General features: G+C 38.6%; 1 protein-coding gene across 1 annotated transcript; it reads right to left on the minus strand.

Annotated features, from left to right (window-relative positions):
- Positions 1-7,193: 7,193 nt before the first annotated feature.
- cntnap5l (contactin associated protein family member 5 like) lies at positions 7,194-53,365 on the minus strand. Its single transcript, XM_030770644.1, has 24 exons — positions 53,299-53,365; positions 43,773-43,883; positions 40,868-41,061; positions 27,051-27,198; positions 26,350-26,553; positions 25,487-25,671; positions 24,425-24,568; positions 22,520-22,784; positions 21,876-22,022; positions 20,617-20,785; positions 19,647-19,753; positions 18,405-18,524; positions 16,771-16,971; positions 15,492-15,648; positions 14,850-14,977; positions 14,500-14,670; positions 13,822-14,040; positions 11,119-11,355; positions 10,414-10,644; positions 9,623-9,756; positions 9,267-9,354; positions 8,158-8,370; positions 7,595-7,669; positions 7,194-7,387 (listed from the first exon to the last, which is right to left on the minus strand). Exons 2-24 carry the CDS (start codon positions 43,846-43,848, stop codon positions 7,194-7,196), a joined length of 3,807 nt encoding a protein of 1,268 aa, XP_030626504.1. The 5' UTR covers positions 43,849-43,883; positions 53,299-53,365.
- Positions 53,366-72,089: the final 18,724 nt, after the last annotated feature.

Here is a 72,089-nt window from a genome sequence, read left to right on the forward strand (position 1 = left end):
ACTTCTCTCACATTTCGATCCAAGCCTCTGAAATTGCAGCTGCTCCATTTGAAATCCTGTCGTCTGCGCTCTTTCTTGGCCTGTCTTCTACCTGTCTCCTCCCAGCTCCAACACAAAAACTTCAATCTTTTCAGCCGTGTGTCTTAGCTTTAATTTCACTTCCATTCTTATCCCTCCCCCTTTTTCTCTCAGATTTTTTTCCTATATGCATGTATCTCATCAAATGTACTTTCATCACAGGTACTAGCATAACACACATGGTATGGAACATCCGTCTGGCAACTGATTTATGCAGAAAGAATTCGTTTGATTCATTTAGTCCTGTCAGACAGTGTTTTCAAACAGCTCTCAGAGGTAAACTGAAATAAATCATGTTTTAAGTTCATTGTACCGTTTCCCTCACCAGAAAGAACATGAAGATCTCACAGTGATTATCAAGGCAGACAAGAAGGCACATTAGCAGAATTGGTTTTCTTTCAGGCCACTAGAATGAAAGACTGCTGAGCTGACTTCCTACTGAGGAACTCCTGAAACTGTCTCTACTGAAAGAAACTGTGGTGAGCTTTCACTGTTTTGCTCAACGGATCTTGAAGTACAGTCTATTTTTTATCCCCCCCCCCCTTTTTTTTCCCTTTTCTCCAGTTCAGTGTAATGAGATCTGTCCTGTTTTTCCCCTTTATTCACAGCCAAGGCAAAGATACAAGCAAATTGGGGGAGGGGGGGCAACCACCACCACCACCACCACAAGAGATGAAAAGAGAAAGAAGCAACCAGGGGCACAGAACTGGAGAAAAGCAAACAAAACAACAAACCAACAAACAAACAAACAAACAAAACCCAGAGTAATCTGACTAACAAACAAGGCTATCTTACTTACGCAACCAAAGAAATAAGACACATACAACATTAAGAGGCCATCTCCTTGTACACATTCCACAATTTAAGTTCAAACTTATGCACAGAATGAACTAAGACTAGCAGATAATGCTGAAATTTCTGTGAAAAACAATAAAGGTAGGAATTTTATCACTCCACTTAAATTTGCAGATAAAACAAATTCAGTCCTAAGAGTAAGTCTTAATGAAGAAGTTTATGTTAAGGTCTTTCTGACATTCATAATACCATGTGAGCATATGTACATTCAAAAACACAAGTGCTCTTTTCAAATGGAAGTACATATGCGCATATGTTTTTCATGATATGTGCCACCATTAAAAAGTGGTGTCATGTATTGGATTTAATACCATTTCATGTATATATCATGTACTACTGATAAAAATCTTTTACATCTGATGCTGGAGTTCAGCTGGGGACTGGGCTGAAATAATCCTCCATCTGAATGGAACTGAATTTTACAGAATTGAATTAAACTGAATTGAAATCTTAAATTTTTGTTCAAGAAAGCAGCATTCATTGTACACTGTGGTGAGTCATGGGTCATGTAGAACACAAAGTAAACAAAACAAACACCCCCCCCCAAAAAAACCCCCCCACAAAAATAAAAAAGGAACTTTGTGTGTGTCCGCATTAGTGTTTATGTGCATGAGAGTGTGTGGAGAATTTGTTATTTTCACCATACTGAAAAGCTAACTGGCAAAATGAACAGTGGATGCTTCTGTGCAGCTCAGTGGCAGAGATCAGTTTGAACAGAAAATGTTCTCTCACAATGAGCTCACACCAAGGAATATCAAAGGCATGCCAAAAACAAAGTAGTAGAAACATCAGTCAACCTTCTTGTAGTGCAACCATGAGCCAATTTGGCACTTAATACTAAAATGATCCCACTTTGCTAATCACTGATTCTGTTGCTTCAGAAAAAAAAAGCTTGTGCTCAGAAAGTGTCTGAATGCATGAAGCTATTGCAATGTCTAGTGTGTCTTTGCCCACTCATATCCCATCACATTCATAAACTGATGAGTATGTTGGCCATGATAACATAATGGTGGTTTTCAATGTAAGTTTTGTCTTAGGAATACCAAGCAGTCAATTTTCCCCTGCTCAGATGCACCGTGCATAAAAATTATATTTCTCTAATGTAGGCATATATGCAGCACAGGTGCAACATGCAATACAAAGTAGGACATACATTATGAAAATGCTGCTGCATTTCTAATGCAGGCATCAAACAGGCTCATTCTCATTTTTACCTACATCATACAGGTGCATTGATTTCTATGATAGGGTCTGACAAACATCAGTATCTCTGTCGTGGAGCCTTGTCAAATGACACATTTGGATATGACACACACATCCGCTCTATCCACTCACCTAATCATCAAGCTCTTGTTGAATAAAATGTGTCAGCGATGGGCTTAAACAAAAAGAAGTGTCATCCTTGGATTGGAGTTGAGCAACAGTAATGTACAAAATGAGTAACAGAGCCGGAAAGTGAGCAAGTAAGCCAGATGGCTATACGGCCCTAAGCAAACTATTATCAACATACGCATCAATACGGGTGCAATCCAGATGGACTGTAGGTTGACATATGGCGGTACATTAGTGTGATATGGCCTTTTGTCAAACACATGTAATGTAATTACATGTGTAATTGCTTCTGAGGGTGTTTTGGAAGGAGTTTTGTGCGGAACAATAAGGACAGCTTTCAGTTTAGTTTCATTTCTTTTCTTTTCTTTTCTTTTCTTTTCTTTTCTTTTCTTTTCTTTTCTTTTCTCCCCCCCCTCCATACCAATTATAGTGATTCCTGTAGTGGGCTCCTGGCAATTAATGTCCAGAATATGCAAAGGGGCATTTTTTGTGGTTGAGTTCCCAAACGCCACAGGTGACAGAGACATAATTAATCACTGAGCAATATGTGCTTTTTACAGTGACATCACACAGAGGAAGAGGTCTGAGGCGTGCCGGTAGGGTTCATTCCATTTTTATCCCAAAGTAAATGCCATCTGAGGTTAATTGGCTTGTTCAGCTCCCACCCCCCCAGCAGCTGAAAGATGTCTGTGTAATTGTTTTTTTCTTTTTTTTCTTTTTCTTTTTTTAGCAAAAGTGTGATGAATTTTAATCAAGGCACTAAGACAAGCAGAAGTGGAGAGGTTGCCATAAAGTTGATTTATTTACATCCCGGGGAGTAAATTGCACATTGTTCGTTTATTCATGGATAACATAATTTTTTTTTGTGATAAGCTGGCACATGACTAGTTATTGAAGAGACCATGCCTTGGCTGGGAGTGTTTTTACACTTCTTAGAAGTAATGAGGAACTTTAATAGTTGCCATTAGTATGACGAATATACATAACAACTGCATAGAGTATCTGTCTTCTCATGATTTACAAAATGTCAGTGCCCTGTCTGAATGTACAACTTTTAATAAGGATTTTGACATAATTTATTGACAAATTGGATCCTCCTATTAAATGTGCTTCTCAATTTTAGCCATAAAAAAGGTTTGCTTTCCTGTCTGGGCTCAGACCCACTCAAGTTTTCTTTGTTTCAGTGTGAATCTCAGTTCAGAGCTACTCCATAAAAGATATCTGCCCATTGACTTTTTTAATTCTAAAACACAAATTCAGAACATGAATTGAACAAGTATTCTTTAAATGTCAGTTGTCAAAATACTGTACAAATAGAACTGAATGTTGATTTTAACAATTTCCTGTGTGATGGTCCATGTAAGGTGAGGGGACATCTCGTTAAAGGAGCTTTGGGAAATAAGAATTTCTCTCGTGCTCAGTACAAAGAATATATTTTCCTTCGATCTGTTTATTTTTTTCATTTGACCAACACGTGCTTTACACATTCAGACTTGGTTTGATCAAAATAAAGATTGGTTCAATGACTTCATTAAAACAAGTCAGTAGTATTCTAGCTGTTTGTTTCATAGCCACATATCTCAAGGCCACCCAGTTCAATGGCAAGAGGGTACAATAAATAACTTTTCTCCTCTTTTATTTTACCATCTCTGCTTAAAATCTGCGATCAAATAAGCAAATACCTCTTCCTTCCACCCACTTCCAAGTATTTGGCCATATACTTCAGTAGGGCTGAGGGTAGTGAACTGAAATTTTCAGATTTCAGACGGATATGCTTTCTGGACTTAAACGTTCACGTCACTGATCTTTTTGCAGTTTGTGAAAGTGTACAATAATGTGTTTTTCACATGAAGCAGTGAGGAGGCATTTGGAGCCTGCCATAAGTTTTAACTTCCTGCTAATTCGGCATGATCATTAGCATGTCTGTCACAGCATATGGCTCAAGAGAAACTGTTTCATTACCTCCTTTACCTAAGGGTATTCAATCAACTCTTTTTCAGTCTCTCGCTGTCATTCTTTCTCTCTTTCATCACCAGAAGAGAATAAGTGTTGCTGGCACATTTAGTGATGTTGCTCTGTTTGTGTCCATAGGGCTACACATGATTATATCGTGGAACATGCACTCACCTAATAAGTTACAGGATATTAACGTTTTTATTTATTACTTAAGGCATGTTGTGGTTTTTTTATACGTAGAGAAGGAAAGAGAACTTGGAAAATACCACTGTGAAAGTCAGTGTTTCCTGCACACACATACACATACACATACACACACACACACACACACACACACACACACACACATATATATACATATATGTATATATGTAATCTAATCATGTAATAATAATAATAATAATAATACACACACACACACACACACACACACATACTATAGTATATATATATATATAGAGAGAGAGCAAGACAGACACGTTTCAAACGACTTGAATATACACACACACACACACACACACACACACACGCACACACTACCACATTGCCTGGCTAAAAAAAAGTCACCATTTGGATTTGGAGACTCTGGAGGCAGTGTTATGATCTGGGGTTGCTTCAATTGGCTCAGCCACATTATGTGGCAATAAAATGAAGTCAGCTGAGTACCTGAATGTACTGAATGACCAGGTTATTCCATCAGTGGGTTTTTTCTTCCCTGATGACATGGGCATATACCAGGAAGACAATGCTAAGATTCATTGGGCTCAAATTATGAAAGAGTGGTTCAGGGAGCATGAGGAATCACTTTCACACATACTTGGCTGAGATGGCTTGCCCCCCCCCCCCCAATATACATCTCCCATGTTGCCCATGTGAATGTATATATCTATATACACACACACACACACACATATACATTATGAGGGGCCAAACAGGAAATATATAAATATAAGGCTGAATATATAAACATAATTCTGAATATATAAATGTAATTCCTGAACATATATATCTAGCTCTGAATATGTAAATCTAACTCTGAATATATAAATGTAAATAGCGCGCAAACCTCCTCCTCCCTGGTTTGGTGCGCGGCTGAAATTGCCATTGAGCCGCACGGTCTGTCGCATGCAGCGGCAAGGGTTTCTGTGAAACTCTCGCTGGTTAAGAGATTATTAACTATATCTCTGCCTCTTTGGGCCATCTCTGCAGTCTGTGAAATTTGGCTCCCTACTTGAAAGGTCCTAAAACCAAATAAAATAAGGACCCCTTAATGAGATCCAAATGATTTTCTCATTCAAATTTAAATTATTTAACGTTTTTGTTTGATTTTCTCCCATTGTACTGTAAAGTTTTATTGACGCTAATGTTAAACTTGTTTTGCTCACTCAGTAGCCTAAGAAAAATGCCTGTCTTGTGACGTGCCTGTGTATAAACTTACTTTTATATATTCAGAGTTAGATTTATATATTCTGATTTACATTTATATATTCGGAGTAAGATTTATATATTTAGCCTTGTGTGTGTGTATATATATATATATATATATATATATACACACACACACACACATATATATATATATACATATGTGTGTGTGTGTGTGTGTGTGTGTGTGTGTGTGCGTGTGTGTGCGTGTGTGTGTGTATATATATATATATATGTGTGTGTGTGTGTGTGTGTGTGTGTATATATGTGTGTGTGTGTGTGTTTGTGTGTGTGTACACACACAAATGCATATGCTTAACCCACGTGCACCTTAGTGCAGTCTCACATTATTCATGCTACAATTAACAGTTTTAAAAAAGTGAATCTTTAAAAAGAATGGTGAAATTGTCCAACACTGAAAACAGAAATTTGTAAGTAGTCAGATAATTTGTTAATGTCATTTACTTCAGAATGTGCAGTCAGAGAATGGATACACTGCATGTTAAGCTAAAAAAGCTCTTTTTATTAAATATAATTATGAAATCCATATACAACGGTCATTTACATCAATAGCTGTAAAAAACAACCCTGACTGAAAGAAATAATCAGATGTCAACAGAAAGATTTCCGAGCAGTCCTTATACAACCAATTTCTGTGTCAGGGATGTAATGCACTTTAATAAGGTTCAGAGCCAACTCCCTGGATATTTATAGTCACTGGGATTACTGCGTCAAGCCAGGAAACAGTAATAGACCAACACTCCTATGGGAGGACAGGTACACTTTGAAAATGCGTCTTAGGCAAATAATCCCTTTGGTGCTTTACTGTACTTTGTTGTGGATTTATCCTTTCATCGATTGTCTCAGACTGTCAAATTCTGGATGTCAGCGACACAGCAGTTTTTTCTCATATGTCCAGAGCAAATCGATACCCCTAAAACAACATCTGGGAAATTTAGCCACCAACCACTCAAAGTAATCATATGCGTGCATGTTTTCAGTGGTTTAAGTCCATTAGCAAAAACCCACCATGCTTGGCCAGATAAGAAGACAAGGCTTCATAAATGCTTCATAGTGCCTTGGATGTTTGGGAAAGTTTACTGATGGCAAAAAGTGCCTAACTCAGCTGCTAAGAAGTCAGCATTTCGAGTGCAGTGTCTTTTGTGACCCTTTCAGTAATCCCATTCTGCAAAGACTTACCCACAGTTTTGATAGTTTCACCTGTCACAGCTTTAGCATGTGTATCTTGTTATCTCTCCATAAAGCTTTCAAAATAATATTTCAGTGCGCCACCATTATTATTCTCTTTCCCTTTGCCTCTGGGAAACATAACCAACAGTGGGAGGACTTTTATTTTTACAGATCCACCTGAAGAAAAAACCTGTCCTCCCAACCAACTTGGTTGGGAGACCCAGTAAGCTCTCATATGGTGGCTCATATTAAAGATGGCGTAGAGGGGCAGAAAGGCTTAGGGTGCTACCAGTAGCATGTACATTCCTGTTCGGTTGTACGTAGCGCGGTGTAACGAAGACATAGTGCAGTTCTGTTCAGATGTAATACTCTTTGCTGTTCCGGTTCGGTTTGTGGAGGTCCAGTTCGGTCCGGTAGGGGTGTTCAAAACTGGGCTGGTGACCCTTCCCACTGATAGCCGGTTGTGCTGGAGATCGCCAGTGACGATACAGAAACCTGATCACCACCGCCATTGCGCAAAGAGTGATGAACACCACACCGGCAACCACACCTGTGAAAAAGACGGAACCAGATTTCTCCCACTGATGATGAATATAAGGGTCAGGGTCAGACACTTGTAAATCTTGGAACTGCTCATAAAAGCATCAATGTTTACGAGCATGACAAAATGAGTGGTAGGGGTCTGTCACAGATCTTCGGTGCTTAGTCATCGGTGTCACTACTGGAAAGTTTTGGCAGACTTTCTGAGCATTCTCACCTCCGATAAGAGCCGAGTACTCCTGTTCAGCCTTTTTGAGTGGCTCTTTGCCTCTATCACCTTTTGCTGAGTCATCTGTGAGGGATAAGAGAAGAGTGCAAAAATAAAGGATTGTTGTACATATTTAACACTTCATCCTATCATGCTCTTGTGTGATGAAGGTGTGTGGCACAAATTTCATATTACTTTAGTTTGCCTCATCTCCAATAAAAAGAAGAGGAGATAACAAATTATAAAATAGTCGACAAATTGGTTCTGATGCTTGTCCTCCATTTACTGTCTACACCTCCAAAGTGTAAAAACTGTTTCAATCTGTTTCTCTTTTTTAAAGTCACCTTGAAGGGGTGACTCTAAGTAACTCTAAATTGAAATTCTGTGCTTGAAATCTTTCATAACAATCTCAGTGCTATGTTCCAAAGCAATGTAAGGTATGAGAGCTGTTGTCAGATGCCTCAAACATAGCGTGTTATGATGGACGCTGAATCGAGGTGATAGATGCATTATTTAGGATTAACGGAAAAGAGAGGAACTTTCTTGTGCAATAAATCAAATATTTCAGTTACCTGACAATGAATGAGTGGTGGTTGGAGAATTCAGAACTGATGGTGTCCCACAATTTGACTCAATCACTCGTCCAGATACGCTAACCAAGGAACCTCCATTGTTCTTTAGGGCAGCCTTCAAAGGAGCAGCCTGATTGAACCAGACGGAGGACAAGCAGCCGATGAAACCTCTTGATCCTGCCTTGACTACTTCATCATCCATTACGTTGTTCCCTGCATCAACAAAGCATGAAAACAAGGTAGGGATTGCACTTAAATTTGAAATACTATTTAATTCACAAAGAAGTTTAAGAGAGTATAATACACTGTTCGGCCCATTTGTGGTTTTGCACTGAAAAGAAGTGTAATTCCTCCATACAGAGGGATGAATTCAATCATATGTTTTTGAATTTCTGCAAAGAAGACATTATGAAATGCATAACAATGCAAACAGTTCAAATTAACGCACCTGAATCCCTCTTGGACTTGAACCATGTGATCCTGTTTACTGCAGGTTCTCATCTGATTTTTCTTTCATTTATAATGAATACCACCACAAAAAGTTTAAGAAAGGCCAGATCTATTCATCTCTCACTGCGCATTCACCATTTCTTTGCTCCTTTCCTGTAGTGGCTAACGATGAGGTTGAAGGAGACTGTCATGCTTTTGCTGATGCTTATTTCTAATTTATTTCAAATATTTTCCTGCCTTAGGGTCATGCCTTGTATGTCCCGCCCATTAGTTATCAGATTAAATGAAAGGTCTCCTAGGCAACAAAGAGAGTGAATCCATTTACCCCTCACTCAACCCATCTGTCGCTTCTCTGGCAGCTCATAAAATTCACCCCTCCTCTCTGCCCCACTCCCACCATTTTCATCCCTAATCAAAAAAAGCTTAGAACACATCTTTGCTGATGTTCTGAGTGTAGGAGAGAAGGAAAAGGAGACAGTCAGGATATCTGATTTCATTAAAATTCATTGAGATTGATGTACTGACAGAGAGTGAGTGGCTCTCTTCAGTGGAGGAGCTGGTTGTGAATGTTGTGGCGGGGTGGAAAATTCTTAAGCTGAGAACTGAGCGACATGAAATTACCATGAGATTTATCAGTTTCTCACGAGAACAGAGCTCACCTTGGATTTTACCCAGAGTAATGGTGCTCATCTGGCTTGGTTCAGAGCCTGGAGGAAGACTATAGTGCTGGGTTACATCATTGTCAATCTGGTGGAGGGGTGGGATGATTGTGGTGTTAGGGAGAAGAAAAAAATAACACTGTTGAAAGCATAAATACTTACATTAGCATTTTACATTTACATATATTAGCTTTGTAAAACATCATAGGCAAAGTTGTGTGCTGTGCAGCTATACCAAGTGAACTGTTCATCGCACTGATATTGCTTTTTTTGATTTGCCGAACAAAGTTAATCAATTAAACAACTGTAAATTTGTTGTGAGTCCTTTGGCTCAATGGGCTCATGACATCACTTACCTGAACATAAACCTCCTGACCCTCACGACTGATCCGGACCCAGTGAAATTCTCCATTGGCTAAACTAACAGAATTTGGGTTGAAAATGTCAGGACTTCCTTTTTCACCAAGTTGGTACCAGATCTGTAATGTGCCTGGGAAAGTTAGACAGTCAAGCTTTAGAACCTACATAAAGTCCAAAAATGTGAATTTTCAATCTCAATCTCAACAGTGGAAAACGATCATTATAGTTGTTTAGAATGTGTGCAATTCCGAAAATCTTTAGTCTTAAAGAATCAGATTCTTCCAAGGCAGAATGATCTATCGGAAGACAGTGGACAAAGTTATGAAATATTCACTGAGGTGCTTTCTTTTGCAGTGTATTTGTTGTTAAAACTGGCAGAGTCAAACTGACTATCTTTGACCTGTATTTCAAATTTTTTTTTTTTTTGTATTGGTTTGATTTGTGATATGTGCCCTGGGGGAAAACACTGGTACAGCATCATCCATCCCCCCTCCCCAGCTGTGTTCTGTGTCTCTGAGTGATGTGTCTGGATGAGTCTCTGCAGTAAAGGATTTATGAGTTTTAGTCTTGGCCACTTGAGAAGATAGAGTCTCATTCTGATCTGCTAGACAATAAAATATGGAGAGGCACGAGTAAACAAGTGGCAGAGAGTCATACTAAATGCTGTTATCATTTTCCTGCAGAGATGACTGAAATTCTTCAGCTAGGCAAAGAATGTTATGCATCACCACAGTGTGTGTTGGTATGTGTGCAGATAGATAGATAACACAGATAAGTACTCTAGTACCGTTGTGTGTTAGGGTTATAGCCATATAGCGCTGGTTGTGGGACTGGGCTGACAACAACAGAGTGGGAGCATGTCTGGTCTGGAATCCAAAACCCACATTCTCACGGCATTTGATGCATTCACCATGTTCGTCGTTAAATCCCTGCTTGACATCCTGGTTTAGCATGACAGAGAAGGGCTCCTGAAAGGTGTAGGTAATGGAAGATCCGCTCTCGAAAGCGGCTGAGACAGCTAAGACAAGGAACAGAGAAAACGGAGACGTTTCACAAGACAGAGCTTTTCTCATGTGGAGAACATTATCTCTATGCAAATGCAATCAAGCCAAACAAAACGCAAATCAAAACTCAACCTTACCAATTAGTTAGTACAAAAATGTGTTTTCTCTATTCCAGCCCATAATTTTAGATCAGTAGTTGCCAAGATATGTGTTACTAAATGTTTCAGTGGCAGTTCGTCAAGCTGTAAATAGCCATGATCTACTCTCAAATTTCATTGAAAGAGACTAGACTGTTAAACCAATTATTTTATTGATATGCTGGTCACTGAGCATGACTCACAACCATGGAAACTGTAATAAAATTTCAATTGGCATGTCAGCTTCTTGCTACAGACTGCTAGCATTAGTGGTGGAGTGATGAATTCAGCCAAGGATGTGCCCTCCTGTTTTTTTCTCTTTCTGTCTTATGTTAGTAATTAATTAGTTACCTGTCGTGCAGTGTAGACCGTCAAAGGCTGTCTGTGAGCAGTCACAAGCATAGCCATTATTCTTCTCAATGCATCTTCCTCCATTGTCACATAGGCTGTCACTGTGGCAGTGGCCTGGGCACCCTGAGCTCACTCCTGGGGTGGTCTTTGCCCGCTCATTGAGGTCAAGAGTCACACCATTCACAGTCAATGCACGCAGGCATCCCAGAAAGCCCTTCTGTCTGGAGGCAGTTCCACCTGCAGAAATATGGGATTGTTGGTGTTCAGTGGAGTGCTGTTTCAACGGTCCATTCACAACATAGCAATTTAGCACTACCTGCAAAACCATGATTAGTCATATTCAAGACATCTTCCTTCTCTCTCTATCTCCCTCTGTCTTGCACACACACACACACACACACAGAAAAATTATTTAATTCAGAATTATGAGTAGGTAAAAACATGAAGTTGAAAAAGAAATTAATGGAATTCTGCAACACAAGAGAATGAGGACACTACAAATTGAATTGGCAATATGTAATTGGTGTGTGTGACCTCGCATTCTTAAAGTGAAGTGGGCTCTGTCTTGGCAAAGTTTGGAAGAACTCAATATCATAATAAGCCAGCTAAGTCTCAGTTCAATGAGGAGACTCAAAAGCAACTTATGTTTGCTCCTCATATAAAGAGTACCGCAGAGACGTCCCTGAAATCTGGTCACATCAAAGACAATTATTTTGATTGGTTTCACATTACATATATGGGAGGCAATCTAACCTTGCCATTTAAAATGATTATGGTACCCAAAATATTAAATTGTGGCTACAAATTAAGGATTGTATGCTTATCCCTTAAAAAATATGGCCACAAATTAATGATCAGGTTCCCACCACATTCAAAATTGTGGCCACAAGATGTGAATCTGTTCCCACAAGATAAAAACTGGTGAGATACCATAAATAAAGGGTTACCACTAGACCAGATCTTGTTTCTATTAGTTAAAGATCATGTGAAAATATTTATAAAAGTCTCCAGGTTCCCTCCCTGATTCCACACATCAGTGGTTGAGGGTGATTTCATTGTTATTGCATTAACTATCTAGTTTTCTAGGCCAAGGCAAAGACCAAGAAACAAAATAACCCTGACATCTTTGTAACCTTTCGTCTTTCTAATCTTATCGACTGGTCGACAAGAAACTTCTGCAGCTTGCAGCTCTGCTATTTTTCACTTCACACAAAGGAGCATCAACCAAATCAAGCAAAAAAACTATGCAAGTACAGCTGAACTGTGAAGACACCTATTAGTGGTGATTACGACAACAGCGCATTTTTGCAAACAAGCCAAAAGATCTCACATTGTTTACAAATCTTACTGCTGATTGTTGTCTTATGGTTTCTTGATAAACTTTGTTTCAGGTCTATATTCTTCTATGACATGACTTTCTTTTTCTGCCTTATCTTATGACAGTAATGTCACTTGGAATGGACACACACTTCTGATCAACAGTTGACAATGTCCTTTGACATGTCTATAATTATGCCACAGTGCATCTCTCCACTGAATAGAGAGATGTTATATGTTATATCTGCTCAGCTGCTTGTAGGCACTAGGCTACCTCATTCTTAAATAATATAAAAATGAGGGTATTTTAATTAAGGGATTTTTGACACATGAAATGTCATTTCAACTAACAAACACATTTTTAAAATTATTAACAGCCCTGTTGTACTGACTAGTGGTGGCTGTGTGGCAGAACTGAATTTTGGCTTAAAAAAAGAACAAACAAATAATTAAAAGGACTTGCTTGGTGTCAATTAGTACACAAGATGGGATTCTTTGACCTTCTGAATTTCATCAGAAATAGCATTATAATTTTCACTCAACACAGCAAATATTCTCTAGAGCCTCAAACCAACCAAGCGGTCTGTTGAAATCCTGTTCAGATTTTAAAATAATGTCAGTGGAAAAGTCAGGCTTCAGTATTTCTATAGTAGTGAATGCATTTCTGTTCCATCTGCTTTGCTGACTTTTCATCTGGTCTGTTGACTGCTTCACAATCTTTGCCTAAAGTTTCATCTTTTGCATGAAACTCTTAGCTCCACAGCTATGAACTAACCCACCCTTTCACTTGACCCCTACCCACTGACTCATAGCTAAATTGTTCCACGGCACTACTTGTTCTCTCTATTACGTCTACAACTTGAGGTTCCATTATAAATACCTTCTGCTGATGCTTATGTTGTCCTTTGAACAGTTCCTTTTATAATGTAGGTTTCCTGGCACTCTCTCCCTCTGTAGCACTTATTTTTGGGATACTTTATGTCTGAGGGTACACGTCAGCTTTACGTCATACTGCAGCTGACCCTCCGTGTTGCTCTGGCAGAAGTATAGAGGTTTTGTTGATCATTGCTCATAGCATTCCAACTATTAATATTGCGTCTTCTCTTGCACTTTTGTAGCCCCGGTCCAGTTCGTACTGTTTCCACCTGTACCTGACCGTAGTTCACTCTTTTACGTCCCTGAAGTTTTTTTTTGGACTCGTATCTGTTCTAATACTGAACTGAGCTGGAGCACATACATCACAGACAGCTCTCTAATGGATATATGCTTGAATAAATGAATAAAGGTAAATCTTATGTAATGTAAAATAAGCAGTGCTTAGCATAGACATTTAATACACTCTTATTTTCCTTTATACTGGTGTTATGGTTAAGCCGTAGCCCTTACCCACAAACAGTTGGCTGTTTAGCTGTAGTCGGTAGTGACTCTCAGATGGAGCCTCCAAGATCTGACGGGGCAGTTGGTTCACCTGTAGTGATGCTTCCTTAACATTGCGCTCTGCGTGTATGTAGTGCCACTGCCTGTCATTCAGGGGCACAGGTGACCTGACCGTCAAAACGACTGGGCCATCTCCAACATCAAAGGTGAAGGTCACGGTAGATGAAGCTAGAAAGCAAGAGTAGCCTATATAACACTTTGGTGTTTCAGCGTTCATTTCATGTTAAAGTGAACCCCCCCCCCCCCCCCCCCCCCCAAAAAAAAAACAGGTTGTCTATTTTGTAATGTTCAACTGTATCTTAAAAGCAGTATATTTTGAGATCTTTAACTCATGGAACTGGCAGACCGTTGAATGTAACACCCTATGCAAGAGTAATTTGCTAATTATTCCACTGCTAACAGGAAGTTTCACACATGTGGTAGTAGTAGCAATTAAATTGTAAGGGATGTGTCAATGTTTAAGATGACAAAGCAACAGGACAGAAATAGCAAAAGAAGGTCTAATAGATGCTCCATACTGAGCGAAAAGATTTGATTTTGCTTTCAGATGAAGAAGCAATCAACAAAAGAGGTTTTGCATTGTATTTAAAAAGAGGGGTTCATATCTTTATTAGCACTGTGACTCACAGCTCAGCTCCAGCCTGATGAAGTCTTGGATCCCTACATTCTCTAGAAACACCCCAAAAGGTGTGCTCGTCTTAAAGAAGAGAGAGATGTCAATGCTGAACTCAGCTTGTAGAGTGGGGAAATGTAAGTAAGATGATTCTTGATAAAATGATGCCGAATTCCACAGAAATCCTGAAAGTAAAGAGTGGATGCAGATTAAAAAACAACAACGACAACAACAACAACAAAACAAAACCTTTTTCTGCATATATCTTTATTGTTACGTATTTATTTATGCAATTTGAAAGATGAAAATGTATTCGATGGTGAGAACAGTTTGCTCTTCTCTTTGCCAGAAACAAAACACCTACTGTTGCCATAGCAATGCAACGGTCCAATCTGGAAAACAGCCTCTGAGCCAGTTCTGTTTGTGTCGCCAATAGCGATCTCACTAAGAGGTAAATGGTCCTTGTAAGACAACAGGCCAGTATCATTTGCCCTACAAAGGCAGAAACACAGAGAGAGAGAGAGAGAGAGAGCGAGAGAGTGAGAGAGCAAGAGAGAGTGAGAGCGAGAGAGCAAGAGAGAGTGAGAGCGAGAGAGCAAGAGAGAGAGAGAGAGAGAGCATGGTAGGGAGAGAGAGAGAGTGGAAAGATAGAAATTAGCAATAAGGAGAAATAAATGATATTCTTGCTAATCTTTCTCCATAATAAAGAAAGGAACATTTCTTACTGGATAGACAGATGATTTAGTGCTTGCTTTAAAGGTGCTAATATACTCTTTGTGATGCTACAGCAGCTAATTACATTTCTATATTTTGATCATGCAGTGGTGTGAACAGATGACAAAATTCTGAGAGTATTATGCTAATGTTCTTTACTTCCAAAATCCTCTTAGCAGATTTACATACTTCTGTCTTGTCTTATTAAAGTGTGGCCACAGAAAAAAAAAAAAGCAAATATGTAAACTTGAAGATATCCTTTATACCATGTGGCCCTAGCACAGCACGTTACCATGTGTCTTGGTCAGCATCACAGTTGCAGAAGTAGTTCATATCCATGCAGTTGCCCTCAAGACTACAGGAGCACTGCTGCACGCTAGGGAGGGAACCACCCCAGTATGTCCTCTTCACCCCATCCCTGTCTAACCACCAAGACAGGGGAGTGCCATCTACAAACCAAAGAAAAAAAAAACCCATTTTGTCAATATGTGCACCAAATGTACACATTTGCCAGTGAAATAGTTTGGTCTGATTTTAGTATAACTAATTGCAATATATGATAATGCATGAGCTGGTTCTTGAGTAGCTTCACGAGTTGTTTACTTCTTCTAATTAAATAAAATACACTGAGGCAAATCCCTTGAATCATAATACGATCATAATATGAACAATACTATGAACTAACAGCCTAGCAGCAATGAAGCTTAAGCTCTGACTGTCTTAACTGGGGACAAGGAGAAAGCAGCTCATCTTTTTTCTCAGAGCTAAGATGGCACAATAGCAATAGCAACTTGGGTACAACTGGGCCTCTGCTAAATCAACAGTGTAGATACGTTACAGGTAATTTCCAAAATGTCTGGAGGCATGGGATTCTCCTTCATTTAAAAATCAATTTCTATAAATGTATGTGAACAACAAAAAAAAAAACCTTGGTGATGTTTTAAAATGTTCTAAAATCAATGTGAGCCTAAGGCCTGTGGGTAAAAAGAATTGTGAAAAAATTCTTTTAGAAAGGATATTCATCTCCACTGCAGCAAGAACTGAATAATGGAACTAACTGAATAAAAAACATATATTGCAAAATTGCAATTACCATAGTTAAAGCTGTTGAATTAACCTTTGGTTAACAGATAATTCTTTGTGGATTACAAAAAGATGCAAAAAAAAGAATTGTACTCACATATATGTATAACTATATAATTATATGTGTGTATAGATACACAAACACCCACGCACGCACACACACACACACACACACACACACACACACACACACACACACACACACACACACTTAACAGTAATCTCATTTAATATTTAACAATTATGAACATTAAAACTCAAACTTCACTCCAGAGAATGAAGCACAGCACTGATAAAAATGTTCAAAAAATGCTTTAGATCAGAGAAACTGTATTCTCTCTTGTGTAGAATATAGCACACTTTACTACTATTAGAAAACACTCCTTTGAAATGAACATTACACTGTATATAACACAATATCTGAACATGTAAGCAGACATGCCCATTTGTGTGAAGAACAGTGAGAGGGTACAGAATGTAGCACTCACCCCAGGTATCGAAAAGGCGAGACTTTCTACAGCGGTAGGTGACTTTCTGATGGCAATATTCTGATGAAGCCACCAAGGAACGGAGGTGGTAAGGAGAAACAGAATAGTTGAAGATGAGAACATATGGACTACGAGGAGTGGACCCACGGACAGTGACAGGCTGGGCATAATCGTGGCCAACGACTGTCCACACTTTGTCCTCTATGAAAGGAAAAGACACAGACACACACACACACACGCACACACAAAACATGACGTCTGAAAAGCTTGAAAGAAGCTGATTCTGAACCACTACTCTACGAAAATCACCAATTGATTGCGCACGCGCGTGCGCGCGCATGTGTGTGTACATGTGTGTGTGTGTGTGTGTGTGTGTGTGTGTGTGTGTGTGTGTGAATAAGAAAACGAGATTAGCACCTTGATGGAGTGTGGTGCAAATACTTGATGAATATTAAGTTTAGCCTAGAAGGTCATTCACTAAGGGAGTTCCGAAATGCTGAGAGTTAGGGAGTCCATACTCACTGCTTTTCCGTAAAGTACATTTAATTCACTACATGCGCTAGTCAAAGAGCCTGTCTGAGGAGCCCTGAGGAATTGGCACGACTAATGGTTCTTGTAATTGAGGTCAGTCTCTAAGAAATTCCGGACCTTCCCTCAAAGACAATAGCTGAGAGCAAGCGTGGTTTACATATAAGGCCTGCTTTGCTCAGAGTGTTTAAGTTAGCTAAGTTAACTTATGGAAATGTGGTAGGCCGATTCCCAGAGTAGACTTTATAGTTGGCTGACTTTGGCTATGCTAGCAGATGCAGTGACTGCCAGGCTTGGCATATCTGAAGTCAGGCAACATCTAATGAAGGTATCAGTTCACATCAAACAGCTGAAAGTGGGACAGGATGTCAGACACCAAAGCAAGCGCGCTATAACCCAAAAGCCCAAAGACCAGGACATGTTTGGATAACGGAACATTTATCCATGGTGCTGCTCTGAACGTATTCATTTCTGCTACACCCTGTTGCTGATAAATGCCCCTCTCTTTTTCCAAGCTTTGAAATATTAGAGGGTCAGAGACACACACTGCAAGGGAACTGTGACCACAGCAAGAAGAAATACTAAGACAAGTGGAAACAGTAATGTGGAATGACAGTGGAGGTCAACAGAGAGCCTGTTTTATCCAGTGGAGAATACTCCTTCAAGTCTGCACAGATGAGTGGTTTTTCACCAGAGTGGTCAAATATAATTTTCCTGACGCTGATTTGAACGGCCTGTTTCAGCTGATCATATCACTTCTTAACCGTAGTTTATGGCTGGAATACCCAAAGTGATCTGGTCACTAACAAGCACTCATAGTACTTTATGTGACTTAACATTACTCGTTGTTAGCAATATTGTAATTACTATGGTGGTATAAACTACTTGTTATTCTTATGTGTTTCAGCACGCTAACACATTATAGTTCCTTTGTTGTGTCTGTTCTTACTAGGATTGGAGCACAGCATGACACAGTTCCTTGTGAAAGTCATACTACACTTCTTGATGTTATTTTTGAATAGACAGGTGGCAGAGGCACTTAATGTGACATGTAAATGACTGCTGTGTAAGGAAAGACATTGGATGTTTTTCGTGTGCTTTCTCACCTGCCATAGAGCAGTTCACTTGTGTGTGTTCCAGAGGCCCACTACCATCCGGATCAATGCTGAACAGCCCTGATGGACTTCCTGTTTTTCGATACGCTTCACATGAGCGCTCATAAATTGCTGAGAATATCAGGAATAAGGAATTAAAAGTTAGTCATAGACTTTCATCCCAGATAACATCTCATAAAACCATCAGTTAGCCATTTGACATACATGAAGTCTAAGTTATCCAAAGGCATTAGCTGCAGTATCAGTTCAAACATGAGCCCTCAGATTAAGTATATGACCGGTTACAATGAAACTTTTTGTCACGCGGTACTATCCCTCTTCACTAAAGAGCTGCGAGCAGCTGCAAATCATCACAAACTGTGAACCAAACGCCATTAACGAATCAGCATTCATTGACTTAAGTGTTACAAAATAAACCTCCCCTCATTAAGCTTAAATAAACTCAGGAAGAAGCACATTACAAACAATTTAAAAAAACATTAGTAATCAATGTTTATTTTGATCTGTTCGTCATGACGGGACAGCCCTCTGTGTAATGAGATGGAATAATTTTCTGCATGAGCCTGACACCTAAGTCAATATTATAATGGAATGCCACCAGACAGAAAGTTTTTCTGTTTTTTTTTGTTTTTTTGTTTTTCTTTTGCAGGCCTGTAATTTGATGAATGCGGTACATTGACTGTACTGAGTCTCGGGCCTTTGGGAAATATGAAATTAAAAGCGTCTGATGAAGATGAGGATGCTTCGGCAATTTAAAAATGGAGCATGAAAAAACATACTGATTCAGCTAATTTGCTGATTAAAAAGCCTCTAAATATGTGACGTAAAACAGAACAAATGTAAATTCTCACAGTCATAACAGCATCCCCATTACAGACAATTTAGTGCATATATTAAAATCTCAAAGTGTGCAGAATTTACTTTTGAGTCATCCTAAATTTAAAGGTGAGGTATGAAAAAGTATTAAAAAGGGACCAGTGAGGTCTGCTAAGGATTTTAGTATAACTCACTGATCATTAACATTCATGCTTCACCTTATAAACAGAGCATTTCTTTTTTTTTTTGTTAAACTGTACAAACACTTGAAAAATGTAACAAACTAATACAAAATGATACAAATGAAACTGTTAAAAAATATCACCCTGTTCATATTTTTTTTCTGTGAACCACAGATTATGAGATCACCATAACACTGTAGCAAGGACAGAGGCCAGACATCTAGGAAACACTCACAGTTGTGGCAAGTAGCTCCGGTGTAACCTGTTCCAGAGCAGTTACAGTGGAATTGATCCCAGGTTTGGTAGCAATGACCTCCATGTTCACAGAAGTCAGGCAGACACCTGTCAGGATGGAGATATTTCTGTTCAGGTTCTCTGACAAGGACTTTATGTAGAGTTACATTGAAGCATATAAGCATAATAGAATAAACTGAGCAAGATCGGTAGAATACAGTAAACTGGAAGTACTTTTATTTATTTATTTATTTATATTTTTTAGAATAGGTGCTCAAGTATCGCTCATGCATATTGCATAGCACCAACCAAGTCATGATATTTCAAGTATAGGATCCCCTGTAAACAATGGTGAGGCTCACATTGTTTGCACACTCCTATCTATCAGTCAAGTTAAGTGTGTGAGTATTACCAACAAGTGGGGGATGAGTCAGACCAGTTCGTACCCATGGTAACGTTAGTTTTAGCATCCAAGATAGATAGACTGGTCATAATCATGGGCTTAGACAAAGCAGTAAAGCTGATTTTGCATTGAATGAAAATGTAGTGTATTTCTTTATTCTTAACTTGCCCATCACACAAAGGGCTACAGGTGAGAAATCTGTCTTATTTCTGATAGATCAACTCTCTAATTTTTTAAAATATAAATATTTGCACATGCTGTCAGGTTGGGCACTAGGTTTGAGTATGGAATTATGCCAGCTATGATTTTATAAGAAATATTGCTGATGCTCAGCAGACTAACACAGCACTCACTAGTTACTTTAAATGGAATGGCCAGGCTGAAGCTAGATGTACATCATGTTTGTTAGAAAGATATATTTATGTACAGGTACAAAATGAACATTAATCCACAATTTTGACATTCATTTACCATTTATTATAAAGTTTTCTTGTATCAGCATATGAACTAATAAGATATGTGCAATGATTCAAGTCTACTGTAGCTTATTATTGAAGAAGACTCTGACCTGTCCCGGATGCTGCAGACATCAAAGCCCAACTGGCTGAAGTTACCCAGCTTATCCTGCTGAACTCTGAGGAAGTTAATGGGATGGTTGTTGATGAAGAGAAGACGAAGACAACCCTGATATCCAAGAGTTGGATTCTCACAGTCAGCATTTTGGGATGTGGGGCACCCTGGAATAACATTAACTCCAGATTAAGGTCCCTAAGAAAAAGCACTCAATAAAGTCCTGTGGAAAAAAAGAGAAAACTAAAGCTTATAACATCTTAGCAGAATTGTGTGGTCTCTAAAGCCAGAAAAAAATGAAGGATTTTGACGGTCTTAGTTGGACTGAGAGTTAGATAAAGAGATTACAATGAACAGTTTTAAGGAAATATTTTTATCCTTTAACACAGCACAATGACTACTGCTTTGGAGTATTTTTAAAAAAATGCGTGTGAAACATTCTGAGAAAATTGCATGACCAGAGAATGGACAAACCATTGACAAGGACAAAACATCTAATCTCTACTACTGGATCAAGAGCTGAGGTACCTAGAGCTTGTGATTGCTGAGGTTGGAATATGACAAAAGGGAGCATCTGTCTGAGAATGCAGTTCTCATTTGATCTGTTCACATCTTACAGAGATAGAGAATGCTTGACTGAACGTGGCGAAGGCCGAAAAGTCTTGCACTCAGTGATAAAAATATAGGATGTAAAAACAGGTTAGGATGTGAATTCCACACTTTTTTTGCAGTTCACCTCCAAGAGGACAGAATAAGCGTTTTAAAAGTTAACTTTTAATTAAATATAATTAAGTGTAATTAAGTATATCTTCTCCCTAGGCATGCCTCAGCTAACTGACAAAGCCCCCACAGTCACCGAGGCACACTGCCACCGGAGAGGAAAAAATGAGAGAGGCTCCCTTAGGGTTTCAAAAGAAAGTAATGGGGTTAAAGCATACGTAAAAAAAGGAAAGCTGCCAAATTCCGTAAAACATTACGGTTTAAATCGGTTTCCATCTGGGTAACAAATATTTTGCATTTTTTAAAATGGGGATTTGAAAAAAAAAAAGGCTCAAGCCCTGGCAAAGAAAAAAATATTTAAAAATATTACGCTTCATGCTTGGTGCATTTGCATTAGCATTACGTACATGCTCAACAGACAAGGAAAAAGCACCCAAGAAGTTGGTCAGGTTTATGAAACCACCAAACAAAACTGAAATCTCTTGTTTCCTCAGCAGTAAGAGTCAAACCACAGCAGAAATGCTTTATATGCTGTACCTCCAAGGAAGATGTCTGCTTTCTGCACACTGATGGACTGAATGTTTTCCATGACAACAGGCCTCTGGTTGTCAACTGCAAGAGACATCTGAGATCCCTTGACCTCTACTGCCACTGAGTGCCATTGTCCATCATTCAAACTGTTCCCTGCAATATAGAGAATGTTTCACAAGACTACACAGTGCTCATGTTTAGGATTTAATGAGTATGCAACATAAAAAAGGCAAATTGTCATTGACGTATTTGATCTACAAGTTTATCATAATTCAAAATCAAAGTTTGAAAAGATTCTGACGATATCCGTGATAGACTCACAAACAACTGCATTAATCACATTTTGTCTTCATGTGGAACATTTGCCAGGTGATCATATTACATTTCAGGGTGGTGATTAGTTAAAGTTGCATTTACCATGTGTATTAATAGGAAGCCGTGTTAAATTAAAAATAAAAAAAATTTAAAAAAATAGTAAAAGCTAAACAAACAAACAAACAGAAAAAAACTGCTAGCCACCGAAGAAGTATTTTTTTGCAGAGTGAAACAGATGTGTTTCTTACAGCTGGAAATGTGGTTGCAAGACAGAGAGAAAAACATTCAGATAGAAATTTTAAATTGGTTGTCAATTTTATCACTTGGCCTCCTACCAGTAAAGACTGTTCCATCAGATAACCCTTGGAGGGAAAGGTGCATCAAACTATCGTGAAGCTGGAGAAGGAGTGTGAGGTGTTCAGGATTGCGAGAGAGTGGGAGGTAAAACAACAACCCTTCTGGGTTCCAGGTGCGAAACTGGAGACGTAGGGAAAAACCTGCCGATCCAAATTCAACAGGAAGCTCCAGGAAGCCGGAACTGGAACTGAGGAATGTCACGGCGAAAGGCTGAGATTCAGAGCAGGAGAATGTCACATTTCCCTTGAAGTTGATGATGAAAATGGAGAGAGAAGGAGACAGGTCGAGAGGGAGAGAAATTTTTAGATGATGGAAGTGAGATGAGCAGCCAAGAGAGAGAGAGAGGAGAGAAGAGGAAAGAGAGAGAAAGTGTTGTGAGGAGAACTCAAATGGACTTATCACCTCACAGTAATTTTGTACAGCATTACTTTAACACAGTCTACCTTCTACTCTCTCTGAATAAGTCAGTCAATTGGATGCTGCTAACACAATACTTCTACCTATAAAAGGGAACTGTAATAAGAAGTGGTTTATCATCCTCAACCCAATAGCACTGCTGAATCCACAGGAACCTTTGCTTGATCACTGGTAAATGTAATCTAATAACACAGAGAGCATTTTAGGATAGTAATCAGAAGTACAAAAATTAAGAAATTGATATATGCGTAAAAAAGGGGGACCAATAGTATTTTGAATTTTAAAAACACCTATTGCAGTTTCAGAAATTGCAAAAGTCTCCGTTTGTGTTTAATGAAGTGAGTATATGTGGTATTGTAAACAATCCGGACTACTCAAGATTTATTCAAGACTCAAAGATATATATATACACAACACTGTGCCACACTGTAAATCTGTGGCTATATATATATATATATATATCATTCACTCCTGAGTAATAAGGGTGACTTGGTTTGTTCTGGGAAAAACAGGATGATATCAGATAATGGTTTGCCAGAAAAAGACAACAGGTTGTAATTGAGGATGGACATCAGTCGTAGCTGAAATCAGTTCTGGATCACATTCAAAAATGAATATGAACTGTCAAAAATAGACTTTGGGAACAATTTGGTATTGTCTACAGTGTGAATGAAGCCTTAACCTACTGATTATAATATTACAATACTCGAAGATTCAGTTAATTCATTTTCTAGGACAGAGCAAACAATGCGCAACGTCAGTATTCTGTACACCATTCTGCTTTTCTTTGTCTCCTGCAATAAAACCTTAAAGAGAAAGTGGAGCACATTGTAATATCCACCGTTTTCCACACTTCAGATTCTTCACAGTGTGTATATCAGTGTCTGTGCATGTGATACGTGTACATCAGGAAGTGAGAAGCAGAAAAAATGAAAAAGAAGGGGACAAGGTGAAAGAAGGAGGTGTTTAAAAGCCAACATCTATTGCTAATTAATCAGCACTACATGCACCTTCTGTACTTCATAACACCTCTCCAACACACACAGAGAAACACAGAGAAACTCAGACACACACAGACAGACAAGCAGACACACAAACATGCACGAGAGAGAGAGAGAGCATGCACACACATACACACACACACACACCATTCACACATACAAATGTACATACACGCCATGCCCAAGCACCCCATCCATACTTAAAGAACATGGAGAGCCACTGAAATACGACAGGAGTGAAAACTGGTTCTGCCTCACAGTGTGAAATGAAAGCTCTGAGAACCAACTGAGAATATTTTTAAAACCTCGATCTCCACATTACGTGCTGAAGCCCTTGGACTGAAAAAAATTGCATAATCTGCCCAAAACAACTGTAGGCAAGCTTGTGCTTGCATTAATAGTCTGCTGGTGACAACAGGGTAGTAACCCATGTTGTCACTGGCTGGAAATGAAAAGAATTCTTACCACACTGTAAATCTGCGGCTTGCGTCTTTTGGCCATGTCAATGACGTTGACTCCGTTATAGTAGAGGTTTTCCATGCAGCCATGGAAGTTCTCTCTCACAAATGTCCCTGGTTTACCCGGCAAAGGGATCCCCCCAAAACTGAGCTTGAATGAAGGACACAAGAACATATCCAAGACATTACTAACATCGTTAGCACAGTGGTAGATGATGTAAAGTAGACATTCCACTGATCCAACATTAAACATATCAACTATTCTTGATTTTTTTTTTTTTTTTTTGGTACTAAACTGACTTCATGCACTACAATAGTCTCATGTAGTTCAGTCCCTTTTCAGTGGCTAATGACATTATGAGGAACAGTTCACATTCCTACAACATTATATATGCATACTTTAGTTAAATATAAATGGTTACATCAACAAATTTAATTTATGTGAAGCTTTTTTGGCTGTTTGGATGCCATATATCTTTTGGTTAGTGTATTTTTTTTTCTGAGACAGCTCTTGTGGTTATTCTTAGTCTCAGTATAACACATGTATTTCACTAAGATTCCTCCTGTCAATCATTGTGCAATATCATTCATGAGCCTTCATGAGAAAATTCTGCAATGTGGGTGTTCTGTCAATGGTGAGACATGATGGTAAATTAAGGTAAATATTTTAACTGTTTCAAAAAAAAAAAAAAAAAAAAACACAAGACAAGGCTCAAAACTCATTGATACCACTGGCAAAAAAACAGACAAGTCAATATGTGTTAGAAGTAATTCAGTTTGAGGAAAGAAAAAGAGAGAAAACAATTACTTGAAAAAACATCAAGTAGGAGAAATGAGTGAACAGTGGGAGTTGGCTGGGACAAACAGTACAAAGCAATACATTTTATGGCGAGGTCTGCTGAAACTGTAATTTCAGTTCCTTTTAGTATGTGAAGATCTGGACTTTTTTGGATCTAAGGAGAAAACTCTCCAGAGATAATTAACTCTCTTCTACAGCAAATAAACTTGGCAGGAGAGGAAACTGCCATAAAGGAGTATGCAGTCTGTATTGTGACTGTTGCTGACTCACCTCATAGTCTACCTCCAAAGAGTCCCCCTGACCTCTGGTATGAAAGTGGAGTGTGTGTTGGTCTATGGTAAAATTGACCTGCTTGTTGAAGCGCTCAATCAGGACAGAGTGCCAGTGATAATCATCCAGAAGGCTGCCCAGTGTCACCAAAGAGTGCTGGCCTCTGGAGGGGAGCTTAGCATCATCTACACACAGAGGAAAGTTGGAAAAGAGAGAGAGAGAGAGAGAGAGAGAGAATGAATACAGAGAGAATGCAAGAGAGAGAGAGAGAAGGAGAGAGAGAGACAGACAGACAGAGAAAGAGGGAGAAAGAGAGGGAGAGATGGTGTGGAAGTGGAGTTTAGGAGAACATGAGTGGACGTGAGATTTTTGGGGTATGAAAGAAATTGGAAGAGAGAGAGAGAGAGAGAGAGAGAGAGAGAAAGGAGGTAGGCATATTTACAGAGAAATTAGGCTCAAGTGCTCCAACCAGTTCTCAGAGACATCTCCTAAGTACCACTTGCAAGGGGTTGCTATGGCAACCCGCTCATTCACACATTTGGACATTCAGCCGAGGACACCGCCAAATCCATTTACTACATTCTCAGACAGAAGCCACTGCTTTCATGGAGCTGTCGGACCTACGTTGTAAAGAAGTCTAAATGGAAGAATGTTTGCTGAATCTTCCTTCAACAAAAAGAACTCTCCAAAATTTGGGTATAATAAGATCTCTTTTCTTAAGTTTTTCACCTTAAGTTTCTCTTTGTCACACATAAACTCATATTTACAACACATGTCTTCTTTATTCCCTCTAGTCTTGTAAAACTGTGCTCTCATATATAGACTCCTGCTGTCAGCATATTTGAACTCTCTCTGCCTTTTACCTAGGTTGAGGTGTAATGCCAGTCGGCCACGTTGCAGTTCTAGAGTAATGTAATCTCCTCTCTGGCTCTCGCCATGAACCAGAACTCCTTCTGCTTGCCTGCTCCTGAATCGTAGTGAGATCACATCCTTCACCGTACTTGTGGACTTCTGGTTAAACCGGTAGAGTAGGGAACTGCGGCCATCAAAATCTGCCACATCTGACTCTATTCCAAAAAACAAGGGTTAATAAAAAAGTTGAATCCATTTAAAAAAGGAAGTGGTGAACTTAGAACATTTAGTAAAGGAAACAAGCAATCCAACAAACAAAGGTTCCAGTATCATAATATTGTAGAGTAGCTTTTTCCTGCAACTGTCCAAGTTTTATTTAAAAAAAAAAAGTCTTTAGTTCAGTGGAGTCAGGAGCTTCTTCTATATACATTGTAGGAGACAAACTAGGTAGTATTCAGTCCTTTCTGTTTCACTTGCTCAAAAGGAATTCTTAAGGTCAGCATTGTAAAGCCAAGAGCACACTCATTTCTTTGAATGTTCTAATGATGCCCAGTGAGTGTGTACATGCATGCATGTTTGTGTGTGTCCTGTAAAACCAGTCAAACACACTCTGATAATGAGAATGTGTTGCTGTCTGATTATTATAGGAAAGAGTGTGTTGTTTATGGATGTTTATCATTTATTCTAAACGATATTGAATAATATTACTCACTGTAAGTGCAGCCATATACTTCTAGTCTTAGACCCAGTCCCCCAGTGGGGCTTCCCTGCAGGGGCTGCAGACGCAGGAATCGGGTTCTGATGGAGTGAGGCAGTTTGTGCTGGACCACTGTATCTGCATCTGTATTTCCTGGGAATGTCTGTTTTGACATAGACACGCACACACACACACACACACACACACACACACACAAGCAAACACCCCACACAGAGGAATGACAAGATATGGATTAAGAAATATTTCATGATTGGCAAGAAATGTTAGAGTCTCTAGATACCTGTGTTGAATGATAATACACCCCAGTGCTGGTATTTCTTATGAAAAAACAAAAAAAACAAAAAATGCAGGTTGTGTAGGGTCTCTCAGCGGTCACCCCCAGAGCGGTGATAATATTATCTCATTTCTAACTTACTCAGTTTTATGATAAAAAAGTTTTCCTTTAGAATACCACAATAAACACTGCCTGCGTCATAGGAGGGCAGCTCAGACAACTAATCTCATTGTCTTTAGGTGTGTAAGTTATACCTATATCAACTCTGGAATTTACTGCACCTTATATTGTCTGATCAGTGCTCTAATGCCATTATAACTCTTAACTCTTTGTAATGAAATTTTTTATGCAATTTTTCCAATATATTACTTTGTAGCCCAATATTTACCAGCGTTTCTTGTCTCTTGCATTTTGATATAAAGCATATTAAAGTGTAACTTTTGCTGGCTGGCCAAGAGAAAATAATTTTATCTTGCTGTAAAGACCAACAGTAAAAGACAGAGATGCATTAGTGAGTTCTCAGTAGCGTGAGCTAGGGTGTTGTTTGTGAGGGACTCTATGTAGAATTTTGCTTTTGACTCCAGCAAGGCTGGGACATTAATGCTTTTTCGCCCACATTCTACCAATTAAACCCTCTTCACACTGTCTTACTGTTTAAAAGGTATTTTGACTGTGACTTTCAGTTGTTACCATTCATTCACTACTGTGTACTGTGTACTACTCTTTTGTCTGTATGTCACATTTATTCATCCCCACCGAGTTATTTTGTTTTGTCAGTTTTATTAAAACATTCTGATTCATAAATCACTGTTTTAAGCATAAGACAGGGAACAGGGTAACAAGTCTCAGAACATGGGGAACATTCTATGCTCAGTTGGAGGTAAGCAGCACAGATACCCATTAAGACCATTTTCACTGGGCACTATCTGTCTCTAAACCTCATTAGAATGAATAAGAAAGTCAACCTGTGAGGAAAGCAGAATGTGAACTGAGGAGAGAGAGAGAGTGGGGAAAAAGGAGAAAGAAGTTTATCGTAAGAGAACATAGAGAAATGGATATATAGGTAGATTGATAGAGAGAGAGAGAGAGAGAGAGAGAGAGGAAATATGTGCGTGCACAAGATTGTGCAGGTTGGAAGACATGGAAGAGAGGACATATGAAAAAAAAAAGAGAGCGCTGGAGAGAAAAATGAGAACAGAGATGAATGTGAGGGAAAGGGTTTCGGAGCAATATCCTAAAGTAAGGGAATGATTGCCATAAATGTTACATTCACGGTCAAGCAGTTTTGAAATGCTGCTCTTTAGCTATGCAGTGGATCTATGGTGCAAGCAATCCTATCAAATGGCACAGGAAAAAGACTTCAGGAACAATTTGGGATTTTGTACATGAAAACCATTTGGGGTGCTGTGTTCAATTATTGGAACCAAACTGGGAGCCCACTGCAGAGACAGCACACAATGTACCTGAAAAGGAGACATTAACTTCCCGGGGGAGATCCCTAAATCCACAGAGTAAGAGCATGTAAAAGTGAGATAGAGAAAGAGTGAATGAGAGAATGAGAGAGAGAGAGAGGGAAAGAGAGAGAGAGCGTGAGAGAGAGAGAGAGGTTCTTTGCTATGGTAAGTGAGTAAAAATTGAGATCATAAAGAGACATGAAACAACATGAGTGCATCTCTTGGTGCAATTAATAATTAGCAGAGGAGAACGAGATTAATCTTGATCACGTTCTGTTCTTGCTATTCTTGGAATTTACTGTTCTTCATATTTATCTAAATTTGAGGAACACAACTGTGTGAATAAAAATGTAAAACATGAAAGAGAATGAATGATTGTACTGCAGACAGGTAAGGCAAAGTGAAATGGTAAATATAACTTGAAAAAATGTAATCTAATGTCACACATATGTTATAAACCTTGAAAGCGATTTTGACAACAATAATTCCTGTATGCAACAGTTGCAAAAATGATACAGACCACCAAAACATATCATCTAATGGATCAGCTAACTAGCAGGTGGGTAAATGACTGATTTCACTTTTTACCGGCTTTTTTTTTTTTTTTTTGCTAGTGGTAGTAATTTTTGTCATTTGACAAATCCTACAACTCTACAATAACAAAATGACCAACCTCAAGTCTTTATGATGCCATTCTCTTTATGTGTTTTATGACCTCATTTATGTAACTTCTCTGTTTGCTGTCTCTCTGTTTACTGGCCTTATGTGCATGGATATTTGTGCTAAGACTGTGAGACAGTAATAAGCAGTGATCTAAAAATCAATTGAATTCAGAGGATTGAGGTGACAAATGTGAGGCCTTTGCCATCCGTTGAAAACAATTTAATCCTCTTTTGGTGTGTACTGACAATAACAATGTTTTGCACTTCATCTGCGACTGTCAGTCTGACAAAAAAAAAAAAAAACCAAAACAAAAAACATAACAAAAAACAAAAATAAAAACCAAAGCAAAAATAAAAAACGAAAAGAACCCAACAACTAAAATTAGGAGTCTGCATAAACCACCCTGATTATTTTTGCTTCAGTGCTGAATATGTGGTCTGTTTTGTTCATCTGTGACAAAAACCTCTTTGAGTCAGATAAGAAATCTCATTGTTGACTTTACAATGGGAGGAGATGGGGGGGGGGGGGGGGGGGGGGGGGGGGGTAGGCATAAAAATTTAACAATACTTTTTCATATCTTTCATGTGGGAAAGGGAAATACTAAAATCCTATTTAAATAGTCCTTACAATCCCTTCAGATAAAGAAAAATCCAACTTAATTTTCAAGTAATTCACCTTCTAATTCGGGGATGAAGGCTTTGGCGTTTAATCCTCACACAGAACAAAAGACTCAGTACTTTTGTGTTCACTTAACATAAGCAGAGAGAGAGAGAGAGAGAGAGAGAGAGAGAGAGAGAGAGAGAGCTACTTCTGAAAGAACCTCTTTGTACAAAAGAATTCACAAAAAGAGATGCAGCTAAGCTGTTCACTGCACATGTCACTCAAACATGCCTCTCTCATTTGTATAGACCACTGCTCCCAAACATGGTTTTTGAAAAGGTATTTAAATTTAAACTATACAAATTTAAATCTAGAACAAATAAATCTCACAAAACAAGCCATTTAAGACACACGGGTAAACAGTTTTTGATGTTTCCAGCACAATAGTGCCTTTGTAAGCAAGTCCCTCAGAAGTCACAATGCTTTCAAATCTTGTAGCAAAGAGCGTGCCTATTATGGATTTCATATATCAAAATGGCTACTCGTCGACTAACCTTGCTCTACCAACTCTCCCCATCATCCTATAAGTCATGAACTTGGCTGTAATTTGTTGTATTATCACCTGTCAGTCATATTTCTATGTGACATGTCACATTTTTAAGACCCGTGTAGAATATAAGTGATCTTGAGCCGCTCTCTTACAAAGCTATAAGTCAGTCAGGAAGGAAAAAGACAGGTACCACCTTCCCAGCAACCCATCTACCAACTTGTGAAGTGTTGATTGGTATCATTTAAAGTGAGCAGAAGGGTACACTGTGAGGGAACAAAAAGTGAGAGCTAATTCTAGGTGCAGAAATAAAGAGCATGTATGTGGCGTGAGGAAAGAGAGCACCAAAAAGGAAAGGTAAGATATTAAAATGTTAAAAACGTTCTCCCTTTCTGATGTATATATTTAAATAACAATTATTACTTTCCTTTATATTACAACTATGTCTCATTCCACATTTTGAGATAGCACATGTAATGCAGGCAGATTAAACAAAAACCCTCCAAGACAACCTAAAGCAAATTAATTCCCTTTTACATGACGTTTTATAATATAGTGTTGGGATTTACATACAGAAGAATGACATTAGCACAGCATGATAAGTGTCTCCACACAGCTCACAAGATTCCATTTGCTTGTAATAAATAAATAAATAAACAAACAAACAAACAACTAAGAGGAAGACAAAAGAAATTACGCATATCATGTGTAATGAGATGTGAAAGGACGTTCGAAGGAGACAGATACACAAAGACGTTACTAAAAGGGCATGAGAAAATATCCATAAACATGTTTTTGATTTGATTGACCTTTTTAGAGCTGTGTAATGTGATCTGTCAGAGCTTGATGAATGTTCCCTGTCGTGTTTTCCATGAATTTTGTCTCACCATAAAGCCCAGGTAGTCAATGCTATTGATTTTGAACGGGCACCGACACCAAAATCTTATTATGTGGGATAAAAAGGGGCTGTTGCATTAGCGGAGGCACCACATTGACCACTGAAATAACACATTAGCAGCAGTGGTAATGTCTTCTAGCCGAGATGTGAACATTTACTCTCCACAGCTTATATGACCTTGCAAAGGAATGGAATCTGCAATTATGTTTCCAGCAGTCAAATATGATGATCTTCACACCAATCTTTTCTCTGTAAAACGCTATAAATTCTGTTGCTATTTTCACTGTTAGACTTTTACAATTTAAAGACCAACCACTCAATGAGGACTGCAGAGGTTTTTCAGCGGTACAGTTTGCAAGTAGATCATTAACTCTTTGGGTTTGAAAAGTTATATAAGATCTGTTTTTGCCAATCCCCATGGCAGTGAAGTGCGGAGTTTGTGTAGTGTGAGAGGCTTGAAAATGGAGGTATTCTGAAATGAAATTTATTGATTTTGTGTGTGTGTGTGTGTGTGTGTGTGTGTTGTGTACTGAGAGTTATGCAAGGACCTCACATCTGATGGACCAGGAGAGTACAGGCCAGATGTCTAGGGGCAACAGGCTAAATTAATCGATCATAGAGCTGTCATAGTAAGTCCAAGCTAAATGAAAGGCAGTGAAAGTCAATGTAAGGTGTCACAGTAAGCCAACTTATAACTCTGCAGAGACTTCACTGCAAATCATCATGAACTCTGCAATGTGTTGCTTATACTCTGCAGGATTTGTAACTTAAAATAGTTCATGGCCAAAACTGACACAGTCACACCAGGGAAAAGGAATTCTTGAATTTGACCTGACTTACAAAATCACACATACACATTTTGATTAAACACACAAAATGCATGAAATTTATTTTTATCATTTTTTGAATTGAAAAATTGAAAGACAAAACCGAGATGTGTGCATACCTTGAAAGATTTATCTCCACTTTAAAGGAAAAGACAGGCTAGGCTTTTGAAAATGGTGGTTTGTTGGGCTGAGCTTCATAATGTAATGGTGATGACTGAGTTAATTACAGATTGAGCCGTACTTGTGTATGTGTGTGACAGGATGGTGGATGGGCACTGGCTTCACAGTTGTTTATGAACAGCTACCCTTGGATGAATCTCATTTATGACTCATTTTTGTAATCGTAACGGCTTGCACCTTCTATCTACTCTAATTTCTGATTTTGTGAGATCTATGCAAAGTGGAAAAAAAATTCAAACATTTTTTGAAAATAAAATATTTTTCAAAGCAGTCTGTTTCTATCTATCTATCTATCTATCTATCTATCTATCTATCTATCTATCTATCTATCTATCTATCTATCTATCTATCTATCTATGTGTGTGTTTGTATGTGTGTGAGGGAGGGAGAGAAAGAGAGAGAGAGAGAGAGAGAGATTGCTGGCACAGTTTGCTATACTTTGCTATACTAGTGCTATGGGTAGTGCTACCATAAATCATTTTTTCCTTATCCTCTATGAAACCTGTTAGGGCTGATTTCATAAGAGGCTGCATCTGTTCCTGGGATCTGTCCCTGGGATTCAGGATCCAGGGCCAAGATGATGATTTTTTACATTGCAATACATGAGCTATTAATTGTTTCACTAATTGTAAAACATTAACATTTGCTAAGTTTAGTGCTCTCAGTGCTGAACGATAAACAGAGCTGTTTGGGGCAACTGTATTTTGGACAGAATCTGGTTGTTAAGTAATGTTTTGGTCACAGCTAAATGTCATTAGTATTTCATTAAAATTCTCTGAACCATTATCGAGGACTTGTCTAAACCACTGTTACAACTTCCTTAAAGAATTGATCAGTCTTTGCATTACCCTGAGCATGGTATCCCAGCATGGTACTCTGTATGATGTGCACTGGCAAGCTTTCTCATAATCTGTTCTGGGATTTACTTTGCACTGTGAAACAACCTCTTTGATGGAACAACATAGAAATGGGATATGACTGTGCTTTATTCCCATCGAAAAGCTGACACTGTCAAAGAGGGGATGCAGCTCAAGGACCTTTCAAGGCAAAATTGCTTCTTCCAAGGCTACTTCTCTCACTAAACTGATTTTACTGTTTTCATGTTATGAGAACCAGTCTAAAAAGATTTAAAGTAAAAATAAGGACATCAGCTTTGATATCACCCTGTTATTACCATTTTACTTTGGAAAAAGTGGGGGCAACTCTATGTTCACGAAGTGATGGCTTAGGAAAAAAGAATGCTAATCGTGACTGACCAACTAAAATATTTCCATACTGTGTTCAGGGCCCCCGTGCTGATCTTTTTTCAGTTGTTAAACTCTTCCTTGCTGACTAAAGAGACCTTGCAGCTAAGGGTGAAACGGTTGAAGGTCCTCTGACTGGAGTACAACTATGAATGCGTGCATGGCATCGTTTAGTCGTTCAAATTCTAGTTTTCAGTCCGATCATTGTGAAACCTCTGCATTTCATTCTTCCTTTGGTTGTAAGAAGAGTCTACTTATGTCCTCCCTATAGTGTCCACAGGTAGGGGGAGATTCTGTTTGAGTGTCTGGTCTCCATACATTTCATCATTAAAGAGGCAGTGAGTGTAACACAATAACATTATAAAACAATGCAATCCAAAACGCACATCATGCATATTTCAACGGTGAAAGAACATTTTGAAATTGAACCTTCATAGTCTAAGCATTGGCAATTGGAAACACTGATTTGAGGGTATGATGTTCACTGAACACTGAATATATCTGCATTTTGTTGTGTTTTTATCCACCCTGACTTTTAGTTGCACTCTCAGAAAAATACATGCCGGCATAAAAAGAGAGAGGATGAACTGGCTCAGTCATCAATGAAAAGAAAAACTGTGTCAGATGAAGTAATTTAAAATGCATAAATAAAAACAGATTTATGCAAACAGAGATTGAAATTTTTAGAGGGGGTAAATACAATAAGGAATGCGAAAACCAAGCAAAAATGTAAAGTTTCCATATGCAAATTCTGTTGTCTTTACAAAAACAAGTCAGCCAGCGAAGAGTCTCCTTGGTTTTTCATAGATTTTTATGAATCAGTCAAAAATGTCAGATTATTCTGACAATAATGTTTGTTATTGACTTGGAAATACAATGGAGTTAATGCTCAAGACCTAGTGGAAAGGCACAAAGGCCAGTCTTTTATGCCTCAACCATTCTGTCCATCTTCTTCTAAGAGAAGGATATGCTGATGGCTTGGTGGTGTGCACTGAGAAACCCTAAAGGATCCACTTGGTGTGATGCAAATCTTTTTAATGCTAATCAGCACATTCTCAGAACTTCATTTACTGCTCTCTCTTTCTTTACATTAATAATGTATTCTAGAATGCTAAATTTGGGATGAAGACTGTGACAGAGACCAAATGCCAGTGCAGGACCAGACTGAACCGAGAACACACAGAGATATCATTGAACACCGGAGGAAGGACCAGGAGCCCAGTGACATTTAATTTGCATATATCTGTGTTTTCTATTTTAATAAATGTTCCTAGATTTAACTGCTAGTGAAATGATATAGACAAAACTATTGCTTTAAAATTGAGAACAAATTTGCATAGGTAACTATTAGAGGATACTGGATAGAGGATGCTGCATAAAGTAGGAAAATATTGCTCAAAGATACTCTGTCCTGTAATACCTTGGCAGAAACTTGCTGAAATATGATCCTTACCGCAATTCATTTAATTTGTATATGCTGCATTTTTTTGCGGCAATTACTGTCAAAAAGCAGTTTTATGAAATTCTAGGCCTAAATGCCCCAGTGATCAAGTCTATGGCTACAGTTAAGGAAATACTCCCTTTGGCTATAATAGGAAGGGATCTTGAGAAGAACCAAGGCTTGAAAGGAGAACTCATTTTCCTCTGGATTGTTAGAGAATAGAGTTAAGAGCACTCAGTTTACTTTAGAGAATAAGGAATAAGTTGTAAAATCCAAGAGAAATTCATAAAGAGAGGATGAAAGTTTATCGTGGGATTCGGTTCTGTAATTGAACAGATAGTGAGGAGTCTAGATAGTTTAGATAGAGTTTAGATATTTAGATATTTTGGCAGGAGTTATCACCTGCTTTTGTCACCTGAGTTGTATGACCACTCATCACCCTTACATTCTCTACAGCAGGTCAGACATAAATATACTGATAATATTACACAAATACCAGCTCCTTCTGTTGTTTGACTAAGATCTTATCAAGATCCTGTTAAGATCCTGGAAGATTTTATAATCTATAAAGTCCAATTAAGATCTATCAATATCTTTAAAGGTCTCTAATAAGACCTGTATAGCTATCGTCAAGATCTTTCAAGATGATAGGCAGGTGCCTGGACAAGCCCAAACAAAACCAAACAAAGATCTTTAAGGAGTCTATTAAGATCCTCAAAATCCCTGGCAAATTTTTAATTGAAGAACCTGCCAATATTCTGATTAAGATTTTAACCAGGGATTTTTTGGATAAATGTTATTCTCAGTAATTCATCTAAAGATGAACCATTATTCCTTTTTTTTTTTTTTTTTTTTTCAGAAAATGAGTCTACTCTATGTAGCTGAGTCACAACACCTACACTGTGCTCTTTGTTCAAATATCTTTCACTTTTTCCTCTCTCTGCTCACTTGTTAGTCTACAACTTCTCTGACACATAATAGTCCTCATCTCAGCAAATACACACTTCTTCACTCTTACAGTGCAAAAAGACAAAGCACAGACTTTTTGATTTTTACAGTCATGTAACTGTAAGAGAAGTGCGCATGATGCAGCTTTCCTCAATAAATGAACATACTCAGGAAAGAAAGAAAGAAAGAAAGAAAGAAAGAAAGAAAGAAAAAAAGAGAGGTATAATTTTAGAATTGCGTCTCCTTACACTGTCTTCTACTTCTTGGCAGGCTACAGAAAATATACATAGAAAAAATTACACTGTAAATATGTAACAACTGTTTTGATTTGTTCTACATTACACCCTAGACCACTGGTTCTCAAGTCCAGTCCTGGGGAGCCACTGTCCTGAATGTTTTTTTTTTTTTTTTTTAACTCTCCTGAGCTCAGGACTGACGCACCTGATTCTACTGATCAGTTAATCATCAAGCCCTTGTTTAGCTCTATTAGCTGTGATAATGAAGAGTGAAAACAAAGATGTGCAGGACGGTGGCCCCCCAGGACTGGAGTTGAGAACTACTGCCCTAGACTATGAAATATAGGTGGTGATGCAGATAAGTGCAAAGTGCTACCATCAAACCAGATGTATTAAAACTTATTATTGCTCAGTCAAATTGCAGTTCCAGATTAGAATGTGCTAAAGTCCGAATTTCCAGATTAGATATTCAGCACCTTAAAAATACTTACTTGCCCTTGCTTGCATAGTAAATGTATTTATTATGTAAATTCTTGATGTCGAGACACTGTAAAAGAACATCCCACGAAAACACCCACTGTAACCGTTCTCACTGGATTATGCAAGGTCCAGTGTATAGGCACATCTTAGGCAGATCTGAGACAGTTGTTACTCTTAGACAGCACTGAAAAGTGACCTCTGCCGATGATACGATATGACCCAAAGGGCGAGGCGTTCCTTACATTAAAATTCATGAGATTAAAAAAAAATTAATAAAGCAAGTAAAAAGCTCACTCTTCTATTATTTAGTAGGGAGTGTTTACTTCCTGTGCACAAGCTGATTCCTTGTCACTTTTTTGACAGCTTTAACAATAGGCTCTGGTGTGCATGTTATTGCATTCGTGCTGTTTAACTACTTCAAACCTTTCTGCTCCATTTACCACACTTCTCAGGGAGAGGGAAAAAAAAAGTATTTTAGGAGCTATGTGCCAGTTACATCAAAAGCTGGACCTGGAACTATGTTCTGAGTACAATGGCACACATTTTTGGAAGAAGTCCTCTTGACATGTGGCATTTGCAAAATGGCTTGAGTTCTCTTAAGGCAGTGGAAATCAAAGGTACTTTGTGTTTCGAGAGATGCGTGACTGGCCTGCAGTGCAGGTTTGAGAGGTTGAAAGTAACATGTGGGCATGAAGAGTCTATAATTGTCAGTTGTACAGGGAAAAAGAAAAAAAAGAGAAAAAAAGAAAAAAAAACCCTCTGAAAACCAACTAGAGGTAAGACAAAAGATCACAGACCAGTAGTTATTTTTGCAGAATACAAAGACAGATTCATACTCTCAGGTGTTTTATGAATTTTTTTCTGAAAACAGTGAACACTAGTTGGCAGTTCAGAGTTAAGCTGCTGGGAGCTACATCTGATTTACAAGGACATGAGGGCATGAGGAGTATTTCTACAGCGAGAAAATTTGGTATTCTCTTGACAACTCATCCAACAATGAGCTGTGTACATTCCCTCACTTGCACACTGAAAGATCCCCATTGCTTCAATACTGCGCTGATGCTGAAAAGAGAGGCCATGTTTTCGAATCTGTGTGTGTGGCGTGTTCTTTCTTTCTTTCCTCCTCTCCTCTTTCCCCTGCACTTTCTCTCCATCTCCCTCTCACTCTCTTTCTCTCTCTCCCTCTTACATACCCCCCCACAGACACCTCCTACAGAAGCAGTTGTAATAACTATGTGGAGGTGAGGACAAAGATGGATGGGGGCAACGAGGAAAAGGAAAGCTGCAGGTGAAGAGATGAGTGCGTGACTGGCCGAGCTTTAATTGATTCTGAGTGCTGTACTTTTTTGTTACAGTCTGACCAAAAGGCTTCTCTTCAAGCAACCCCCCCTACCCCCCACCACCCCCCACATGAAACTTCAAACCCACTCTACAAAATTAAAAAAAAAACCAAACAAACAAAAAAATAACACTTTCATACTGATGCTGGGCTTTCGCCTCCTTCACAAAGCCTGAGAGTCAAAGAACAGTAAACCAGAAGAAAAATAAAAAAAAGGTGCAACAACCTTTTGAGAGGATGACTGATGTGTGACTAATTTTTCATTTTCCTTTCTAGTTTGAATGCCTTGTTTTTTTCTTTCTTTTTCGCCCCTATTAAATTTAACCATTTCCCATGCAGACATTATAGCATACATTGGGAGATTTGGGGTCTGCTTGTCATTACCACTCTGTCACACTCTCAGTCAGAGACTGTGAGCTATCATTGCATATACATTGTAAAATCAATAGAATGTGCTCAGGGGTTGAAAAGGAAACAAAAAGTGAGAAAGCGAGTTTTGAAGTGACAGCTTACAGCAGTTTTCTGACATTGCTTTAGTGAATCAGGATGCTCATTCTTAATTGGTTTGATTCATAAAATGACCAGTGGAACCAGGTTATATCTACACACAGTTACACTGTCTTCAACACTGTGCTGGTGACAGCATCTGGGCATCTGGTTTTTAATAATACATTGATTCACACGTCTCAAATGATTTCAAGCTGCTACTTTCAGACCAGCAAAGACACAAGATTAGGTCTCTTTTAGGTAATATTCAAAAGTATTTGGTTTGTCTGTGCAGCTTGCATTCTATAGACTGAGGACAGATGGCTGTAGACCAAAGGATAACTGACTCATTGATTCAGTCCAGCTGGCTTTGGCATCATGCTGGAACAGACTGGCACTCTGTGAGACAGCTACCCAGAATGTGTAAACAGGGTTGATTCATCACAGCGGAGTCCATCTCAGGGCACTGACTACCACTCTCATGCCATGGATACATATGCCAGCCTTGCCCTGACACAATTTACAAGTTTCTCAATGGGAGGCTAATTAGAGTGGACTAACATATTGGCTATTGACTGAGTGGAGAAAAAGCCCCCCGAATATCATATGGTTCTTGACCAGATTAAACAACTTCAGCTAAACCAAAGTCCCCACTGACTTGCCATATCTCTGTGCAAATATCGTAAATGAGCTCAACCGGGTTTCCTGCTACAAATAATTGGGTGTTTGCTTCCAAGTAATGGTAATGCCTTCTATACCTGCTGTTCTGTATGTTTGGGAATGGATGGGGGTGTTCAGAGTTTTTAGCTATGAATGCTGTTTGACGGTGAAGTAGATTTTTGGTGGGGGACTTACTGTTTGGACAAATGCCATGGTTTTGTGCACATTGGCACTTTCTCTGTTTTCTACTCACCACATCATGGTAATATTTTATCCTCATATGCTCTCTCTCTCAACATTCGCATTAAAATTCCCATATACTTACAGCATTTATTAATTTCTATAGTCTGTGTCTGCCTGAAAGGCATGACACAGATAAAAAAAACAAAACAAAAAACAAAACAAAAGACCCCTCCAGTTTTTGATTTTCTCAGTGGCATGGCTCTTGTAGTGACTGAGCATTTATGATTACCACTTAATATTAAGAAATGGAGTCCAATCATACAAATTTCACCAAACCTATTCCTACAAGGGTTGATCTTATTGTTTTTGGTTGACCCCCTAAAAGTCTTACAATGTATGGAGACCAGCCATCCAGATATTAAAACTGAATTAAATTAAAGAAGGTGTCAAATAATTCTAATATCTGTGTCTGCCTTTGGAACTGCCATTTGACTCACCAAATTCTCAGGTTACCCTCAAAATCACAACAATTCTCAAGCTGAAATTTGTTGTTGAGTAAGCTTGTAGCCAACACATTGAGCCACACCTACATTGTGACATAACAGGAGAAAGTTCAAACTGAGTCAATTGAGTGATGGATTTTTGGCATCTAATATGCTTTACCATTAATTAGCTCAGCACACATAGTTGCCGAGAAGTTTTAACAAGCTTGTTAATTAATAATTATAGTTAAAAATTATATGGAAATATTGCTCTAATTAACAAATTACTTTTGAAGTTACTATCGCTTTCACACTGCCTTTCATAGCTGATAATGGAAAAAAGAAATTTTTCTCAGTGGAGTAGATGAAATGGATTATATTACAAATTCAGGAAAGCCATAAAAACAGAAATGGAACACTATTCAGAAAGAAGTAAGTAACAAGAAATGCAGATTAAACTCCTACAAACATAATTATAACTGAATGACTAATTTCAGTTTTCACGGTAATATGTCACAAATATCAAGACGCGCTAAAGAAACCACAAAGAGAGTTCAACTGATCTTACAATGTCAGGTAAATCCTTTGATCTACATAAACATTTTATTGGAGATGGTACTCTATTTGTTTATGTGACTTTATCGTATTGACTTTATTGACTTCCATTTTTACTGTAGTGTGATTTAACATATATTGTACTTGTGACATGTGACTTTTATCATTATATATAGCCCTGTAAAGTTTAGTGTGGGCCTAGTATTATGTTCCTATCACTGTTATTTTTTCCACCATATTAAAAAATCCATCATAGAGGTAAGGGCACGGCAACATATATTAATACCATATGGATTGCAAAATACCAGACTCACCCAGAGTATGTTGTCCTGTCTGTACTCTCTCCAGGTCCTGCCTGAGTCGCTGTATTGCAGCTGAAACTGCCTCACCCAATCTAAACTGCCCCAGCGGCCCTGTGTGGCAATTCCTGTCACCTCCATTCGATCCCCCAGATCCAGTTGCAGCCATGGCTCTGGATCTGACCTGTGTGGGGACCATCCACCCCGACCTACAGAGTGGGAGAGATAAAAAGGAGAAAAGACAAGTGAAAAAACAGAGAGAGCTTGAAATTTAGAAGACCATAGCTTTACTGGGATTTCTTTGTTGGCAGGAAAGCCTAACAGCAATTTGAAGACAGAGAAACTATATCTTTGTGGTCAGAGATGCTCTTTTGGGCACCTCTGACTCATCTCTGAGTCGTGGTAAATCATCAGTGAGTCATGTTGTTGCTGTTCAGTGACCAGTGCAGCGAGATTTATAATATATGGCACTTTAGATTTAGCTGAGTACTGCAGATTTAGTTGCTGCTTACTGTGTGGCTCCAGCAGATGTGACACAACAACAAACTCGGTCTGAATTTCCCTCTGGATGACAGAAATGGAAGCAAACACTCTGACTCCCCTGAGCTAAAGCTAGCTTTCTTCTTTCACCACAAACAACATCTCCAAGTCCCTGTTAATGCACTTCCTAAAACACAGAGGTCTCCTTCAACCATGGAACAGTGTTCCCTCCCTTTAGCATTCTCTCCTCTGTTTGTTTGTTTGGAAAAAGCCTGGAAAATATAATTGCTTCTATCATGAAATGGCACTGCCAGGGTGCTAACTGTTCCTGTGGAAAACATCATCTTACTGTGTAGCTGATGCGTTAAGCTGCATTCACTCTTCAGGAACAAGCAATTTCAAAATGAATTGGTTGGGATAATCACTTTTGAATAGATGGAATTGTGAGGAAAATTGTCAGTTTGCGGTAAGAAATGTGGTAATGCCTTTTATGGAAAAGGGAAAAAAAAGGACACTTGAGCTCTATATGCTTAATTTAATTACCAGTTTGTGCCCAGAGGCCATTGTCAAAGTGACAAAATTCCAAGTGCAGACATTCTAATTAAAAGCCTGTCCTCCATCTGATAACATTAATAATGTCAGAACAACACATCTGTATATCTCTCTTAATACATTTTCTTCTTCATTCTCATACACGCAACAAAAGACAAGACCATGTATGACAAGCATCAGGATGTATATTTTTGTCATTTTATATGACGTCATATGATGATTATATGATGTCATTTTATAATGTCAAACATCAGTCTAAAACAACATTTAAAAACACAGAGCTGAGCCTAGTTTCACACCAGGCCAACAAATTTTTCACCAGTGTCATTTAATCAGTCTATTGCTGCTGAGTATAAAACACTCTGCCCGACATCAGTTTCGTAGCATGGACTAAATGTAATTGGGCTATGCAGCAACACCATTGTGTAAAGGATTTCTATGATTCCATACTGCCTGGGCATTAACTCACAGACTTAGGGGTGACAGTGTGATAAATGCTGCATTAGGTTAATATAGAGTAATTATATAGCAATAGAGGAGTATAGGTTAAAGTGTCATCGTGTATTTTCAGTAACAGTCTCTCTCGTTCCACCTCGTGGGGCATCTTTTAACAATCCCCAAGAACAATGTCACTACAGATGAGGAGACACATAATTAAAGAAACTAACAGACAAAGAATTTTGAAGTATCATGGAGCTTGGACCATTTCTCGAGAGAGACTAAGAGATAAGCCCCATTTGTGATAATTCATATTTCATGTTTTCAACATCACCAACATGCTATTTCACATTCAGCTGTAACAATGTATCTTGTTCCCCAGACAAAGAACAATTGGAATTGAGAATTACATTTTCCCACAAGTTCCTACAGACATAGTGTTAACACATTCATTACTGACAGCAGACAATGTAACCACAATACACAGATGTCTCAGATTCAAGCTTACTCCTTACTCATTTCAGTACAACACTTTTCCAAACCTATAGTCCCGGGGATATGTAAGAAGAAGACAGAGGAAGAGGACCAGAAGGCTCAGTAGCTTGTCTTTACTCTTCTGCACAAAGTCATATTTTCTGTTGAAGATATATTCTTATTTTATTTTGATTTTACCAGGGCATAATGAAAATAGAGTTGTGCAATATTAAACTCCGAGACACGATCCAATGCTACATTTATTGCTAGGTCCAAATCATTTGAGTGAAGAGATGGATCTGATACGTTTTCAATGTGTAATTTGCGTACACTAGTGCTTCCCTACCTGTTATTTGATCTTTAATTGGTCTTTTGGCTTCCTCTAACTGTAAAACCCATATGGTTATTAATGTTGATTTGTTAATGATGTACATGTGTTGCAAGTTTAACGTGCTAATGTACACTTGAGCCCTATAGCACTGTCATTTTTCCTTTTTGTATCATTTCTCATCTCACTTTCACTATGCACTAATAATAGTAATCAAACCATATGGAAAGACGATATTTTTTCCTGAAATTCTGGCTTTCCTCTCTTCCAAATGTGTTCCTCCTCTGTCTTCATGAGTTTTCCTGTGACGTGCACTCGGGCCAAGAACGATCAAGAGACACTAAAACAAATGCTTGGACTCTTTCTGCTACTCTGAACATTAACTTTGCATATTAGAGTATCTGCTCAGCACATCTAACATCTCTGACAGAACTAACAGAACATCATTTCACCTGATCATCATGCATATTCAGAGGAACTGATGAATACTATCGCAGAGTTCATCGTCCTGGTACAGTGGTAATATGAACTATGTGGTAAGGTAAATGAAAATCAGGCCTCTGGTTACAAACTCATCTCTCCCAGCAAAGGTGAGTCACACATTACAGACATAGATTTCATGGCCAATACTGTTGATAAAATACGTACCTTGCCTCCTATTCAACCTTGCCAAGTGTGGGGACTGGCTGTCGGAGGCTCTCGATGAGCTCTTGAATGCCTCCATGGGAAGTGCTGCCACCAGTTGATCTTCACAGTAGTCTAGGACACAGAAAAATCAAAGCATAAATACTCTTGGGTAAGTATTTTGTGACTGGCAAACAGTCTGAAAATGGACAAATATTTCTAGATGAATAGTGAATACACCACTTTATTTATCTTGGTGTTTTACCATTACTCAGTGATAGTAAAGGACCTCACAGATAATTAATATACTTGTTTGCATAAATGTCTTCGGTGTGATTCAAGTAGGATTCAAATATCTTTCTGTGGAAATCATTTTTATTGCGGTTTGTTTTGATGGATGGCAGTTAAGTTGTCAGGAAGGCTACTCTTAAAAGGACTACTAATACAGATTCTTATCAAAGCAAATGATCTGATTTCAACTTTGACATGTAGTAATAGTGAGTAGAAAGTCATAATAGATGAACGGTGAAAAAAAAAAAACTTGCATTAATTTGAAGAGCAAATCAGCCTATGAATGTAGGTTGCTTGATACTCAGATATCAGTCTGTGGGTAAAGCATCCGATTCATTCAAACTCAGTAGTAATTTTATTTAACACTATGTGTTTCCATTTTTTTGTTCAGCATGTGTATTTGGTTTCTGATTGTGTAAAAAACAGTATCCACTGCTTTGAAGAACAGACATGATGTGTGTTTACACACACACACACACACACACACACACACACACACACACACACACACACACACACACACATATATGTACTGTGTTCACTGTGTTGCAAATATCCCATGCTTTTCCTTGAATAACCTCTGCCACGTGTCACACGTTGTTCCAGAGAGGATGAGGATATTCTCTGAAACATCACTTGCCTATTCCAGGAATTGGGATATTTTAAAAATTGCAGTTGTGTTCAATGTTCGTCTGAAGAAAGGACAGCCTAAAGCTGTTTGTCATACTAGAGACCCTCGCTTTGCAAACAAATGAAAATGAAATTAAAATGCCTGATTGTGTGTTCAGCGGATTGTGTAGGGTGTTCATTTGAATGTCTATAGCATTTTAGAGTAAATTAGATTTTGCACTTTAGAATTTAATAGGTTGTATCTTTAGGGACTAATGAAGTAAAGGTTAAAACCTCTGTGAGTGAATAAAAGAAAAGGATATGTCTCCTGCCCCAGTACTCTTTGTTCTTGGTATTGTGGACTCTAAGAAATGTGCAGCTCATTTAGTACAATAAATATGATCCTTGCTAAGCTGAATCACACACACACACACACACACACACACACACACACACACACATAGTTTTTGAAAAAACATACTCTGTACTGTAAAATATATACAGTTTTGTCATTTTGGGCATGAATCATTCAATTAGATTTTCCTGCACTTTGATCAGAGTTTCACCAAACAACTGTTCATTTTATTTCATACCGGTGTGAACAATTTGTATTGTGTTTTGTTGTTTTAGCACAGCCTGCATGTCCTCTTTGCCTCTTAGTTTAGAGCCTGCTTGCCTGTCCAAGATGTTACATTAATATTCTGTGCCAAATGCTTTTGCTGTTTGACTATTGTAAAAAAAACCCCAAAACAACAACAACAACAACAAAAAAAAACTGTGAGAGTATGTAAACAAAATATCACTTGGATCATGACAGCCAGTGCAGTATTTCACAAAGACTAGTACTTCGATCACACAAATAACAGTGATTCACAAAAACACCCAGTCTTCCCTCTGGAAAGGGAAAATCTTGTCAGTGAAAATCTCTCTCAACAGAATACAGCCTTATGAATTTTTTGGTAAATAGTGTCATGACCTGGCTCAAAGGAGGTGACAAAAGAGGGCAGACTATGCACAGATCAAATTTAAAAAAAAAAACTGAAGTTATTATAAAGGGAAAAACAATCCATAAATTAACTGTAGGGCTGGCAGTCAGCAATATCAGTGGTGTAAGAAGGGCATGGAAGTATGGTAGAGAGGCATGGGGGTGTTGTAATGCAGTAGCCAAAATCTCAATCAAAAATGCTCTTGGCTTGAGGAGGAGAGGAGCAGAGAGAAACTGCCAGATCTCGTTAGACTTTGTACACCTGGAAGTAGAACTCCCAGGTGTCCAGCATCAACAAGGTTAGCCCTCCCACTCCGACACCCAATCTGCAAACATACTCAAAAGACAAGATACAGAGGGGAGGCCGTCACACCCCCCTCCTCAAAAAAGGGGTTCCACCAAAAACCATCCAAGACAGGACAACCACTCAAATTTTTAAGCAAAACCAACCCCAAAATAGTTTCAATCTAAATTCAACACTGTACAATCCAACAAGCCAAATGACTTACCTTGTTCTACCATGGAAAATGAACACCATGTTTACCAAGATTTTACCTTTTTTTATATAAAATAACAGCATCAGCCATATTTCATTTTAATTTACTTTAGTAGAAGTTAAAAAAAATCTAAGGTTATTTAAGGTGACCTTAGTCTAATTAATCAAATGTAAAGAACAAAAATTCCGCTAAATTCCGTTGCAACAATTTTATACCAGCGCGAACCACCGAGGCATGAGCCAGTATGAAACAATGACCCATCTGCACCTTGGACCTACCACATTTTCTCCACTGGGCACGCTAAGTCCAACCACAGCAACACTGGTACCTCAGGAAGCAAATTAAGAGAATGAAAGAGAAACCAACAGGAGATAAGGAGAGGCCAAAACAGAACAGAAACAGACAAACCACAGTCCCTATGATAAAGGCGTGCAAGACAGAGCATCAGTGATGATATTACCGGCGCCCTTAATATGACGGATATATAGAGAGTAAGGCTGAAGAAATAAAACCCGTTGCATTAGTTGCTGGTTTGGATTCTGTAAAGAATGAAGAAAATTAAAGGATTGTTTATACCGATCACAATCAAAGGAGTGACATCAGAACCCACATACACGTCAAAATGCTGAAGTGCCCAAATAAGTGCTAGCGCCATCAGTTTTCAACAGCACAGCACCTGCCCCTATGTGAGTAGCATCTACCTGGAGACAAAACAGCTCATCCAGCCTTGAAGCGGCCAGTATCGGAGCAGAACAAAGAAGTGTTTTCACACTGTCAAAGGTGCATTGGCACTCGGAAAACCAGGGGGGCCTTATAGCTTTGTTTTGCTAGGAGAATGAAGCCATAGGTGTCTTCTATTAGTAGGTTTACTACTTACTCTGAGTTAGCTAGTTTTCACTAAACCCGCTCTCTGGAATACCCCTGAGATGTATTTTGACTGAGATTTCAAAGGGCTCGCCAGTGGGGCAACAACAGACAGAAGTTTTGGGGGATTCTCTTCCCAGCAAAATAAACCAATGGCCAAACAACCAACTAAACTGTTCACCAACCAACCATCAAACAAACCGAACCAATCACCAAAACTACTCAACCAAATGTCTGCCCAGCCAACCAACCAACTAAACAATCAATCATCCAACCAATCAACCTAACTACTCAACAAACCAATTGTCCTGCAAACCAACCAACCAACCAACTGTTTGACCAGCCAAGCAGCAAACTAATCAACCATCCAACCATGCTTTCTCTGTTTGCAATTTCATCTGTTCCAATTCCAGCTCTTTTTGATGTTTCAGTTTTTCTGACTGCAATTGCTGCTGCCATGGTTCCAGTTGAAACATCAAAAGCTCCTTTTGTGGCTCAAAATTTAAACCAGGGGAAACTACAGGTACTGAAAGGCCAGTACTAGGTGGGCTTGATGAAATTAAAACACCTGCCTCTACCAAATTTGCACACAGAGTAGCCTTTGTCATCTTGTCTTCTCTGTACTCCAATTTCAATTTTATAATGCTCAGCAATTTTCAGCAATTGTTGCTTCTTACATTTCTCCAGGAGTACTTCCGTGGGGGACTGAAGAAACTCAACTTCAGCAGAGTCCATGGCACAAATGTAACAAATAGGAACTTACCAACACTGATACAAAAGTGTGACAACACTGAAATACTTTGGCAACAATAAAGCGCCAACACTTGGAGCATCCCCACCCCAAGATGCATGTCCAATTAACGAGCTAAACTCAACCCTCAGTTTTTGTGCGATTACTTGTGGTGGGTACTTATGCACTGAAAGCCCACTAGCACGGGAAGCAACTGAAAAACGGCAACTCCACGCAACCACGGAAGTGCTCCCTGGAAAACTGCCGCACCCACGTTCACCGTCACTCTAACAAAAATGAACACCGATGAAGTCCATCGGGGACAACATGGTTAAACTTAACAGGTAGATAGCTCCAGATGATAGAGCCAAACAGCCACACACCAAAGAACCAGTCTTACCTCCAGGCCTGGCACAGTCCACAACTTGACTCAGTCAAGCACAGGCCAAAGAAATGGAGGTCCAAAGGGCCCCTTTCCTCAAGCGCTGCAAACGAATTCCCCTCAAAAACTGAAAAAATGAAAGGGGAAACAAAGAGCCAAACATGTGTGACCTACTCGAAACAAACAGAAGGCCAAACTATACAAAGGAAAATCAATCTCAAAGTTTTACCCAAACCAAAAGACACAACAACCTATGAGCCCCCCATTTTGTCATGACCGAGCTCAAAAGAGGTGACAAGAGGGTAGACCATGCATGATCAAATTAAAAAAAAGAAAAAGGTAAATTTATTATAAAGGGAAAAACAACCCATAAATTAACTGTAAATTAAGTGGAACTCCCAGGTGTCCAGCATTCTCAAGGCCCTCCCACTCTGACACCCAATCTGCAAACAAATTCAAAAGACAAGATGCAGAGGGGAGGCCATCACAATAGAAATGATTGTGTTTGATGAAATATGATGAAGCTTTAGATAATCAAAATCAAGGGTGCTGCAGGATCCCCGAAGGCAGAACCAGAACCAGAAGCAAACTATCACCTTAACTTGAGACATAAAAGTATGTTAAAGGTGAAAAAATGAAACCATCACATTTTGTATCTCCCTTGTAGCATGCTAAGAGAGAAAAGCAGAAATGGCCCTAAATGAGGCAGTCTAAATACATGAGCGCATCAAACATAGGGCTCCAAAATATGCACATACAGCCAGAATAACAACACATTATCAATAGCTGGTGAGGGACCCCATTAGCTATGTCCTGGGACCATTTTAAAGTTATTCTTTGTGTGTAGCAAGCACTTTCCAAAACTTTCTGTGGTTTGGTGTGGAGCACAAATATATCTTTATTTAGGATGTGTGCAGGTTATTTTGTCTTGCAATCAGTCATTTAACATTAATTTGCCAACCAGTCTGATGAAATGCGCTTTCCTCCTATCCATCTTTCCACAAATCCATCTCTCCCTGCTATCCAGTCCCTCAATGTAAAAAAATGGGGAAAACAGCCAAGCAAGGGGAGGGTGGCATGAGTGTTATCATCAAGGAACTATTATCTTAGTCAGCAATGCTTTCCAGTACATTAGACTGTGTAGCCACATGTCAGCCTCAGCTACCAGAGAGCAGAATGCAGCCCCTTTTTCTTAGTGTCATCAGGAAGTCTTTTGTCCTGGGGTGATTTTGTATAGATGAAAAATTGCAGTGTTGGGATTCATATTTCCATGTAAATGCTGATAAGTGATGATCACTCATGTACTCTCTGAAGTTATGACTTTATATGAAGTATACTATTTATGTGTGTGTTTGTAATATGTTACAATATGTCACTGACACCGTCATAAGACTCTCATAAACTGGACTGGAGTGATTTGAATTATAATAGACATGTATTATTTAACCTGGAGCAAGTAACTTTATGTTTACAGCTGTGTCAAAAAGAGACAGTGTTTGGAAGCACAATTTTTGCTGAAGGTATAAACTACAGTTTTCTGTAAATTGGTACTTCTGGACAAACTTCCAATGAATGTTTAAGCTAACTAAAGCTGCCCAAACCTGTGCATGACATATATTATGCATTGCATTTTAACGCATAGTTACCGTTCTGTAGATTTAAAAAAATAATAATAACAACAACATGAATAACAACAATAATAATAATAATTAATTAATTAATTAAAATTATTTATTTTTGTGGCATTTCAGTTAATCCAGTGAAGAAAATTCCAGGGTTGAAGTATTTCCCTGAAGAAACTCTCTACCTTCTAATCTGATGGTTAGCAAGTCTTGTTTTGTTTGGTTTCAAAATCCATGGGCTCCTCTCAACAGCTGTTTGAAATTAAAGATGATTACTTTAACTTTAGTTTGTAAACATCTCTCTAAATGCTTGCAGCTACGAATTTCAGTTAACTGAAAACATTGTCAAGAAACGAAAGCTTAATGCAACACTTCAGGTGAAAGCAGGATTTGGAAGATCAAGAAAACACTGACAGTGTTGTAAAAAAAAAAAAGAAACCCTTGCAGAATAAAACCCACATATTTCTGCAAAGTATTCATGTGACACTGGAGTAATTATTCACATAGTCATGATATTAAACTGCTTATTGCACAATGAACTGCATGAAGACTTGCTAAAAGGAAAGATTTCCTGGTGGCCCCATGAAAAAAAACATCATATGGAATATGTGGAGGAAAACCTTAACAAGACTGAAGCTCTCTGGACCTTTGTACTTTGTTTTGTACTAAAGATATATAAACTGAACTGTTCATCTACAACCAGAGGGGAGGCAAGTTGGAGAAATTGGGTGAAGACCCAAAATATTTCTGAGCTGGAAGACATCTGCACAGAGGAATGGGGAAAAGTCCAACATATATACCCACATATTCTACAAAAGGTCAGAATAACTTCTGTTCACTTAGCGGTTGATTTTTTTTTTTTTTTTTTTTAAATGACTTGGACTGGTGTTCCTTCTTCTGGTACATGGGTATCTAGATTTATGGAAGTGCATATGACTGCATGAATCTAAAGAGCTTCCAGGTTTTTATGACTTTTGTTGAATAATGACTTTTAATGAAGCTTAATCAGTTGTTTCATGATTTAATAAACATAATTAATTAACTGTTGTATAATTTCTCTCATCAGGTATGTCGAGTCAGTGCTGAGAAAAGAGTTCTGTGCAGAACAGTAAAGTCAACAAAGGTATTATTCTATAAGAGTAGAAAAATCACGAAAAGAGAAATGTACTCCTGCGTATTCTATAATTTAAGGTCTGCAACATACTACAAATTATAAAATTCTCAGCCTGGTGTTTTGAATAGTACTTAATTACCCAAGACAGGTTTAGCTCATGTTTACAAAATCAACTGATCCTCCATTTACACTCCAAACATGGCAAGTATGCTTGGAAGTAAGTTTGTAAAACATAATTAAATGGACTTCAGGCACTGTAATTTTCATTCCAGACAGTGAGTGCTATTCCCATTTCACAACTGCTATTCCACCCCCCCCCCATAATTTAAAAGGCTCAGTAAACCTACCAAACCTACCATGTATGTCTCCCCAATACTGAAGCGAACATGCCCCTCATACAAAACCAATTTTTCAACACTAAGCTGAGTAGTACCATCAAGTGATGTAACACACTTGAAAGAGAATGCTGTTCATTTGATTCTTCTGGCAACTACAAAGACAGTTGACCATCAGTGCCAACCGCTGAGGGAAAGCGGCAGAGAGACCCTGGCCAACTCATCCATTCAAGGAACACAGCCAAATGTGTTCTTTTGGATTCGTGGGCACAGATGGCAAGTGTGACACAGCTGGAATTCAAACTGTGAGTCCCAGATGTCGTACAAAGCTCTGAAGTATTAGACAGTGCCTTAACCAAAAGCGCCAATCAAAACCTGTTTTTGCTCTTTCAAACAAATCAAAAAGTAAAATTTGATTGTATGGATGAACAGTGCAACCAAGTGATGGCACAGTGAAAAGACCTTAAATATTCAACAGTGATAAATTATGTATTGACATCTGTCAATATATACAAATAATATGGAAGAGGGAGAAATGATTACTTCTCATGCCCTGATATTCATTAGGTCAAATTTGACTCACCAGTAGTAAAGTGGTATTGCATCTCTCTTGAAAACCATGGTACAATGTGTAACAACTAAACATTAAAATGGTGATGTCACAGCCTTAATTGTAAGCCATGAGTAAAATGAAATCTAAACAATGTCAGAATGTCTTCTACAGTGTCTTAAGCTCCTTACATACCATTCAGACCCAACACCAGCATTCCAAAGTTGGCAGCTGGTTTCAGAATATTTAAAGAAAAAGCACACCATGTCCTGATAATCTCCCCATCATTCTTCCTCGTTGTCATGAGTGAATGGGTTGTCATGTATGGAGGTTGAACCGGCTTCTGTCGACTTAAGAGATTCCCTGAAATAAACGCTATAACTAGGGGTGTCCCTATTCCTCCAGGTGTATATAAATCATTGAAGAGTATATGAATGCAACGGGCTTTCAGCTTTACAACTCTCAAACAATAATGATTTTTAGTGAAGCTGATTAATTATAATAAGATGTTATATCGCTTGTAGCATCAGGGATGTCTAAATAGCATATTCCACAATATCTAGCATCAGGAATGTCTAATCAGCATTGAACAAAACTAATTTCCCTGTGGAGATAAGTTTAGAGAACACACGAATAGATTCATTTGGTACAAAATTTCTTATATTTTAAAATGTGTATATATTGGATATATTCCAAATTCTGAGACTCTAAACATGCACTTTCAAACAGTTCCTTATTAACAAACACATAGATATAGGACATGTCTATAAGGATGCTGATCTTGCTGATTTTGGGGATTAAAGTCTCCATTAGAGCAAGTGAATTTTTCGCTTCTAGTTTGGATGGCCCAGTTAACCAGCATTACATAGCTGGCAGTTGTCTTTGGAAGTAAACATGTTTACACTGCCCCATCAACTCCTGGCAGCTTTGACAAGTATCATCAGATAATTGCTATTAATTAAATTATTCAGTAAAAAAAAATAAGAGAACCATAACTCAAATGAACTCAGTGAAACACATACATTTATCACTTTACAGTGAAACTATTCTCTTGTTAATTATATATGTTTATATTCTCTTGTTTAGCCTTGGTATGAAAATGGATAACAGCCACTTGAAGAAAGTATGATAATAATGATTGCTTAAAGTGAAGGGAGAAAGAGGAACACCACTACAATCTAAATACAGCCATCTTTATTAATATTAATGGTGCATACTTTTGTTTACATTAATACAGTCAACTTTGATAGCTGTATTGACATTAAAATGAAAAGGATACTGGAAAACGTTCAGAGCAAAGTGTGCAAGAAATCTCTGCACAACATTCTAATTATATGCAATTTACATGTATACTGACTGAACATACCCAGTAAAGGAAAACTGCACCTGCTTGGCAAGGTTTGAGGAGGTGTGCAGAGGAACATATAGTAGCCAGGATATTCTCTGATGCTTAGCTCATATTGTTCAGGAATACTCTTTAACACATGAAAAATTTAGTGCCAGTGCAACAGTGGTTACCCACCAAAGAAGTAAAATATAAGTGTGTTTGTGAACTGTCTTTGTCATGGTGCAAGACTGTGCAGGAATAGATGAACTGAGGAATATTGCTAGAATTAGTATTCTTAGCAAATTTTTGGAGCGTATTTTGGAGTGCTGACAAAAGTGTAGGTTCGAATGCTCATTCAGTGCAAACACAACAAAGCCATGGTTTGCTGACTAAAATATCTGTGCCACCTGGCAGGGTCTGTAATTTTCATTGGAATAACTGGGATTTTTTTTTTTTTGATCTTTGCAATGAGGTCCAGTTTTTGCAGTAAATGAACCAAAAATACAACATAAACTGCTGGAAGCTGTTTTCTCAAACACCCAATGATTTTTTGTCTTTTCAAACCATTTCCAAATGTCTCTTAAGCCCAGAAAGATCTGAGTAGACCTCTCCAATTTCAAAGCTGAATGATTTGATGAACGTGTCCTTAGATTCTATAGCCCTCCACTAATCTGCTTCTCTTTGAACTCAGTGAAAGTGTTGCCTTGTCTTTTTTTTCCCAACTCAGCTGTCCTACAATGGCCTCTTTTTGCAGAGATACTGGAGGCAGTGCTCTCTGGTAAGTTTGCATAGTAAGTACCCAGTGTAGACAATAGCAGGGACAATAACAGCCATTAAACTAACACCTCACATGCAATATGGCCCAGGCCCTTCACCATTCTCAGCGGAATTTTGTTGCACTTCATTTGAAACATCACATTTACGTTTCAACAAGTGTACCTCCTGCCACACTCCCACAACCCACTACAGATGTCTTTGGATGATGGCAGAGATCACAATGTTCAGAAAGCTAAGAGCTTTACTGGTGGTATTAAGAGCATAATTGCATTTTTCCAGCAGTAAACTTTTCTAGTAGAATGAGGCCCCTCCGCTGTTTGAAGTACTTCAATGGCGTACATTATGTCCAATTTATACTGTTTTAAAGGTGACTGTATTTCATCTGTTCTCTTTAGAGGTCTGAGCAAGCTCTGAGGAGTAGCCCTTGAGAGGGACCCTTCATTTTGACCTGTCTTAACCCTACATGGTCTATGGGGTCATTTCTGGAAAGGTCAGCCGTTCTTGTGCTGTTCCTTCAGAAGAACACTGACTTTTTCAAGGACGACTGAGACGTAAAAGCTATAATCATGTAGTGACATGCGGAGAGAAATGGGTAAAAAAAGGGCAGTGGGAAATAAGAATGGGAAAGGGAGTCATTCAGCCAGTGGGAGAGAGAGAGATGGAGAGAGGGGGAGAAAGAGAGAGAGAGAGAGAGAGAGAGAGAGAGAGGAAGAACACACAAAGCTCCACATCCAAATACTTCCTAAGAACCTGTTTAATTAATGTTCACCAGTGTGATGTGATGTTTTTGCCACACAGCTCACAGCTATTTATAGCTTACAGAATCGATTAGCCATCTGCTGTACAGCCACAATTGTGCTGATTAACAGAAAGATTAATGACAGATTAAGGTCTCTGTAACATTTTCCACCACAGGATGTTGTTTTAATCATCACCTTACATTTCAGCTGTATCACTTCACATTTTAGCTACAACATTCTGCTGTGTAGGTGTGCTTGTACTGTAGGATCAGCAGACATTCATATGGTCTGTCCATTGCTCTTTAGGATTGACCAGTGTGCAGGTTTGATGATATGTGTTCTAAGGAATACGAAGCAGAGGAAATACAGCAATGTCATTTTGACTCATCCAGAAATACAGATTCTTGCTGTCATTGTCTAACTTTGAGAGCGGAACTTTACAGCTCTTGAAATGAGCAGCACAAGGGGAAAAGGGGTGGTGCAGACCGAGACAAGAGGGAGATGTTTCTTCAAGATGTGTCGTTTGGCAGTTGTCTTGTTTGTTTTTATTCCTCTAACACTGTGCCATGGCCTTAATTTCCCCTCATTAAAACTCAGAGGATTTTGTTTGTCCTTCGCTTTGCTTTAATCTAGCTGAAATGCCCGCCCGCTTGCTTTGATCTCCATCTGTGTGACTGGGTCTGGTCTTATCAGAGTAGAGCCCTCTCGCTTTGTTCACCCCCCCCCCCCCCCTTCTTCTCCTCCGCCTCATCTCTTCATTATTCAGTAAATCCAGGATTTTATTCTAAACAGAATGGTCAGTGATATATGTTTGAACCTTAATAGCCTGGGAGGGTTTAAAATTGGACCTGTATAAGACTGGCCGATTCCATCAGTATTGTTCCCACCAGTGAAAACAGAACGGCATATTGCTTTAAGGTAATAGTACTTGATTTTCTCTTTGATGCGATTAAGATCATAAGATTTGCATCAGGCAGGCTCATATCTGATTCTGGTGGGATTAATATCTCATTCTTAGCTTTCCTCTCACTGGTAAGACATTCAGGTCCCAGAGGATTTTAAAAGAATCAAGTTCGAGATTAGGTCGTTCTCCCATCAGAAAAAAACAATCAAACATGAGTGAGTACAGGGCACTGGGAGCACTGGATTTACATTCTGCATGGTAAAGAAATGCACAACAGAAAATTACCCCCATTATTGACTGATGGGGAAAGTTTTGGAGGAATCATTTTATATACAGCAACAAACTTTAAGGTCCCTTGACAGGCCTTCATTAGTGTTTTCATCAGCACTGATGAGATCTGGTTTACTGATGAGGGCTGGAGAGTATGCTTTTTTTTTATTTGCACAAAATGTTAGCATCAAAGACTTATGAAAGTTTGTTTTTACATTAGGGAAGGGGGGGGGGGGGCGTGTTCTGATTTTTATTCAGTGTGGACATTTTGCCTTTTAGTTACTGAAACTTTCTGTCATCACTTTTTCAACACCCATCATTAATTTGCCTTTGACAGTCAGCAACTCAACCATGACAAAGACACCTCAGGCATCCATCATCTATGGGGCTTGTCTTGAAAGACATAGAGAGAGAGAGAGAGAGAGAGAGAAAAGAGAGAGAGGTGAGCTGAGTATAGCAAAAATTGATAATTCTGTCAGTTCAATCAAAGAATTTGGGGAGTTCGGTGATGGTACTGAATTAAAAGCCTTGCCCACTAATCAGCTGTAAACTACTGAGAAATAAGTGCTCTTAAATCAGAGCCATACTGGTGGTAAAATGTAAAATGCTTCCCTCTGAAATTAACATGAAAAGTTCTATTTTCAGCTCCAGTTTTGAAGAAATAAGAGCTGTGAAAACACACTTTAACTCAGAGAGTATTTTTGGGTTGTTATGCAAGTGGTCTTTGAGTCAGCTGAGATGTCTGTTGTATTTACACAGTTGAAAATAGCTCTTTTAAACTGGTTGATGACAAAACAATTTACAAGAGAAAAAGTTTGTTACTTCATAACTGAAATTTGAGAGAAACTTGGATTACCGCATTAGCATAGACTAGAAATTATAAGAAAATTGTTTTCTCCTAGAAGTAGAAAGAAAGCTCTTTCATTTACAGGCAAAAGTATTCACTTTTGGTAAATTGGTAAATAAATTTGAATGTGTATAAAGATTCCTTCATTTAAACCTAATTATTTGTATTAATAACATTAAATGTGAATGTGAACGATCTAATATTTCAAATAAATACAGAAGGATTTTGTGCAAAACAGAACATTTTCCTTTTTCAAATTTAGTGATCTCAGATAGAAAACAATGCACTGTTGCGGTAAAAATTTGATTCAAGTTCCTATTGGTGGCCTGCCTCAAACACATTTGTTTTCCCTTGACAAACTTCCGTGGACAAACAAAAAAAGCTGTCTGCAAATGTGCGATATTTGTAAAATATCACACCTCTAACTGGTCAAACATTTCCATGTGGGTCATGTAGGGGCGCTCTAAAAATACAAATGACTCGAGTTACAAATGTGTATGTTGTAGATGTGGCAAAATTGCTTCCCTAAGATACATATTTCAGATTTCTTTTGTCACTCCATGTTTGAGTATATTAGTGGGAAAATAAAATAATAAAACAAAACAAGATTGAATCGATCCTTTACCTCAAGATCCATATTCTTTCCAGTTGTCATATGAGCTGTCAATTGTATGGCTTATTATAATGAATTTGAGGTAAGATGTCAAACTTAACAAAGAAATTGCAAAATTAATATTGTGTCCAGTGCCTTGCAAAACTAGAATGCGCTGTGGTTTGATAAACCAATGTAACAAAATATCAGAGAGTTTAGCATGCTGTTTTTAGCCGTTTATTTAAACATCATCTAGTACTTTGGACTATGCCAAAGAAGATGAGATTTCTATAAAGCTTGCAATTTAAAGTCATTCATTACAAAATGTGAATACTCATACTTTGTTAGTACTCAACTGACTATAAAAAATATTTTAGTCTGAGTAGGCTCTACTAAAAGTATTTACTCTGCCCATATCATGTATGAATAAATGCTCTCAAAACAGATATTGTTCCACGCTATTAAACACGGAATATGTCAACTGATGCTCACACACTCCCGACACATCCTTCATCAGAGATACTAAATAGCCAGGTTAAGGCTGTGGTCTCCAGTACACACAGGAAGCTACTGGTCCTTTTACTGTTCTCACCATTCCCTCTGTTGGAACGTACTCAGTATATTCCTCTAAGAGTCTGCAATAAACCGCTGGGTTGTGAACAAGAAAGTCATGCATCAAAGCATGCCAGTCTTGTATACTTAAGTGACAACCAGGGTCTATTTGAGATCCTATGTGAGGGCCATTCCAGAATGATGAATCAATTGAATGCAAAGCACGGAAAAAGCAGATGGAGGTCCTTAGCCTATTGAGGAATACATAAAACTGACACACATAAAACCTGTGTTGAGATGAGTGTGCAGGGGACAGTCTGATAGTTCTCCTAAGATTTGATTTGCTGAAAACCTGTGTATTATAGAAGCAATGCCTTTCTCAGTCTGCCCTCAAAGACAACAAACGAACAGGCAAAATTACAACAGATATCTGATTTCTTAAGTATTGATTTAACAGCCATTTTTCTTCACTCTTGCAATGTTCTATGAAATTTTTTCCTGGAAAATGTATGCAGGCTATTTTATTTTCAAATTAGAAACCCAGTCACCCACAACAAGGCTTAATAGTGCTTTGAAATGATGAGACCTGGTTTAATGTGTGAACTCATGTTTAATACAAATTCCTGGCACAGTTTCTTTTGTAAAGTGTTGCTTCCCTCATTTCCATAATACTGTATTGTTTAGGACTCAAGGTTTTGCCTGAGTTTGTTTGAAACAAAGCTGTAATTACGTATAAAGAAAGCCTAGGGATTTTCAGGAAACTTAGAGAGGTAGATGGAACCGCTCTGCTTCCTCTCTGGAGATGGATCCACTACCAGGAGGCAACAAAACAATGAATCCCAGGATTCTAGTGTTTGCTGAGGACGTGAGTACATGATCTTAATTTGTGTGTGTACATAATTATTTAAATGCTTTGATTGCCTAGGGTGAATATTTATTTTAATAGATCTGTCATGTCTTTACACGTCTGTAGACATTACATCACACGAATGCCAGACTGTCCCCCGGGTCTCTATTCTAAGCTGCATTTTAATAACACCACCTGAACACTGTGTCATGTCAAACTGACATAGTGCTGTGACACAACCATCATCTTGTTTCCAATGTGTGCAAGCAAATAAGTGTGATTCAAAAGCGTATAAGAAAATAATTATTATGCCACAGTTCACAATGAACATGCTCTGAGATCTCAACTACTTGATTTTCTTTTTAAGCTAGAGGAATGCAGCAAAAAGGCTGCATGTGAACTTGCAACAGATAAATAGTGACATGCATTCAGGTAACCAGGTGATTACGAAGAAAAAAACACTTCAAAGGGATATTCTGATAACACTGGGTGAGAAGCAAATTCTCTCTCTCTCTCTCTCTCTCTCTCTCTCTCTGTGTGTGTGTGTGTGTGTGTGTGAGAGAGAGAGAGAGAGAGCGAGCACATATGCTTTCAAATTTTTATCTTTCAGAGGATTTTAATCAATTGCAGTTCAGTGGTCTAGGACATACCAAAGGACATTTATTGTGAAGTGAACTGTCTATGCTAATGTCACTACCAAATTGTCTTTTTCACTTCATCCTGTTCTTTTTTCAATGCCATGCTTAAGGACTCACCCCGTCAGTTCAAATTAAGAGATCACTTCTAATAATCAGACATGCCTCTGACTTGTAATTCAGGCTGAAGTAAAAAAAAAAAAAAAAAAAAAAAAAAAAACAGCAAGTGATCATCTAGACAGTTTTTGTGCCCTAGCCACTATACTTTTCTTACACATATTTTCAATGTTTCACTCTTCTATTCATTCAGATGCCTCTGAATTGCAACAGTTTTGAAAGGTTCTCTCTCTGAAATGTATAAAGAAGAGGAGGAGAGAGTGGTGTAATCTTCTGGGGGACCGTGGGATTCCAACAAACCTTTGTTTGAAGGGCGATAGGTGGCAGATAGGCCACTGTAGTGGAGCTTTGTTCTCAGCAGGGATCGGGGAAGGTCTTGGTGATTAAACGGTACCTTGGCCTGATGACAGAGGCACCCTTGGATTACTCACAGGCAGCTTGTCGCCCATGCATGCACCGCCCCCTTTCCCTCATTCCCTCGCTATGCTACTTCCAGCTCTTGTGCATAAATGATGTTGTCTAGATTGCTCCATGGTTGTTCCAGGAGAAAGCAAAGAAAGATGCAAACATTTCTCGAGTTCTGTGCTTTCACCTCAACAAAACAAAATAATGAAATGATAAAATGAAAGTCAAAGAGAGTGAGAGAGAGAGAGAGAGAGTGAGAGAGAGAGAGAGAGAGAGGCGCAACAGCAGAGCTAATCAACTTAATGGCAACTTGTTGGGTGAGAAAGTCATTCTTCTAAAATGACATCTCTTCTCAGCTACATTTCTCAAGACCAGGCAATGTCTGTTATTGGACTTTGTGCTTCTCCCAACATAACAGATAGGCTATCATTTGAAAAATGTGCCTTACTGTAATATCACTATTATGGATTTGAGGTATTTCTGCTGAAAATGACTTGATATGAGATTCCCCTTAACAGGTTAATGTAGGACCATAAAAGAAAATGTATCCTTAAAAATCTGATTAGATTTCTATTCACAAAAATGTAAGAAAATGTTCATTACAGTTAATAAATGATCAATTCTTTTTACACTTGTCCTTGAGTGGGTGATTAACGCTAAGATTTTACCAGGATGATTTAGAGAGCCTGAAAATGTGGTTTTAACATGTGCAGACACCGCTCTTTCCACCCCTCCAGTTTGTGCTGTGACATTTATTTATTGGAATAACATCCCTTGATCTTGAAATATTCATTCAAACAATAACCCACATAATATAATATTGAAGATCGTGATTACGTCCTACCATAATTAGATAACGCTCGAGCATATTATGCTGAACCGGTCAACACAAACAATTACAATCCACTGCTAATGACACGGACCCCAAACTGAACTAGAGTGTAGGTACAAATGGCCAATTTTTAAATACCTGTAAAATACATCATCGTTAAACTGAACTGAGTGCTGACCGGGACTAACACATCTGTTCAGTGACTCGCGAGCACAGGTGCACAGATTTTGGTGTACATACACACTGCAGCAAGTCTGTCAACGAAGGAACGTGGTGCGCCACGGACGAAACTTTTTTTTTCTATTGTCTGTTAACCAAATCTACATCCACCACACTTCTCAGAGTTTGTTGGACAAACGGTGGGACACCTTTTCTATTCATATTTTGACGGTAATAATGACAATAACAACGACAACAACAACAACAACAAAAAACGAGTTTAAATACCACAACCATCCTTTTAAACTCAAATGAAAATATCCAGAATCAATCAGCCTTGAATTAAAAACTGCCCATTACTTCTTAATTCATCCGTAGCATTTTGTACGACACTATTTAACCATGGCAACAAGGTCTGGTCCCGTGGATGGCACATGGTTTCAGTTCTGTAACGCATGAATTTCGGTGTGGTAGCGTTCCGACCATTTCGCATGTATTTTCAACTGAACAAAGTTCTTAAGTCGTAAACTTTGAAATCACATTCAGTATAACAGTTTTCAAATTACAAACAACACTTTGAAGGTAAAGGGTCCACTCACGGTTGCTCGCTCCCGAAGCAGAACCAAGAACACTCAGCATCGTTATAAGGATAACCAGAGGGCCGTTTTGGAATATCATGATAAGAAGAGTAGAGGCTACTCCTGACGACTCCTCTAGGTATCTCCCGTTATCGTAAAAATATCCTGCGCACCTTTGCTTGACGATTTGTTTTCAGCTCTGAAACGTTCGCTTTTCCTGCGACCCTCTTAAAGAACATCAGCCTCGTGCTTTGCGTTCATCCCACCTCTCTCTCTCTCTCTCTCTGTCTCTCTCTCTCTCTCTCTCGCTCGCTCTCTCTCTGCGCGTTGGTTTATTGTCATGTGCTGTATAGATGCTGCTTAAGACTAATGAAACAGATAGATGTATTTCGAAGTATCTGAAATGTAGAAAGTCTTATATTGCAAAATTCAGCACAACCCTTCCGGATGCGAATTCAGTTATTAATACTGATTTCAGTATTGAAACCTTTTATTTGGTTTATCGACCTATGATTACATGACATGTTTTTCTGTGTGGTTAATTAGAGACAGTTAATACAAAATATAGTTAAATTACAATTTAATGGTGTTTAATTTATCATATTCGGATATTATTTTAATCACACAGGAGAACAAGATTAGGGAAACTAATCCAATGTTTCAGTACTGAGGACCAAAATCCTTTTTGGGATGCCCTCTTGCTTTAATTCAGCCTAAATGACCGTGACTCTGCCTGGGAAACCTCAGCCTGCTGTTTTTAGGAACAGGGCTACTGTAAGAAAGCTGCAGTATTAGAAACAGCCTCTCAGATTCCTTGATGATAGAGTGACGAGTCTAGGAAATTGCCATGGATGATTTATACAACCTGTTTTCTTCATATTGTTAGTGGATGAACTTGACATTTTAAACAGAGTGTTGCAATAAAATAATAATCATTGACTGTATAAAGTGGAGCCATGGCTCTGCTTGTTTCATCAGTGGAAAATAATACATTAGCTTATGTGAGACCCTTCCTCCCCTCCCCCTTATAGTTTACAGATCAAATTTAAGGAAAGTGTTAATATTACTGAAAAAGAAGAGTTACTTGCTTGCTTTATCTTAACCACTGAAGTTATTTATTTGTTTATTTTTTTTAATCATGACATGCTGAATTATATAAAATTCAGAGAGGGCTCTGTTTCTTCTCTGTCTATTCACAATTGTGCTGCACTGCTGCACTGTCTCTGAGATTATGACTGAACTTTTACACCAGCTCTGTAGACACTCTGTAACCCAGGAAGGATGTGATTTCTGACACACACGCAAACACACACACACACACACACACACACACACACACACACACACACACACACACACACATACACATACCCCCGCACACAAAGACACAGACAGACAGATGGAAAGGCAGGCAGACACAGACAGGCAGGCAGAAAGGCAGGCAGAAAGGCAGACAGACAGACAGACAGACAGACAGACAGACACACACACACACACACACACACACACACACACACCTCTGTCAAGAGCAGGTGTGATCCACACAGCCATGTGCTGTTGAGGCAGAGGGAACTTCGTCTTAGTCAGATGGGCAAGTGTGTGTGTGGATTGTGTATGTGTGGGGCTGCTTACTGAAAGAGACACAAATCATGAAAATCTGGACTCCTGACCCATTTCACTCAATGGTAATGAACACATTCAAATGTTGTAATGACAATGTAATGATAGATATACACGCAAAAAGGAATCAAAGAGGCCCCCTTATAAGATTGACAACACAGGGCTGGTTAAGAAGAATAAACAGTTGTTACTGCTGTTAAACAATTCATGGTGAGTTGAAAGTTTGAAATATTTTGAAGATATAAAAACATATACAGAATTCTATGTTAAAGATTGCATACATTTTCAGATCCACTAGCCTAAGTGGAAGATGCTGAAACACCATCTGTTTGGCTACGCAATAGCATTTAACAGGTTATTGTCCTGCCAAAAGTCCCACCAGTCATGAAAGAGAGGATACATGTGAATACAAATCCAGCATCCTTCTCCGTAATAGTACTAAAATGTATTGGTTTCCTGGATGTAACAGGACAGGCAATCATCCGGGGACCTGTGTAATTTCTAAATAAAGTGTTCAGACAAGATGACAGTTAGACAGACTCTTTGAGACACTGACGTTGAATAAGTTACCATCTAACCTTTTAGGATGTATGCATGCGGAGATAATATTTCAAGGGCTGGATATGATCAAAATGAATATGCCATAATTCAAAGCCAAAGGCTGAGGAGAGATCAAAGGCGTATCACTTCAAAGAAATGTATTAAAGATGTCACAGAGTTGACGGCAAGTCTCTTGACTTTGAAAAATATATGAAATAAGTAAATAAAGCTAAGAATGGATTAGGAATGTTCATGCGCATGTTTGGACACACTGAGCAGTGCTGTGTGGGAGAAAACATACAAAACCGAAGTGAGTTGTTTTTGTTTTTGTTTTTTTTTGTCTTCTATTTTGATTGGAGAGAAAGAGTGGGAGAATGAGAGACAAGCAGACAGGCAGACACATGCACACACACACACACACACACACACACACACACACACAGAGAGAGAGAGAGAGAGAGAGAGAGAGAGCGAGAAACAAAAGAGTGAAAGGGGGAAAAGTCAGTCAGATTTAAACTTCTCATGTAGTCAGTTTACTGCACATATTTTGGCAACATATGTTTACATGTACACATATGCACGTGCGCGCACACACACACACACACACACACACATACACACACACACACACACACACACGCATGCGCATGCACACGCACACGCACACACTTACGCGCACACACGCTCATGCACACGCACATGTGCACATGCACACGTACACACACACACACGCACGCGCACGCACATGCACACGCTTACGCTCACACATGCTCGCGCTCATGCACACGCACACGCACACACACACACACACACACACACACACACACACACACTTGCAGGCATTGCAGTTTGTTTTCCTAATAAATTAATTGTGAATGTACAACAGAGCTCTACAGAGTCTTGAAGGACACTGGTCCTGCCTCAACTCTTGAGTCATGAGATTTGGAAATGTGCCTTTCAAGCAGCAATCAGTCTTTCCTCTGCCATATTTCTGAACACAATTCACTCCTTCATCATAACTACCCTTCAAACAGCATAATGAAAAGCATTCAACCCAATGAGAAAATGCAAGGACTGCAGCATGCATTTGACTGATTTGAATCTTTAAAGTGAGCATGTAATCATGTTTCAGGCATCATAATCTTCCTTTGAATTTTTAAACTGTCTTTAGGTGAGTGTGTGTGTGTTTGTGTTTGTTTATGAGGGTGTTTGTGTATGAGTGTGGAGTGGGGGAGGGTGTCTGTCTGTCTGTCTGTCTGTCTGTGTGTGTGTGTGTGTGTGTGTGTATGTGTGTTTGTGAATGTGTGTATGCATGTGAGAAAATGTCCCTTGTTCCTACAGTTTATATTCCAATGCCCACTGCAAAGTTAATCAGATAGTATGGTGACAAAACTGATCTACTTTTGGACACAATGAATTAAGCATCACACTTATTTTAAGTTAAACAAATGTTAACAGAAAATTGGTGAACTACAGGAAACTCAAATAATCATATTAAATACTATGTGGCACTTGGAGTGTAATCTCTTTCTCTCTCTCTCTCTGTCTCTCTCTCGCTCTCTTTTTTGGTATGAGAATTTCATTCAGTGTGTTTGATGTAAAGGTTATCTTGACACAGCAGACAGTGAGAATGGCCTCCACACAAGTGCCGTCTGGGCTTTCCCTCATCTGGTTTAAGTGCTGTCTGGCTTGCCTCTTATTATCACCTCAGAAGCACAGTTAATGAAGGCATGTTAACCTGAGTATCATCAGTCCACACTTCTACCAAATTTTTGTGAAAACATTATGCTGTGACCAAAGAAAAAAAAAGGCCTGGTCATAACATTGTAAAATTATTACAAGTTACAGGGAGAATAAAGCTCTGAGATTAAAATAGCATATAGAGTGATTTAGAATTCCTCAGTCTAGTCTTTTTGTGAATTTCTATTCAAAACAAGTTTGTTTTGAATAGACAGCAGTGACAGCAGTGACTACAAACTGCCTTGCATTTCATTTTATACACTACATTAATTTTGCATTTTGTTATGTATCTGGGAGAGTCATTGCATCAGGGATATGCACAGAGTTTCTCAATTTTGAGGAGAAATAGAATGTTATATATTAGATATACAGTAAAATTGTTTTTGTTTAATATCAGCCATTGCATGTCTGTTCATATCAACAAACCCAATCTGTAAAGCACAGTGTCTTAAAACTGGATTAATAGAATGTGACAGCTGGCAGGAAAAGGATAAAGCCAGGGAGAAAAGGCTGGGAAAGAAAGAAAAGATGAATAACAATAATAATCCAAATGGTTCATCATACTCCAGGATGAGTGACAGCTGTTGGCTTTGCTTTGACCTCACTCTTAGATGTCAGCGAACAACTGCTTTCTTTCTTGGAACTCATTTTGAAATGTAAGGTATGTATGTATAAATAAATAAATAAATAAGTAGACAAAAAATACAAAAAGCTGAATCAATAATAATGCATTCTTAATTATTTATTCCATATACCATTTCACCATTTGTGTCTTTGGAGCCTGCAGTTTTTTTTTGGTTTGTTTTTTTTGCATTCTCTGACTTTCTTCTCATTAAATATTGAAAAATGTAATATATATATAGCCATATTTTCTTTATTTGCAATCTTTAACAAGTATCTCGCTTCACCTGCCTGCATGGGACCGTGCATCTTGTGTCTGGAAACCTGGTTAAGGTAACAGCCTCTGAAGCCATAAACACAAAACAAGCAGCTCTCCAGTCTCTCTCTAATGAGGGAAAGGACACCAAGGTTTCCATCGACAACCCTCAAGCTCTCACCAATGTCTGGGAGAAGAGTATGAATATTCAAACAAATCAAAACACTGCGAAATGTAGCAACCACATAACACATTCTTAAAATGCCTGTACATTCAGTCTTACAAGGTAATCTAGTAAATGAGAGTTTGCAGATTTCCACTACTGCGATACATACAAGAATAATCTTGAAATATAATTGTGATGCCGTTTTTCTGCACCATTACCAAAATACATAATCATATCACATCAGAATTGCTGTATTCTGGCTACTCTGCTCACGTCGTACATGAACGCATGTGTATGTTTTGAATTTATATAGACACCCTAAGGGTTGGAGTTACGTAGGTACTTAGTGGATCATTCTATCGCTCAATATAAAAGAATTGAGAAACATGCTGTTTTCTGTGACTATAGAATTTCCTCGAGGAATTGTGTGAAAGCCAATATGCTGCATGTAGTCCATGCCAACAGCTAATGGAGTTATTAAAATAAAAAGCCATTTAGAAACACAGATGCAGAAAATCAGAGCAAAAAAGAAGAGAGAAAAACAGCCATTCAGCAAAATGTTGTACAAAGAGCACCTGAGTCATTCTACTGCACTGTAAGATATCAATCACACCTCCAGAGGTTGTCCTGCTCCTCTTAATGTTCACATATGCCCCCGAAGTTCCTGGACTCAGCAAGAGTTGTAAATATAATCAGGAAAGTAAATTGACAATAAAGATACATTTCCAAGCAAAACACCAAGATTGATTAAACACAAATTTAGCACCATTAATGTGAAATGTGTGCAATATCACACTCCATAAAATAATACTGAGGCTTAAAAAAAATGAAGCAACAACTTACATTCAGCTGATTAAATGATTTCACCTCAAAATGATGTCAATTGTTTCAGTTAATAATTGTCAACCGAATGATCAGGCTGTTCTATGCATCAGAGCAATTTGTATGAATGAAATTAATTACTGAGGTTTCCCAACGTCATTTATTTTAGTGTGAAGCACTGTTGTGTAACTATAATTTTCATTTAATGCTATTTTTGCATTGTTAATAACAATCTTTTTGCATGGTTAATTTATCATTCTCCTCACTTGTGTATTTTGTAATTTGACACTTTTCCATGTCCACCGCTCTTGCATTCTGAATCACTCATTTGAATACACAGGCCGTGATGTTATGATCCCTTGTGCCCGTAGAAGGTCTTCCGCACTAAATGAATGAAACTTGCTGTTGTATACAAACAGCGATAGGGACTGAGCTGATCTGTCATTGGGGTTTTGAAGTGCGCACCATCCATCATTAACGTTTCGTCAATTAGCCCACGATGTCTCCAAAAGGCTTGACGGTGAAATCTGGAGTCACTCTTCTCAGCATGTGCCTAGCCCTCTGTTCACTGTGGGACCCAGCTGGGGTCTTTTCTCTTCAGCCATATCCACTGGCTACAGCGTTCTGCAGTCCCTGATGTTTCTGTAATAGTCTGGCATAGGGCTTGGCCGCAGATTCCTAGGCCCTTCAGCAGCCTGGTAGTGAATGTTGCTACAAAGCCCTGACAACCAACCTCCACTGGATGGACCGTTGCTCTCCAGCCTTGCTGTACTGCATCAGCTGCCAACTCAGCATACTGCTGCCTCTTCCTCTCCTGTTCATCAACAGGATCCTCCCAGGGTGATGTCAGCTCTACAAAGTAGACAGCACACAGAGAGTTGGACCAGAGTACCAGGTCTGGTCTCAAAGTGGTAATGGTTATTTTCTGACAGGACTGTAAGACGTTGGCCTATATCAGCCAGAATTTCCCACTCTCGGGCTGCTTCCAGTTGTCCGACCCTGGTCGGTGGAGGGAGCTCCCTCTGTCCTTGTTCCCCTTCTCGGACAAATGATGTTTTCAGCACTGTTCTGGGGGCAAGGCATTGGTAGTTGTCCTCTTGGATTCAAGAGCAGCTGCCAGGCACTTCAGCATTTGGTTGTGTCTCCAAGTGTACCTACCTTGGGAGAGGCTCACTTTACATCCAGTGAGGATGTGTCTGAGGGTAGCTGGTGTTGAACACAAGGGGCATGATGGATCTTTACCCAGCCACTGGTTGAGATTCTTAGGTGAGGGAAGGACATCATAGGTTGCTCTAAGCAGGAAGCTGATTCTGCTTACCTCCATCTCCCACAAGTCCTTCCAGCTGAACTTCCTTTTTTCAACACTGTCCCATCTCATCCACTGTCCCTGCTTGGCTTGTGAGACAGCCTTAGTGCATCTTGATGCCTCCTCCTGATGGTGGACTTTTAGCACAAGCATGGTTTGCATGGTTAATTTATCATTTCTCCTCACTTGTGTATTTTGTAATTTGACACTCTTCTATGTCCACTTTTCTTGCATTCTGAATCACTGAATAATCATCTCTTTTTCATGAATAATTTTCCTGGTTGTTTTACACAGAAATTTTTGTAAATCCACCCATTCCTCATGTGTATGTATGGATATTTAGTAAAAGCAAAAATGAAATAAATAGCTGTCTGATGTTAATATATTCAAATTGTACACAAAATGCTATGCTGAGATCATGGATTTAAACACAGTGGGATACTAATAAAATCCAAGTGAAACTAGAAGCTTAATTATATGTTTATTCATTTTTCAGAGTAATGTTCTCGTCCAAGATGAATGATTAACAAAAAACAAAAAATGGCCATTTTCCATAGAGAGGTTTAGAAATATCTATCCAAAGGAGAAACAAGTCAGTGATATGTGTATATTCAAAGGCTTCTAACACATTTCCTGAGGTCAGAGCTGAATTTGTCTTCAGTTAGAGGAGTCTTGGACAAAACTGATTCCTGTTGTGATTGATTTTGGGGAGTGATGGTCATGAATCTGAAAACTATATTAGATTTGTGAAAAAAAGTGTTTTGAAAAAAAATTGTGGAAAAAGTGTTCTGAAATCCTTATTAATGCATCCGTGCCTTGAATATTTAAACAAAGTATTGCTCAGGCGCTACTAGTTTACATATTACTTACTATTTTTAGATTACTGCATCATACTTTTAAGAATTCTTGGGAAATCATACACCAGCTTCCAGCTTTATTTCTTCATCCTGACTTTGTGTTCATTGAGTCTGCTGGCCAGTCACTGTCATAAAATGAGCCTCAATTAATATCAGTAGAGCTATGGCTTTTCTCAATTCTTATGCCAGGTAGAGCCAGTCTCTGTGGCATACACTGCAATAAGCCACTTTTAGGGGCTGATTTCTATCATAGTAACCCTTTGGGCTAAAAACAACTGATTACCGGGTGTATTTTTTGACACATTTATCTCCTGTCCTCTCTCTTCAGTGACTCATAACAGAACACATCTTCTCTAGAGTGTCATACACGTCACCTCTCTGTAAGAGACATACTCAAAATCATTGCCATCAGCTAACCACCAGAGGTACTGACGAATCTCCACCCACACTCTGCATCCCATGATTCCATCTGTTTAACAGTATTTCTACAGTGATTAGGTCATCCCTTGCAGCAACACTTCAGAAGGACTGTCTGGGACTTGTTTGTGTGTGTGTGTGTGTGTGTGTGTGAAAGAGAGAGAGTTCTGGGGGGGGGGGGGGGGGGGGGGGGGGCGTCTACAATAGGTGGGATATAATCTTGTTTTATCTCTACTGGGTGCTAAAAGACCTCCCATGTTTCCCATGTATTTTTAAGTGCTGATGAGCAATGTAAGGCTGTAAAATATGCACTCACCAGCTCCCAACTGTGCTGCTTCTTCTTCTTCTTCTTCTTCCTCTTCTTCTTCTTCTTCTTCTTCTTCTTCTTCTTCTTCCTCTTCTTCTTCTTCTTCTTCTTCTTCTTCTTCTTCTTCTTCTTCTTCTTCTTCTTCTTTTGTAGTCCAGCTTATAAAACTGATTTGGCTAAATAAATATAACTGAACAGTTTTAGCTCGCACATTTGTTGGGTGATTCTGTCTTTCATTGTTTTCCTTGAGTCTGGATTGCCATTTTTCACATACCACTTAATGTGACCATACTAATGTTATGGGATGAAAAATGCAGTGAATTAAGTATAATACAATATGGGTTTGGCTGTATATTACCAGTCAAAACTCAGAGGCCAGGAATTCTTCACTCAAAATATGTAGTGCTATTTCTATTAGAGATAGAAGAGAATTATTCTGATATATTCTCCGACAAGATGTAACTAAACTTGGAATCTGGCTAATTTGAATTTCGTACAATAAAACATTGTTTAGGACTATTAGTCTTTAGCAAGAACCACCAGCTGAAAACAGAAAAAAGGCTCTTTTAAGACACTTTATCTGTGTTTGATATGAAAAAGATCTTTTCACAAATTTGGATATAAGTATTTGTTTGGAATTGCAGTGTGGTGTATGTTAGCCTTACTGTTCAGTCCTAATTGCAGTAGCTAGCCCTGTAAGGTCCATGTCCAAGAATTATTGATTTGTCGTCTTTATTGGTTCATCAATATCACTAAATGGATCTGTAGATACACTGAGTCTCTGAACTCACACTTTGACTTGATACTCTTGGCCTGATCTAATAACGTGAATTAATGTGTATTAGCTTCAGTTTCAATGGCATTGTAGAATTGCAACATTTTAGACAAATTTATAGTTAGCATAGGAACTGAAATTTCCTATATTAATATTTTAAGTCATTTTTAATTGATTTACAGTTAGAGTACTTTATAATAAGTAACATTCTGCTGAAATGTACTTAAATCAATTGTGCTTGCCTCTTTAGGGTAGGAGAATGGTAATGGCTGTGTTGTAATGTTTCATGTTGCACACGTGTGAGATAAGGTAGTAAAGGAGAATTAATCTGTTATTTATTTATTTTCAGGCTTATTCTGCCTCTGCCGCATACCTTCGAAAATCCAGATGTAAGTTTGTTGACGTGCACAGTTATTATTGTGTTGTCTTAATATACAAAGAAACCTTAAATATGTATCTGGCCTTAAGATATTAAGAGAGCATTTTCATGCCTACCTGGACTTTCATCCATTTCTGAAGAGATAGCAGTCTGTTTTAAGACTCTGCCCTCTGCTCTGCCAGTTGAATCTGATGGAACAATTACAAAGCAAATCAGCTCTGACTGAATTTCGCATAATTGTCTTCAAGACTATAGCAATCAGGGCAATGGGTAATGTCTTTTGGAGCACAGTTTGACCATAAACCACATCAGTGATATGTGGGTTACTTTGATAAGGTGAAAATGAGGAATTTAAATGTGTGTGTGTGCATGCGTGTGTGTGTGTTTGTGTGTTGAGAGGGGTGGATTGGATGGAGTATGTCGAGGAAAAAGGGATATGGGTTGTGTGACAAATTAGGGGTGCCTTTGGCAGTCAAAGGGGCAGCACATACTTCAGGCTCTGAAATCTAAAGCGGTTGGTTCCTGAGGGACGGTCCTCTTCCTGGCTTATCAGATCAGAGAGCAAGAATGAATGTCAGAGGAAACGCTGATACAGGACTGGCCAACCACAACTGACCTGGGATCAGATTACGGGCAGACAAAAGCAAAGATTCGATCGATCAAGGGATCCTGACCAGAATGTGATGTAAATATGTAATTTGAAGGTGTGAATAGAATGCACACGCCCCATATTTTTATAAACACTTTTAGTATGTAGGGAAGCCATTTTACATTAAAAAAAAAGTCTGTTTTACACAACATAGTCCAACAGGGCTGTAAACTGACTTTCATTGTTAACATGGACTGCTAATATGGGCTGCTAACATAGCAGTATAGCTCACTGGAAAATTGGAAAAACAGGGAATGGAAAAAAAAAAAACATTAATTTTTCTAAAAACTACTGAAACATTCTTTTTCTTTAATGTTATTATTCT

This window comes from Chanos chanos, chromosome 4, assembly GCF_902362185.1.
Source record: "Chanos chanos chromosome 4, fChaCha1.1, whole genome shotgun sequence".
Lineage (NCBI taxonomy): Eukaryota > Metazoa > Chordata > Actinopteri > Gonorynchiformes > Chanidae > Chanos > Chanos chanos.

Bases quoted from the DNA above. Each gene is read 5' to 3' on its own strand.
- cntnap5l (XM_030770644.1), bottom strand. From the start codon at position 43,848: ATGGAGGCATTCAAGAGCTCATCGAGAGCCTCCGACAGCCAGTCCCCA. The intron at 25,672-26,349 runs GTAAAAGGCAGA...CTCTGTGTGTAG, and splicing joins GGCATTACACCTCAACCTAG to ATGATGCTAAGCTCCCCTCC. The intron at 14,671-14,849 runs GTAGGTGTTTTG...CTTTACTTTCAG, and splicing joins GTTGCATTGCTATGGCAACA to GATTTCTGTGGAATTCGGCA.